The sequence below is a fragment of the Oryctolagus cuniculus genome, chromosome 17, assembly GCF_051225735.1.
Source record: "Oryctolagus cuniculus isolate XC-2025 breed Fujian yellow rabbit chromosome 17, ASM5122573v1, whole genome shotgun sequence".
NCBI classification, from domain to species: Eukaryota; Metazoa; Chordata; class Mammalia; order Lagomorpha; family Leporidae; genus Oryctolagus; species Oryctolagus cuniculus.
The window spans coordinates 38,685,572-38,756,213 of NC_142883.1; the positions used below are offsets into that span (position 1 = coordinate 38,685,572).

The 70,642-nt window shown below is 46.0% G+C and overlaps 3 protein-coding genes and 1 non-coding gene across 5 annotated transcripts in view; 2 read left to right on the top strand and 2 right to left on the bottom strand.

The window, feature by feature from the left end:
- Positions 1–11,212: 11,212 nt before the first annotated feature.
- CCL5 (C-C motif chemokine ligand 5) lies at positions 11,213–19,672 on the top strand. The gene is made up of 3 exons (XM_017349037.4): positions 11,213–11,372; positions 13,609–13,720; positions 19,208–19,672. Exons 1-3 carry the CDS (start codon positions 11,297–11,299, stop codon positions 19,293–19,295), a joined length of 276 nt encoding a protein of 91 aa, XP_017204526.1. The 5' UTR covers positions 11,213–11,296; the 3' UTR covers positions 19,296–19,672.
- Positions 19,673–21,181: 1,509 nt separating this feature from the next.
- On the top strand, positions 21,182–37,793 carry HEATR9 (HEAT repeat containing 9). Its single transcript, XM_008271141.5, is given in 16 exon segments — positions 21,182–22,045; positions 23,204–23,253; positions 24,382–24,563; positions 24,788–24,914; positions 25,145–25,201; positions 25,397–25,453; positions 26,026–26,083; positions 26,448–26,578; positions 31,664–31,846; positions 32,197–32,289; positions 32,395–32,514; positions 33,939–34,012; positions 34,439–34,490; positions 34,906–34,992; positions 35,210–35,462; positions 35,465–37,793. Coding segments are annotated over 16 exon segments (1,701 nt in total). The 5' UTR covers positions 21,182–21,957; the 3' UTR covers positions 35,554–37,793.
- Positions 37,794–44,281: 6,488 nt separating this feature from the next.
- The window catches only part of TAF15 (TATA-box binding protein associated factor 15), a 37,200-nt gene continuing 10,839 nt past the window's right edge, over positions 44,282–70,642 (bottom strand). Inside the window, exons 3-16 of one of the 2 annotated variants that reach the window (XM_008271137.5) lie at positions 69,826–69,877; positions 69,657–69,741; positions 69,471–69,573; positions 65,544–65,737; positions 64,112–64,232; positions 55,470–55,504; positions 54,833–54,865; positions 53,520–53,629; positions 51,353–51,482; positions 48,749–48,841; positions 47,393–47,474; positions 47,184–47,272; positions 46,456–47,062; positions 44,282–44,613 (exon numbers count right to left, since the gene is read on the bottom strand). In XM_008271137.5, the coding sequence (XP_008269359.1) occupies positions 44,574–44,613; positions 46,456–47,062; positions 47,184–47,272; positions 47,393–47,474; positions 48,749–48,841; positions 51,353–51,482; positions 53,520–53,629; positions 54,833–54,865; positions 55,470–55,504; positions 64,112–64,232; positions 65,544–65,737; positions 69,471–69,573; positions 69,657–69,741; positions 69,826–69,877 (1,774 nt within the window). In that variant the 3' untranslated portion in view covers positions 44,282–44,573. The remainder of the gene's footprint in view (positions 44,614–46,455; positions 47,063–47,183; positions 47,273–47,392; positions 47,475–48,748; positions 48,842–51,352; positions 51,483–53,519; positions 53,630–54,832; positions 54,866–55,469; positions 55,505–64,111; positions 64,233–65,543; positions 65,738–69,470; positions 69,574–69,656; positions 69,742–69,825; positions 69,878–70,642) is intronic. The other variant, XM_089317382.1, reaches the window with a different exon arrangement.
- LOC127484586 (U6 spliceosomal RNA) lies at positions 66,262–66,368 on the bottom strand. The gene has a single exon (XR_007911638.1). It is a non-coding gene; the product is annotated as a U6 spliceosomal RNA (small nuclear RNA).

Consider the following 70,642-nt stretch of genomic DNA (forward strand, 5'->3'; position numbering starts at 1 on the left):
GCAGAGGCTGGAATATGACCTAAAGTTGGTGCAACTCCAAAGACTGCTGTTTCCATGATGTAGCATCTCCTGTGGGAGGAGATAGTGATCGCCCCACTCCCTCCCTACGCACGAAATGTTGCCCTTCTTTGAGGGCAAGACTTGCAAGGTTTTGGTGTCAGAAGATGATTCTAGAAGTCCACTTCCCTGATGCGGTAAAGGGTGGGGTGAGGGTTTCGTGAGAGCGCTGGGCAGGAAGGGGCCTCTGCCATCATCTGTGGCCTCAGAGGACTTCTTCGAGGACCTGCCCTTCTCACTGGGCTGAGGGCTGGGCCTGGGGCTGGGGCTCCACAGGCAGCTCTGTCAGATGACTTTTCAGATGTAAATCAAGCATGCCCATTATGCCATCTCCTAGAGAGACCATTACAGAAAGAAAAGGAGGCCTCTCCCAGGTGTCCTTCCTAACAGGAAGGTATCTGTTGCTGGTTTCCCATGCAGCCCCCCCAAAAAAGAGAGCCCAATCATTTACAGGCATAGATGGGGTTCTTTCTTTTTTCACACATACATGTCATAGAAATATGTCATTCTGTTTCCCTTGCTTCTGTCTTTAAACATTTTTTGTCTTTATTATATTCATTTGAAAGGGAAAGAAAGGAGTAGGGGAGAGGGCAAAAGAGACGGGGGGGGGGGGGGGGCGGCACTGTGGCAGTGAGTTAAAGCCCTGGCCTGCAGTGCATCTCATAAGGGCATCGGTTTGAGTCCCAGCTCTCCACTTCCGATCCAGCTCCCTGCTAATGCACCTGGGAAAGCAGTGGAAGATGGCTCAAGTGCTTGGGCCCCTGCACCCACGTTGGGGATCCAGAGGAGTCTCCTGGCTTCCGATCAGCTCAGCTCTGGCCATTGCGGCTATTTGGGGAGTGAATCAGCAGATAGAAGATCTCTTTCTCTGTCTCTACCTCTCTGTAACTCTTTCAAATAAATAAAATAAATCTTAAAAGAGAGAGACAGACAGAGACAGAGATCTCACAACCACTGGTTCACTCCCCAAATACTTGCAACAGTCAGATATGGGCCAGACCAAAGCTGGAGGTAGGAATTCAATCCACATTTTTCATGTGGGTGGCAGGGACCCTAGTACTTGAGCCATCACCTGCTGCCTCCCAGGGTGCACATTAGCAGGGAGCTAGAATCAGGAACGGAGCCAGGACTCAAACCCAGGTACGCCAGCATGGGACACAGGTGTCCCCAGCCGTATCTTAACCACTGCGCCAAATGCTCCTCTTAGACTTACTGTTTCCTAGATATCATTCCGTACCTGCATGCAGGGAGCTGCCTCACTCTTCCTCATGGCTACCTGGCAGTCCATTGTGTGGAAGTGCCAGAATTATTCCATCAGTCTCCACCTGTGGGACAATTCAGTTGTCTCCAATCTTCATTATTACAAGCCATGAATCCTGATACAGATCAAGGTGTGCATGAATGAAAACATCTGTAAGATGCATTCCTAGAAGTGAGATTGCTTGTGCTTATTAAATGGAGTATGTGCTTTTAAAATGTTAACAGATTACACCAAACTCTATAGCTGGGTAGCAACGTGCAACCCATCAACAATGACAGGCAGCTGTCAGAGCACTTCTCATGTGAAGACGAGACCTTCAGCTGGAAGAGACCAGCTGAGGACCAAAACAGGCCCACACACTCACCCTACAACAGGGAGGAAGACGAGCCAGCACCACCAACATGCTGTTCCCTGCAGCAAAGCACTCATTTCACGGATGAGAAAAGTGAGGCTCACGGAGCTGACAAACCTTACTCAAGGTCATGGCCTGTACCCCTATTGGCAAATTCTTCCCAAACAAAATATGCTCTAGGGGCCAGCCCTGTGGCACAGGTTAATCCTCCACCTGTGGTGCCAGCATCCCATATGGGCACCAGTTCGAGTCTTGGCTGCTGTGCTTGCAATCCAGCTCTCTGTTATGGCCTGGGAAAGCAGCATAAGATGGTCCAAGTCCTTGGACCCCTGCACCCACATAGGAGACCGGGAAGAAGCACCTGGCTCCTGGCTTTGGATCAGCTCAGCTCTGGCTGTTGCAGCCATTTAGGGAGTGAATCAATGGATGGAAGACCTTTCTCTCTGTGTCTCTCTCTCTTTGTAACTCTACCTCAGAAGTAAAATTTTATATATATATATATCATACACACACACACACACACACACACACACATATACATTCTAGCCTTTGACCTCAAGCTCTGGTCTCCAGTGATGACCTGGCTGTAACTTGGAGAACTGATGCTCTTACTGTGAGCTGAAAATAACTAGGCCACCCACACGTTCATAGGGTCCCCCGTCATTCATTCCTACCCACAGAAAAGCAGGCCCCATCCCACGCATTTACACTCACCCGCTGCTGTTCCCAGCCCACTTGTAGCCCACACAGCCCTGACCATCCACGTCTCCAAAGTGGATGGACCCTGGACAGTCATCTACCAGCTGAAGGCACTGAAATGCTCAACAGACCTCTCCATGGTTACCACCGGGTGGAGAGCAGGGAGAGTGGGACAGAAGTCAGAGTTGCCCACGAACCACAGGGGTTAACATCAGCCACTCGGAAAACAGAAGTAACCATGGCGGAAACAGTTCTCTTTCCTCGTACTTTGGAAATGTCTATATCCACTACCTCATCATGCACCCACAGCAGCTCTGAGTTAGATGAGGCAGGGATTCTTCATGCATTGTCCCCTTTACAGATAAGGAAAAGGAGGAAAGACTCGCCCACCACCCGAGAGAAGCAGAAACCAGAGAAGACGCAGATTTTCTGGTGCTGAATCCTAGCCACATTTGGTCCTGCCACTTACTAAGCAATCTCTCATAGCATGAGATGCTCATAAAGCTATCTCTTACCTGCTCACATCCAGAAAGACAAGGCACTATGGACAATGCTCTATGGACCTTCCAAGTGCATGGACTTCATATATGTGGGTATTCTTTCCCTGTATCATCCCTCATCTTTGCTTCCATCCCATAGATAAGTCCTTTGTGAAGAGGCTTTGGAGAAGTTTCTGACTAGTGGCCCTGCCCTATACCTGAGTGCCTACCACGGCTTCTGGAACATAATGGATACCCAGGAAAGATATGCTTTTGAGTTGGCTGAGAGAACAGAGGAATAGATGGATGAGCAGATGACTGGAGTGGGTATGTGGATGGGTGGATGGATGGGTGGGGTGGGAATAGAGTATTGGTTTGTTGATTGGCTGAGTGGTTTTGGTTTTAGTTTCCTACATGGCATCCATGATCCATTCCAAATTCCACCTTCACATCCTTTGGTGGAATTATTTCTCCCACTTAAGGCATACAGTCTCAGAGGCACAGCAAATCAGGTGCTCTATCTTCTCCCAGCCAAAAAGCAAGCAAATGACACAGCTCAGAGGGTCATACTCCCTCTCCAAGGACTGTGAGTCTCTATAGTGTGAGAGGAAGGTAGGAGAATCTGTGAGCACATTTATTTCAGCAGTGGGACACTGATGACACTGTTAAGTAGTTCCTGATGCTCAAACACCCAGAGTTTTTCTGGCTTCTTGCCTGCCCTTTTTCCAAACCAAGTCCTCCAATTGCTCATCCATCCTATGCAGTACCAAGTATGTGGGATTTAGGCAAGGCGGGGGGGGGGGGGGGGGGGGCGTGTAGGATGGGGCAGAGAAGCCAGCACAGTTTACTTCTCAGAGCTTGTTTTTCAGAGGATGTCCCAGGAAGGGGCCAAATTCAGAGGGGGCCACCACCGGTCAGGGAGCCAGTCTGAGTCAGAGTTAACACACAACGTATGAAGATGTGCGCTGTTTGAACAGGAAGGACCTTCCTGCTCCCCTTCTCCGATGTCTGGGACCCTCCCCAACTCTGGCTGCAAAAGCCTTGGCAAACTCTTGGGGAGGCAGTTTGTGAAGGGAACTCGACCTTCCCACTGCCTCCTTCACCTGTCACAATAAAGCTTTCCTTGAGCAACTCCTGCACGACACCGATTGTCTGGCAACACCCCAAGTGGATGGACCCCCTTGTGTCTACTAAAACTACCCAACATCACCCCCAAGACATCACTTCTTTAAGCCAGTGGACATTCTTTTTCCTGCTTGTAAACAAAGAATCTTACCGACACAAGGTACAGGGACAAAAGAGTGGACAAATGCATGGGCAGGTGGGGAACTGGCAGGAGTGAGCAGTAGGTAGCGGGGGGGGGGGGGGGGAGGAGGGAGTGTGGTACTGCTCACAGAAGGAGGTCATAAGCTAAGTGGTAAGCTAAGTCCCAGGTCTTGGAAGGATGAGGGGAAGAGACAAGAACAGTCCTCAGCCTGCCCTACGGGAGAGTAACATGAACTGACTCCAATCCTCCCTCTACTACACTAGACATCCTTGACTGTACACCATGTAACCGAGAAGGACCTCAGAAGTCATATTACCAGATTCCCACTTCCCCGCTGAGGACACCAAGGGCCTCCAAGAGCAAGAGGTTTGCCAAAATCTCACAACCAGGCTTGGAGCTGCCCAGGGCCTAGAACTTGGTCTTTCAATTCCCAGTTCCTTGCTCTTTTCACTGCCCAAAGTTGACTCTGGAAGGAGTGGCTGAGTAAGATGTAGGACTTCCAAATCCCAACATGAGACAATTCCCCAATGGGACCTCCTCACCGCAGCTCGATGTCCTCGGAAATGCAAATACCTAGGAAGGTTCTAGGGTCCCTACCCAGGCTTAAGGGGGCAGGAGGAGCAAGAGATCAGGGAAGGAGAGCAATGGGCAAGAAGCCAGGGGGCTTTCCAGGACCAGCTTGAAAATCCACCCAGAAGCCACACCACGGAGGCCTGTACCACTCTTCAGACTTCTGTCACCTCCCGGAAGTCTATTGTGAAACTCATCGAGAAACGGTCTGTGTGCTGGCCTGCAGGGACAGCCAGGAAGGGAGAGGGGGCACTGGGTCTTACCCCAGGTCCAGGCTCTGAGACACAGACAGTGAAGGACAGAGGCTGTGGCTGCATGCCTGGGGTCTGCTGCACGGGGCGGGAAGGGGGAGCTGGGGGCGGGTCTGAGTCATCCCTGAACTTCTGTGCTTCTCCCCAGACAGCGAAGGAATGCCTAATACGGACAGTGCGGTTCTGACAGCAAGTGGGAAAACACCTTCAACTCGCCCCCAGCCGCCCCAAGCCGCCCCCAGCCGCCCCCAGGCCTCCTCACTCAGCTGAGCCCAGTGTCTCTATTAAGAAACAATTCCAGGGCCTGGAATGTTGAAGAAAAGAAGGGAAGGAACGGGGCGGGGGGTGGGGTGGGGGGGGCTGGCACTTTGCTGAGTGCCTCACTGCCTCTTCTGCACTGTCCCAGGAGTGAGGTATTCTTAGCCCTCATTTCCAGAGAAGATGCCTCAGTATCGAGTAATCAATGAGCTGTCCAGAGACACACAGAGGGTGAGTGCTGTCGGATATCAATCTCAAGTTCATCCTGCTTCACCGGGCTTTCTCCTGGGGGCTGGGGACAGTGGGAGAAGGTAGGGGCCGGTGCTCTGGCACCAAGAGCTGCTGAAGACTTGCGTGAGGGGGTACACAGGGAGGAGGGGAACAGAGGACCGTGGGGAGGAGGCCTGAAGCCATCTGTCCCCCAGCTATTTCAGAAGAGCCAGTGCCTCCCCCAGGCCACCCCTCCTCCAAGGCACCTCATGGTGTGCGCCATCAGCTGCCAGCCACATGTGGTCTCCAGCTGCAAAAACAAGGCAGGCGTGCACATCTCCTGTCCCGTGTGGTGAAGGTGAGAACAGGGGTGACGCCACGCCACAGCCGCCTGCCTGCGTGCGGTTGGAGCTCTGACAGCTGCTGTCAGTTGTCATCCCTGGCAGAGTGAAACACACATTAGGGCTGGGGGAGGGGAAGTGAGGGAGAAAAGGCGGCCAGGGGGCAAAACAGAAAAACCCAAGGAGATCAAATGGGAGCTGAACCAAAGACAAGGTCAGGATGCACACGAAGGGGTCCTGCACAGGGTGCGAATCCTGCCTCTGCCTGAGCAAGGCCCCTGTGCCTGCTGGGAGCCCAAAGCTTGCACCTCTGTGCTACAGCCTCCCACAGAGCCTCCAGGCAGCACCAGTGAAGCACCTATTGCAAGCAGGGCCCTGGAAGCACAAACAGGAGTGAAAGAGCAGCTCACTGCCTGGGCCACCAAGGGCAGAGGAGGAGGAAAGACAATGAGGGAGTAACTCCCTAGCTTGCTGATGGGGCAAAATGAGGCCACGAGGAGGAAGTGACTTTGCCTCGGGCTTTTCTGGGGGCCAGAATCCCAGAGGGGAGATGGACTTTCCCAGCTGGAGGCAATTTTTTGAAAGAGCAGCCCCAATAGTCAAAGCTGCTCTCCACGTGTTGTGGGGGAAACCCCCGTGGCCTGCCCAAAGCTCTGGAATCAGAGGGAATTGGGTTTTGCTTTCCAAGCCTGTTTTGAGTTGGTTTCCTAATGTCACACTGTGAGACTTGGCAGGCAGCCAGCTGAGCTTAGGAAGTGACTGACAGAGGGAACACCAGAGCTGGGCCAGAAAGGAGGGATGTGCCTGGTTTTAGCCCTGCTCCAGGCGGCCTCCAGGGCTGATGAGAAGCAGCCTTGAGAGGCCGATCGATTGCAGAGCCTGCTAGGTCCACAAACCCCTCCTGTGACAAACGACGTGTTTTTGTAGGTTCCCACATGTTGGTGGAAGCTAGTCACAGCTTTCCTGGGATTGCTAAATGCTTGGAGCCAAACTCTCCCTTTAAACTAAGGCCAAGGAGAACTCAACAACTTGCTCAAGGTCATTACTAATAAGGAATAGAGAGCCAGACACAGCCAGAAAAATACTGCATGGTCTCATTTGTATGTGGAATCTGGAAAAGTCAAAAACGTGGAAGCAAAGAGATCTGTGGTTACCAGGGACAGAGGTTGGGGGTGGGGGAGATGTTGGTCAAACGGTACGAAGTTGGCAGTTAGGCAGGATGAACACACGTGAGGACTCTAATTCATAACGTACGTCACAACGTTCTACTGGGGAGGAGGTTTGTTGCAGTGCTTAAGACTTGGCTTCGGACACTCACATGTGATATCGGAGTGCTTGGCTCCAAGTCCTGGCTCCACTTCTGATTTCAGTTTCCTGCTAATGAGCACCCTGGGAGGCAACAGGTGAGGGCTCCAGGACTTGGGTCCAAGTCCCTGCCACTCACGTGGGAGATCTGGATTGAGTTCTAGGCTCCTGACTTTAGTTTTGGCCAACCCTGGCTGTTATGGGTATTTGGGGAAGTGAACCAGCAGATGGAGGATCCTTGTCTGTCCCGGTGCCTTTCAAATAAAATGAAAATAAATAACATTTTTAAAAATTTAGGTTATTCTCTTTCCTCTGCTCCCCACAGACCACTAGAACCATCAAAAAGAAAGAAAAATATTCCTGATGTTCTTGATGCCTGTTTTCTCTCTCAGCAATCCCATTACCCCATTCCTCACCCCCAAATCCTTATACCACTTATGCACAGACATCCCTATACACCAACACATGTTGGAAAGGGTCCCAGAACTCACAGAGGAGGAGCATGCTGGTTCTGTGTACAGGTGCCCTCTCCTCTGACTTCAGCTGGTGCCCCAACTCGGAATACTCCCCCCTGCTCTCCAGGAATATGTTCTCCTTCCTTCTTTTTTAAAAACATTTATTTATGGGGCTGGTGCTGTGGCATAGCAGGTAAAGCTGGTGCCTGCAGCACCAGCATTCCATATTCCAGTGCTGGTTCAAGTTCTGGCTGCTCCACTTCTGATCCAGCTCCCTGCTAATGTACCTGGGAAAACAGTGGAAAATAGCTCAAGTGCTTGGACCCCTATACCCATGTGGGCGATCTGGAAGAAGCTCCTGGCTCCTGCCTTTGGATCAGTCCAGCTCCAGCCATTGTGGCCATTTGGGGAGTGAGCCAGATGATTGAAGATCTCTCTCTCTCTCTCTCTACCTCTACATCTCCTTCTCTATAACTCTTTCAAATAAATAAACAAATCTTAAATAAATAAGGCAGAGAGAGAGAGATTCCATCTGCTGGTTCTCTCCCCAAATGGCCACAACAGCCGGGGCTGGGCAAGGACAAAGCCAGGAGCCTGGAACTCTATCTGGGACTCCCATGTGAGTGGCAGGGGCCTAAACACTTGGGCTATCTTCTGCTGCTTTCCCAGGCACATTAACAGGGAGCTGGATAGGAAATGGAGCAGCTGTGACTTGAATCGGAGCTCATGTGGGATGTAACCACAGCAACAGCACCTTTCCTTTCTTCCTTGAAGAGGAAAACTGAAATCAAATAAAGGAAACAGAAATGGAACTCAGGGCCCTGGGGCAGGAAAAACAAAGAAAAAATAGAGCTCACAGTGGAAAACTGAGCCTTGGCAAGAATCTCAGGATTTCTCTACAAACCGTGCAAGTGTGGGGAAAACCTGTGAGCCAGACAGCCGTGGGTTCAATGTTGAGTTCTCCAGTGCAGAGATGGCCCTGAGTCACTTAAGCCTCAGCTGACTCATCTGTTTTCCTAATACATAACAAGATCTTTTTGCAATGAAGTTCTTTAATCCATATTAACTGGGGGTCTAGCTCAGACTGCCGAAAAGCCTGAAGTACAGAATATCTGTAAAGGGACTGCGGTCTTCTTACTGTCAGCAATGATATCACATTAATGTTATTAAGGACTTAGTGTGTGTTCTAAGAGCTTGACAAGCAGGAGCACATTTACAGGGACTTCCTTACACGAGGGCCTTTATTCTTATCACTGATCCAGAGATAAGGATGCCAGCAGAGAGAAGTTACCCAAGGCCATGTGGCCAAAAAGCAGAAGATGCTGCCAGCTCTCTGTCCTCAATCGTTGCCTCACCCACAGGTCCCAGACCAAAGGTGGCCAGTGAAGGGACCAGTGACAACAGGCAGAACATTTCTGCATGGATGGATGGGTGTTTCTAACATGTTTGTGATCTGTTTCTTTAAATGAGGTGGCCATGATTTCCAAAATCACATCCCTGAGGCCAGCATTGGGGTGTAGCAGGTAAAGCTGCCCTCTGCAATGCCAGCATTCCATATGGGCACCAGTTCATGTCCTGGCTACTCCACTTCTGGTCCAGAAATAGCAGAAGATGGCCCAAGGTTTTGGGCCCCTGCAGTAACATGGGAGAACTGGATGAGAGAAAATTCTCTGTCTTTCCCTCTAACTCTTTCAAAATAAATAAATCTTAAAAAAAAAAAGTCACATCCCTGTTAACCGATTAACGAGTCCTGGAGAAAGAATGAGAGGATCATTGTGAAGAGTTCAGAGCAGCACATGGCACTCAGAGAAGCCTTGAATGACTATTAACTGCCTTGCTGATGGCAGCCACTCAAAAGAGCTGGCACACTTGTCACAAACACCTGGGCTCAAATCCCACTTGACAGTTGTATGACTTGGAGGATGTTAGAAATCTCCTCTTCTGTAAGATGAGTCTGACCACCCCACTGCCTCTGCCTCCAAGTCACTGGAAGGCAGACAGGTGACAAGGCCGCCCTATTCTGGGCGTGTTCGTCCCCTCAGCCACCAAGTTACCTGTGTGACAGCAGCTAGCAAGAGGATGTCCTCAATATGTGGTTACACTTTTTTTTTTTTAACTTGATAGCTTTTCTCTATCCATAACCACTCTTAGATAATTCAGAAGCCAGTTTCAGCCCAGCCCAGCCCAGCCTGAATTGTCACTAATTCTGAACTACCCAAATACAAAGACTTCCTATATCCAGTTCTTCAGAATGAAGTAGGGACCCCAGCTCTAAGTGGGGAACTTGGTTACAAGGATGGCTCGTCATGAGCCCTTGAATGTTGAACACTTAGAACAACGCACCCAAGTGGGAGCCTGGGCCACTGGATTCTGTCCCCAGCTCTGTCACCCATCTGCTGTGCAAGTCTCTGTTCCCTTAGCCTCGGTTTCCTCCTCTGCACCTGAAGATCATGGAGTAGGGGCTGGGGGGAGTCATCCCTTTGCAGCTTCTGTATTCTGTAACTTTTGTGCCCAGGAAGATTTTGGAAAGGAGGTGCGATCGCAGCGTTTGCTGGGTTTCCTCGTCTGTAAAATGGAGATGACAAGAGTGAATGAGTTGATGCGTGTTAAGCTCACAGACTGACTGGTGCCTGGTACAGAGAAGGCCTCAATAAACAGCGGCTGGTAATGGTAGCACATGCTGTGAAAGAGGCCTCTCTCCCTGCTAACAAGCCCATAGCCAGGAACCCCACTTTATAAACAAGGACATAGAACTTAAAGAGGTTAAGCAATTTCTCCAAAGATCATTCAGCAAGTAAATGGGGGTGAGCCTGTGGCCATGAGGAGAGCAAGAAATTCCAAAAAGAATTACCCAACTCATATCTGGTGCAAAGGCCCCTCTGCGATCTGTGGCTCCAGTCAGAGTGGGTGCCGTCACCTCCTTTGGGGACAACAGTCACATGTCCAGAGGACTCTCCTCAATAAAACACTATGTAAATAACGTCCCTCCATGGGCGAGGGAAGGGAGACAAAACTGTGCATGAGCAAGAACTCTGAAAGCGGCTGGCACCGTGGCTCACTTGGCTAATCTTCCGCCTGCAGCGCTGGCACCCAGGGTTCTAGTCCTGGTTGGGGCGCCAGATTCTGTCCCGGTTGCTGCTCTCCCAGTCCAGCTCTGCGTGGCCCGGGTAGGCAGTAGAGGATGGCCCAAGTGCTTGGGCCCTGCATCTGCATGGGAGACCAGGAGGAAGCACCTTGCTCCTGGCTTCGGATCAGCACAGCGCGCCAGCCGTAGCAGCCATTTGGGGGGTGAACCAATGGAAGGAAGATCTTTCTCTCTGTCTAACTCTGCCTGTCAAAAAAAAAAAAAAAAGAAGAAAGAAAGAACTCTGAAAGCAACCAAATCAAGACCCAGTGGCTTCTGATTCTGTCCTACATCTCCTCTTTTGTCCCCAGAGCAGCAGCTTCCTCCTCCTGAGGCGGGCAGTGCCCTGGAAGGTGAGGCCATGATGACAGCCAAGCATCCACCCGCGCTTGGGCAAAGGAGGAACTGATGAGCTCACCCTGGATGGGAGGGAGACAGAGAGAGAAACTCAAATTTCCGGAGCCTATTTCAGTTTTCTTTTCCGTTTTGTGCAATTTCACTTAGGTTATCAGCCAACGCTTAGCTGCTGTTTTGGAAACTCCCCTGGCGGGGGCGCCCCTTCTACCAGCCCTGACTGTATAAAAGGGCCAGCCTGAGCTGCCAAGGCTCTCTGCAGGGACTCCTGAGACTCAGCTCCCGCTTCTCCACAGCTCTGCCCACCGTTACCATGGAGGTCTCCGCCGCCGCCCTCGCCGTCCTCCTCACCGCTGCTGCCCTCTGCGCACCTGCATCTGCCTCCCCATGTAAGTCCAGTCCCGACTGCCTGCCGCAGCCCGTGGATTCAGACCCTCTGCCTGCGTGCCCATGCCATCTCACACTCTCTCCCAGACCTGGCTGTCTTTGCAACTGGAGTTTGTGTACTGCCTGAACCCGTCGCGCACATTCTTACCACTTTGCCTGATGTTCTGTTGCCCCTGATAGACCTCTGAGCTGCCTCACAGCAGGCATCTCCTCATCAACTATTCTGTGACTCCAGGGTCTACACCCCTGAGGCCTGCAGGCACTCACCGAGCATGGACTAGTGCTCGAGGTATTAGCAGGCAGGGGTAGCTCTCATTGACCCTGAGACATGACAGATGCATGCCTGTCAGCAGTGGCATTTCTCAGAAATTTTGAACACTCAACTAAAACCCTTGATTCAATCAACTTCTCTCTCATTTCATAGATGGCAAAAATGGGGCCTTTAAAAGGAAAATAGGGACATTTAGCCTAGTGGTTAACACACTGGTTGGGACACCTGCATCCCATTCGAGAGCCTGAGTTCAAGTCTCAGTTCCACTCCCTATTCCAGCAGCCTGATAATGCACACCCTGGGAGACAGGAGGTAATGGCCCAAGGGAATGGACCCCTGCCACCCATATCGGAGACCTGGATTAAGTTCCCAAATCCTGGCTCTCGCCTGACCCTGATCCAACTGTCCTGGGCATTTGGGAGTGAACCAGCAGATGAGAGCTCTGTCTCTGTGTCAAAAATAAATAAATATTAAAAGTTTAGTAAAAACTAGTTAAATGTCTATTATATATCAGGCATTGTGCCCATTGCTTCGCATATATCCTCTTACTTAATATTCACAGCTACTCTTTCAGTAGCTTACAGGTGGGAAAACAGAAACCCCAAAAGTAACCTGTTTAAGGGCACAGAGCTAGGAAGTGGGGGAAGAGTATTCAAAACCCATTCTAGGCCGGCGCCACAGCTCACTAGGCTAATCCTCCGCCTGCGGCACCAGCACCCCAGGTTCTAGTCCCAGTTGCTCCTCTTCCAGTCCAGCTCTCTGCTGTGGCCCAGGAAGGCAGTGGAGGATGGCCCAAGTGCCTGGGGCCTGCACTCGCATGGGAGACCAAGAGGAAGCACCTGGCTCTGGATCAGCGCAGCACACTGGCCATAGCTGCCATTTGGGGGGTGAACCAACGGAAAAGGAAGACCTTTCTCTCTCTCTCACTGTCTAACTCTGCCTGTCAAAAACACACACACACACACACACACAAAATTCTATCTGAGGCTCAAGAGGGTAAGGTCACGTGGCCACGGACACACAGTGGTAGGGTAGGGATGCCAGGAAGGAATGAGGGAAACTCTGGGAAGAGCATCACCACCGCTCTGCTAAGGCCACACGTGCTTCCCAGCATGCTCTTTTTTTTTTTTTTTTAAGATTTTTATTTATTTTTTAAGATTTATTTTATTTATTTGAAAGAGTTACAGAGAGAGGTAGAGACAGAGAAAGAGTTCTTCCATCTGCTGGTTCACTCCTCAAATGGAGACAATGGCCAAAGCTGAGCTGATCCGAAGCCAGGAGCTTCTTCCAGGTCTTCCACGTGGGTGCAGGGGCCCAAGGACTTGAGTCATCCTCCACTGCTTTCCCAGGCCACAGCAGAGAGCTGTATCGGAAGTGGAGCAGCTGGGACTTCAATCAGCACCCATATGGGATGACAGCACTGCAGGCAGCAACTTTAACCCACTGTGCCATAGCGCCAGTCCCCCAGCACACTCTTGAATTGACCAAGAGGCCCTCTGCTCAGAGTGCTTCTCCCTGCAGCTCAGCCAGGGCTCCCAGGAGGCCATAGGCATCTCCAGGGACTCTGTAGGGTGAGGCCTGAGCCATGTGGAACTCACAACCAGTTCTCAGGAAAAAAAAAGTCCTTCCACTTGGGATCCTGGCAGGGGCAGAGCTGAGCAGAGGGTCCAGGACAAACCAGGAAGGGGCTCAGAGACCCAAGGGGGACCCCAGGGCAGGAGCTGCAGTGTGAAGGCAAGGGTGAAAACCTGGCTCCGGGCTGGGCAAAAGCCTAAGAAGGGCCTCTCGGTCCTTACTGGAACCCCCACTTAAACGCTGTGTGCCATGGCCAGGTGACTTGACCCTCCCGAGTCTCAGTTTCTGCCAAGGTGGATACTGTTCAAGAGAAATCACAGGAAGTGTGCAGCACAATGCCCACTGTGCACCGGCAATGAATAAAGCGGCTTTCTCCACCTTCCTTCTCCCAGATGCCTCGGACACCACGCCCTGCTGCTTTGCCTACATCTCCCGCCTGCTGCCCCGGGCCCACGTCACGGAGTATTTCTATACCAGCGGCAAGTGCTCCTTCCCGGCAGTTGTGTGAGTCTCAGCCCTGTGGGGGTTGGGGGGCAGGGGAGAGAGGAATGCCTCTTGCTCCTTTTGGGAGCCAATTCCCCTACAAGTCCTCTGAAAGGGCACCCAGTCCACACTCCCCATCCTGTAGCTGCTCAAACACCCACCACCCCTCGCCTCTAGCCCATGTCAAAGGACCAGACAGGTGCTCTGGGAGGTCCTGCCCGCCCTGATAGGCCAGGTTCCCAGGATTGCAGTCTTTACCCATGTGGCTTTCACTGGACGTGGTCTGGAACACCTCTGTGTGCAGAGGTGGACTCAGCCATCACTTTCCATTTAAGGGCATTCTAATGCCCCACACCCCACACCCCATCAGGTTCACCTAAATAAATAAGAGCAGCCAGAGAGGAGAGGTCAGAAGTCAAGTGCCTAATTCTAATCATGTAAAAAATGAACAGGAAAAGTATCCGTTGGGGAAGAAATAATGAGATGAGACTCACCTCTAAATATGTAAGCTAATACATTGAGAAAAACACAATATCCCTACCACATAGGAAGTGCCCACTATGTTTCAAATGTCCTATTACATTACCTCTCTGTTTCTCATGACAGCCCTGGCAGGTATTTGTAGTTCTCACCATCGAGAGGTTTGTCTGCTCACCAAGGCTGCACAGGAAGGGAGGCAAGGAGCCCGTATGTGGAGCTCCTGTCATGATGGCTGTTTAAGAAGCTTAAGATGACAGAGGCTTAAAGAATTCAAATGGGGCAATCATAAAGTTTTCTATATAAGGGTAAATGTTTTTAACACAAAATTATCAAGCCAATGGCAAAGATGTGAGTATTCGAAGATGGACTTTAGTTTTCTGAGGAACTCCTCAAAGAATGGTGGCAATATTTAGCCCTGTTATTTCTTTAAAACATTTTTGTTTATTTTGTGGGGGGGAGAAAGAATCTTCCACCTGCTAGTTTGCTCCCCAAGTGGTACAACATTTGGGGCTGAGCCAGGTTGAAGCCAGAAACTAGGAACTCATTCCCCAGGTCTCCCCCATGGGTGACAGGTGCCCAATTACTTGAGCCATCACCTGCTGCCTCCCAGTGTGTGCATTAGCAGGCAGCTGGAACCAGGTGCAGAGCTGAGACTCAAACTCAGGCACTCCGATCTAGGATGCTGGTGTTTCAAGCAGCATCTTCACCACTGTGCCAAACATCTGCCCTGCTAACTTCATTTCTGAACTCAAAATTTTTTTTTTTTTTTTTTTTTGACAGGCAGAGTGGACAGTGAGAGAGAGAGACAGAGAGAAAGGTCTTCCTTTGCTGTTGGTTCACCCTCCAATGGCTGCCGCGGCCGGCGCTGTGGCTGGCACACCGCGCTGATCCAATGGCAGGAGCCAGGTGCTTCTCCTGGTCTCCCATGGAGTGCAAGGCCCAAGGACTTAGGCCATCCTCCACTGCACTCCGAGGCCATAGCAGAGAGCTGGCCTGGAAGAGGGGCAACCGGGACAGAATCCGGGGCCCGACTGGGACTAGAACCCGGTGTGCCGGCGCCACTAGGCGGAGGATTAGCCTGTTGAGCCATGGCGCCGGCTCTGAACTCAAATATTTTTTAAAAGAAAAAAAGCACCTGTTATGGACAGAGATTAATAAAACCACCAGGTGCCTTATGAGGTGCACAATCTAGTACAAGGGATGAGACTGACTCAGCAATGACTAGAGTACCCTACACAAGAACATCGCATAGACAGCAGGGGAACACGTCAGCTTCAGGGGACAGGACAGGGGACCTAGAGGAGGTTTGCTGCCAGAAGCACTGCTTGAGGAGAGGTTTGGACCAGCAGAGAACGGCCTGCAGGAAGGGGTGTATCAGGCAGAGAGCCCATCGCCAGGGTCCAGTTTGGTTTACATAGACTTCAGGTAGGAAAGCACAGAGGGCCTAGAGAACGAGAACAATGCAGCCAAAGCTGCCAAGTGCAAAAACGAGTTAGCACGCAGAAAGGCTGCGAACCAAGGGTCCAGTCAGGAGCTGTTGTCTGTGTTCACGTGAGGGGCACTGGAGGCTGAACAGTGCCTGAAGGAAAGGAGAGAGGAGACCTTAGGAGGTGGAATTAGCAAGCCCTGGCAGGGGATCAGGAGTGTCGGGGAGAGAGGGGAGCCAAGGCTGAGGTTCTAGTGCAGACAGCTGCAGAAGTGTGGACCCACCCTAAGTGGTGAGAAGAGCTGTTTATAGAGGCAAGAGCCACAGGGGCAGCCAGACCACCTCATGGAAATACCCTGTGGGGAGTGCGAAACAAAGGCTTGGTAGCGGAGAGAAGGGTTTTGGGGTTAGAAATCCAACACTGTCTTGGTGGGCACTGGCTCCAGAGTCAGTCTGCCTTTGTGAAGAGCCCCAGCTGGGCCAGTTGGTGAGCTCTGCTTTCTGACCCTCAATTTCCTCATCTGCAAAATGGGGTAATACAAGTACTTTCCTCACCAGGTCACAGCAAGAATAAAATGCTTAGAAAGTTCTCTGGTACATAGTATGTGCATGATAAATGCTAACCTATTATCATCTAAATGTATTCTTACACACCCAGAAGGTGACATTTAAGGAGGGCATGCAACTCATTCATTCACTTATTCAATAAGCACTCATTAAGCACCAACTGAGTGCCAGGCCCAGAGACTTGGGAGAGAATACAGACAAGAGCAAAGGGCAGTGACTGACAGTACCTGCTCTTAAGGGGCACAGGGAAGCAGTGAAGTCAGGCAAGTAAAAGGTCCCCGAAATAGAGGCAGGCAGGGACAAGCTGGAGAAGAGGGGCTGCTCTTTGGAGTTACATGCTGCAGGCGGGGGAGGGAATGGGGGCCTGAGCAGCCCTCACCTCGGGTGCTGGGTCCCCAGCCTTTTGACCTCCTGACTGCAGGCTGAGGATGCAGAGAACATCTCTTATGTGACAAGGGCGCCCATATCATCCCAAATAAGAAAACAAACATGAGGCGGCACAAGAGCCCAGAACACCCCTGTGCTCCCTTTGCTGTCTGCACACCAGGGCAGAGCGGTTGGGGTGAGGCTCCGCCAGCAGCCAGGAAAGCCTCCTTCTCCCCAGACCACCTAGGCCTCAGTGTGCATAAGAATGTGCGAGATAAACTTCCTGTTGTACAGTAGGGGGACTGTAGATAAGGTACTGTGTGTTTCTCTATGTAAAAAGCCTAGAAGATAGGATTTCAGATGTTTCCCTAAAAGGACATGTTAAATTCTTGATAAGATAAAAATATTGACCCTGACTGAATAGCACACCATGTCTATATGTAACAAAACATTACATATTACACATAAATATGTACAACTACTTTTAAAGAAAGATAAACGTGGGTCATAAGGGGTAAAGCCACTACCTGTGACACCAGCATCCCATATGGGTGCCGGTTCATGTCTTAGCTGCTCTACTTCTGATCCAGCTCCTTGCTAATGTGCCTGGGAAAAGCACCAGAAGATGGCCCAAGTGCTTGAGCTCCTTCTACCCACACAAGACCCAGATGAAGCTCCTAGATCCTGGCTTTGGCCTGGCCCAGCCCTAGCTGTTGCAGCCATTTGGGGAGTGAACCAGCAGATGAAAGATCTCTTGTCTCTCCCTCTGTAACTCTTTCAAATAAATAAAAATCTTAAGAAAAAAAGATAAACTTTAAAATGGTTAAAATGGTAAGTTTTAGGTTATACAAGGATACTTCAAAAAGTTTATAGAAAATGAAATCAAAATATGCTTATTTTAATGTAAAATTTTTGAAAACTGATTACATGTATTTTACCACAATGTTTTTAAAATTTTTAAATATTTTTCATCTATTTGAAAGTTAGAGCAACAGAGAGAGGGAGAAAGAAATCTTCCATCCACTTATTCAATTCCCAAATGCCTGCTATACCAGTGCTGGGTCAGAAGCCCAGAGCTCCACAGGGGTGGCAGGGGCCCAAATACTGCCTCCTGGACAGCTTCTTGCTAATATACGTACCTAGGAAAGTATTAGATAATGGCCCAAGTACTTGAGTCTCTGTCATCCATGTAGGAGACCCAGAGTTCCTGGCTCCTGGCTTCAGCCTGGCCTACCCCAGGCTATTGTGGCCATCTGGTGAGTGAACCAGTTGGATGGAAGAACCTCTCTCTCTCACTCTGCCTTTTGAATAAACAATCTTTTTATAGAAATAATGAAAATATTAAGCTAAAATATAAGCAGTAAATACATAGGACATCAAAATATATTTGAACATAATATTTCAACATAGAGAATACATTTATACATATTTCCTGTGTTTCTTAGGACAAATAAAATTGTTTTGCTGTACAGTAATGCAGCATACTGCGCAGCTCAGCTAGACTCTTTTTAAAAAACTTCTGGACAATAAAGTTAATTTTCGTTCCATGAGAACCTCTAAAATATTTTACCTGTTACTCTAAGTAAAAACCAACATTCAACTTTTTTTTTAAATAGCAATAATGTGCAAGAAAACATCCTAAAGGTGAAGGCAAAGCGAGAGAGGAACAAACAGGCCAGGCTGACCCGGAAGGAACCTGCGACCTGGCAGCACTGCCGTCAGCAGCCTCTGTCCGTCAGAACCAGTCTCCCAGCAGACAGGGAAGGCGGGCAGCTGGGCAGATCCTCAGCACCCCCAGCTTTCACCTTCCAGCTCACACCTCCATCAGCACTGTGGAGATTAGCCCCCTAACCTCGCAGCCCCCACGTGCCGCCTGGCTCAACAGCAGAAATGTGTGGACACTGTCGATATCACAGGACCCTCGACCTCTCAGAGCCCACAGTGCCCACAGCCAGGGCGTCAGCCCTCACAGTGCTCTGACCCCACATCCTAATAAAACCACCACCACACGTATGGTATTTTTCAAAACTCCTTCAGACATGTTATTTCATATATATATATATTATTTTTTTTGATAGGCAGAGTGGACAGTGAGAGAGAGAGACAGAGAGAAAGGTCTTCCTTTGCCGTTGGTTCACCCTCCAATAGCTGCCGCGGCCGGCGCGCTGTGGCCAGCGCACCGCACTGATCCGAAGGCAGGAGCCAGGTGCTTCTCCTGGTCTCCCATGGAGTGCAGGGCCCAAGCACTTGGGCCATCCTCCACTGCACTCCCGGGCCACAGCAGAGAGCTGGCCTGGAAGAGGGGCAACCGGAACAGAATCCAGTGCCCCGACCAGGACTAGAACCCGGTGTGCCAGTGCCGCAAGGCGGAGGATTAGCCTAGTGAGCCTTTACAACAATCATACAAAGTGGGAATTATTTCTATCAGCATTTTAGAGGCCCTCAGAGATTTGCCTAGGCAATCCAACAAACAGGAGGTGAAACCAACACTCAGGTGTGTGCACTTCTTCTACTCACCCATGAGTGACTCTACCGCGAGTGCAATCACGCAGAGCTCCCAAAATGCCCTATTCCAGTGCATCGCCATTTCCCTCTAGACCCCACCCTCCTTGGCCCTAAAGCTGGCTGCCCCAGTGCTCACAAGATCTCACCCTTCTCCTCTCCAACAGCTTTGTCACCAGGAAGAACCGCCAGGTGTGTGCCAACCCAGAGAAGAAATGGGTTCGGGAGTACATCAACTCTTTGGAGATGAGCTAAGATGCATGGCGCCTTGAACCTGAACTTGCACACACTCTGCTCTTGTCCCGGCCAGCATGGGATGCTTCCTCCCATTGCCTTCCTCCCACCCACTCCTTGGAGGGCACAGGCTCTACCACACAGCAGCAGGTATAAAAGCCTCCCCAGCTAAAGCCTCCAAGAGCCACTGAGGCTCTGCCTCGACAACAGGAAACCTCTAGGTGCTGAGGTTCATGCCCCTCCGTGCGGCCACAGCTCTGTGACCAGGAAGGAAGTCACTGTGCCTCTGAAGACAAAGAAGAGAATATGGGGTTCCTATGGGGGTGTACCGAGGCCAGAGCTCCCACCTCAAACCTAAGAAATCAGCTTTCCATTAAAATTCTCAGCACAATTACAAAGTTGGCTCCTGGTTTCCTTTTCTCCTTGGGACCCCTCCTTCCCCAGGAATGTTGAGCACACAGGGAGCACAATAGCAACTTAACTGTTGCTGGCCCTAGATCTGGGGGCTCAGGGCTGGGAGGAAAAAGAAGGTAGCACAGGCAGGAAGAGGAGGTAAAATCCCTGGTGGCTTATCCACTGTGGGATGGGGTTTGCCACAGTCATTACGTGCTCACGCCCAAGCCACCAGGCGTTCAGCTCACTCCCTTGATTCCTTGGGCCCTGGTCGGCCATTCCACACTTATCTACCCTATACTTTATCCCCAGCGGGTTCCACCCCACACTGGCCTTCAGGACAGGATGGATGGCAAACCAAGGGCCTCCGATATTTCAATGAGAATGAGGTGTGTGTACGGCTTTCCACAACTACACCAGTGTTTACAGTTACAGCATTCCAACCATGCATCCCTTCAAGTGAACATGCTGACAGCACTCAGAATTACAGTTAATATTGAGTGAGCACCCACAACGTGCCAGGTATTGGTCCAGCCCTCGCACTCACCATCCTTTTTCATTCTGATAACCCTTTGGGGTAGGTGTTATTATTGACCCTGCTGGCAGTCAGGAAACTGCAACTCTTGGCAACAGAGGAAACTGAATTGCCCGAAGCACCAGAGCAGGAAGAATAAAAATGTGGGTGGGGTTTCCAATTAAAATTTTGAAGTCCAATGCCAAAGCTCAAGCTTTTCATCCCTACCACCACTCCACTTTTTATTTGGAAAATTTCAGCCCCACCAAAATTTGCAATAAGATATCCATAAACACTTCATCTACATCCAGATACTACTATCTTCCCACACTGGCTTTCTCAGTGTATGGATGAGGGGGTGGGGTAAATACAATTTTGCTGAGCCATCTGAAACTTGCAGATGTGATATCGCTTTATCTCCTTAAAGTTTAGTGTGCATCTAGTGAAAACAAGGACATTTCTAGAACCACAATGAATAGCGCACTCAGGAAACTTAACAACGACACAATATTATTTTCTAACATGTACTCCACAAATTCTCCCCACTGTCCCCATAGTGTCTCCTTTATAGCTATCTTTTTAAAATTAAGGATCCAATTAGGTGCACACACTGAATTTCGCAGTCATGTCTTTTTGCATCTTTTGAACACTTTACACTCCCATTTTTCAGGAGCCCAGATTTTGGTAGAACGGTCTTACATTTGCCTGCTATGGCTCATCATCAGCCTGGGATTAGCTGTCTTTGTTGAGAGTGCCTCATAAGTGATGTCAGCCTTCTCAGCACGACACACCAAAGCACATGGTGTCAGCTCACGTTGAGTCTGGACCATAATGGCCCATGTCTTCCTGCCACAGTGAGCCGCCTATCAGACGCCAGGCACGGAGAGGGAGCAGAACAGAGAGGGGAATGAGCCGCAGTCTTTACCTGTAGGCAGCCTGCAGTCCAGTGAGGGAGACAGACCTACGAACAGATGAAACACAATAAACACAAGGAGGGAACTGCACCAAAGGCTGCGGGCACATTGCAGTGTGTGTGTATGTGGGGTTACATCACTGACTGAGGTGGGGCCAAAGAGAGACTTCAGAGATAAGATAACCACAGAATGGAAAGATTTGAGTAACCATTTAAGGAGGAGAAAAGGAAGGGAAAGGTCTGACATGCAAAGGAAACAGCAGATGCAAAAGTAGGGGGTATGAAAGGCAGCTTGCCAAGGAGGGAGGGACATGTATAAAAGGAGCTTGGCGACTATTGCAGCCAAGTGGGGAGTGAACCAGCGGATGGAAAACCTCCCTCCCTTTCCCTCTCTCTGTGTAACTCTAACTTTCAAATAAATAAATAAATATTAAAAAAAAGAGGAGCTTGGCCAGTCCTGCCATTTTCCTGATGACCAATCCTAAGAACAACCCCTGCCCAACCTAAGTCCACAAGAGCTTGGCAGTTCACCCAGCACTGTGACTTTTTTTTCTTTTTAATTTACATTTCATCACATCCCCTCTTGGCCAGACAAGCACGACTTCCCCACTTTTTTAGGTAAGGAAGCTGAAAAAGGTAACTTGGCCAGCTCAAGTCCACAGGCCAGTGGAGGCCAGGGGTGGAGCTCCAGCGTGGAACCTGAGTGTTCTATTTACCAAGGCAATCTGGTTGCCCAGCACTTGGAAGCTTCTACCTCCAGAAGTCCAGACACCTCACTGTCCCCTCCTTGTACCACAGAGGACAGGGCTCCTCCTGCTGTGTCCCTACTCCCTCAACAGCCCTGCCCCCACCAGGAGAACAGGATGTCCTATGAAAGAAAAACCGATATCTTTGACATCTCCAGGTTAATGCTCAAGTACCCATGGCTGGAATATCGAGACAGGACCAAAGGTGAGGCTGGAATGCATAGGAAAGGAGCCAGGGGCGGGGCCCTCAAAGGCAGGCTCCCAACCCAGGCAAGAGACTGGATGAGTTCAACAAACCCCTGGGAAAGGGCAGGCCATGGGAACTTTGATGGGCCTCAAGGTAAATCTCCAGCCCTCATTAAGGGCCACGGCAGCCTCTAAGATAGATAGGACCCCCTCGGGTCTCCCCAGCTTCGTTCTCCTCCACACCTGCACCCTGTTCTCTACCCCAACCTCACACAACCAAGGCTTTGCATGAGCTGTTCCCTGTGCACCATGCCCTCCCCCTTACCTATCTGGCTAAATCCCGAAGACTCAATGTGTGTGAAATCTCTGGAAACCCTGATCACTTCCAAGCCAGGCCAGGTGCCTCTCCCACAGCTGGACCACCAGCACCTGCATCTGTCTTCACATTTGTGCCCCCCACCACCTCCAGTTACTCACCAAGAACCATTCCCATCTCACTAGTCATACCAGCAGTTCTCAAAATGTGGGCCCAGGATCAGCAACAGCAGCATCTCGTTAGCAATGCAAGTTCTCAGACCCCACCCCAGAACTAGGCAATTGGATCATCGTGGGATGAGTCCCAGGTGATCCCAGTACACGCTCAAGGCTGAGAAACTAAAGGACACCAGTGGGTTTTTGGCCTCAGCTGCACTTCACAATCTTCTGGGGCATGCTCTAAAATGCCTATCCCCCTTCCCCACAGACTAGGATTCAGTTAGTCTGAGGTAGGGCCTGGACATACTCAAAGTTCCCCCAAATAATTGCAATTTGTAGCCACGGTTGACAACACCCTGCTTGACCAGTGTTTCTCAGACTTGAGTGTGTGTAGGAATCATCTGCAGATCTCGCTAAACTAAAGCTGCTCAACGCTGCAGGTCTGGGGATGCCCTGAGATTCTGCATCTCTAAACCGCTCCCAGGCTACGACCACACTGGTGATCGGTGGCCCACGTACTAGACAGCAAGGTACCAGGAGACTGTGGGGCAGGAATGGTGCCTTACCCGCAGCTCTGAGCCCTGGTGGAGCACTTGGTGTTAGAACTCACAGAACACCAAATATAACGCGTGACTCCTGCAGCTGCCCTGGCAACCGCTCATTTGTGCTACAGCCACACTGTCACCCTCCCCCCTCTTGTCAGAACTCAGAGAAGCCATGGCTCCTGTCCGCCTGCCCATGTCCTGCTACCAGGTAAGACCCTTCACCTTTGCCACCGTGGGAGCTGGGTCAAAGTGGGCGGGGCGGCACACAGAACTCTGCTGCTCTCCCCAGGCTGCGGCTCACTGTGTGATCTGGGCCGAGTCACTGCTCCTAGGCCAACCCCTGTAGAACTGCTGTGGGACAAAGTAGATGAGGCCTGGGCTAGGCAGGGGCTGCTCATGAATGAGTCATGTTCATTAGTGCTTCGGCAACCCTCACAGTTCAGGTTAAATACATGTGAACGTCAGATAAAGGAGTGGCTTCTTAGCATGAACGTGTCTCAGATACATCATTCTTCATTACCTGCAATCCAAATTTAACCTGACCCCTACCTGGCTGTGTGCGTATTTTCTGCTGAATCTAGCAACCTACCCACTGTGAACCAAGGCTCTGTTTTCTGAAACCATGATCGTCATCTGAGAGCCCTTATTTTGATTTTTTTTCAGTCGCCAAATTGGGAACCATCAGCCTCTTTCCCTTCTGCCCAGAGAGATTAGTTGTAACGGGGGGGGGGGGGGGGGGGGCAGGGGTTGATAAGAGAGGAATCCCAGCCAAAGCCCCAGACCCACCCTGAACCATCCCCTGCACTCAGAGCTGCAATGAGGCGCATGTTTTCCCAACCACACTCTGAAGCTCCCCAGGGCAGGAGAGACAAATGCACCCAGCACATTGCCGGGAACATAGGAGCTGTCGCACGAGCACCTTGCTGGGCACTAGCTTGCCTTTCCCCTACTCTGACTTCACTTCGCCCCACCCAAATAAGCTTTTCAAAGTGCTCTGAAACCCTCAGTTAAGCACACTGGGTTCTCAGCTCCATTTGTGGGCCCCCAACGGCTTCACCACCTGCATCTCTTTTACTACTCAAAACCACCTTGGGAGAACAATCAAGGATTGCCAGCCCTGTTTTACAGATGAGAAAACCGAGGCCTTGGTGGCCACAAGTAGCTAGCCCAAGTCACACAGTGGGTTAGGTGGTAGCTATGACTCCAGGCCACATGAAAGGCTGAAGGGCCCCCCCTCTCTCCCCACCAGCTCCACCCTCCACCCCTTTCCTCACTCCCATCACTCAAGTAAGGGCCTAGGAGAGCCTCTGACTCTTCTGCCACTTGCACCCCCCAGGTGCCGAAGGAAGTGTACCCCCCGAGTCCAGACTGCTGGCGACAGCACTCCCAAAAGCCCAGTGTGATCCCTTACTGCTACTCGGAGACGCCTGAGACTGACATGCACTGGAACATCCTGTATAATCAGCAAGAGGAATGGGAGACCCAGAGGATGTTAGCGAAAATGAGAGACCAGCCGAGGTGTGCCGGGGCTCTGCCCACCTCTGTACTCTCCACACCCACCACAGCTTCTAGAAAAGGGAGGAAGGACAAGGAAGGGGTGGGCCAGGCCAGCCTAGGGGGTGTCACTGAGCCCCCACTTGTCTGTCTCAGGGTTCATCTCTGCGCAGGGTTGAGGCCCCTGACAGGGGTGAGGCTGCAGCCTGAGGAGGGGACCACAGGCGCCTGTGCCATTTCTTTCTCAGGTACCTCCAGCAGGAGACTCACATCCAGAACTTCTATCTCCCCATGAACAAGCTGACTTCAAAAGCTCAGGCAATACCCGAGCCCTTGGAGCCCACCAGGGACCCTCTGAAGTGGCAAAGATTGAAGGTCAGGACCACGGCGGGGGAGGGGAGAGGAGTGGAGGGTATGGGGAGTCTCCCCCACCCCTACCCACCTTGGTGCCCTTACCTTGGGCTCACACTGTCCTTCCGCCGTCAGCACCCGCCTGAAAGTGGAGGTGGAGGAGGAAGGGGACTAGGACTGGATAAGCTGCCTTCAGTTTGAAGCTCTACACTTGTTTTCTTTTCTTCCTTTCCACCGGCTCCTTGGATTGGCAGGAACTCATGAAAAGCCTGAAATCTCCCCAAGAGGATGAACAGCTGTACGCAGCACAGGTGAGAAGCAGCCAGGGTGGAGGAGGGTGGCTTCAGCGAAGAATCAGCTGGGCTGGAAAGTCAAAAGCTGCTTAAAGTGGGTGGTGGGGGCAGAGGTGGTGTTCCAAGTACAAACTCCAGCTGCGTCCAGAGGATGGGCGCTCCTGGAGATGGTGTCTAGGGTCTCTTGCTTCCCCCACCCTGCCCTTCCTGCAGGCTCTAGGGTACTTGGACGTCAGTGACAAGTTTGTCATGGAGGCACTGTGGCAGGTGGTGAGTCTGGGGCTGCAGGAGCTCAGGAAAGGAGGAAAAGGGGTTCTGAGTGTGTAGAGTGGACATGTGACACAGACAGAGTGCCCCAGGGCACCACAGGATAGGTCAGATCCACTGAGGAGAGAGCCACCCGCGGGGAGCGTGCCCTTGGCCCCTTCCAAGGACAGCTTGAAGGAAGGGGGCTGGGGAAGGAGGAATGTGAATGGGAGGTGAGGAGAACTGGAACTGAGTCTCTTCTCCACCTGAACTGAAGCAGTGCCCCCTACATATATGTCAGCTTGCAAGTGAGAGCACACATTATCCACAATCTCATTTAACTTCCAACACTGGAAACAGCTAGTAGTGTCTGTGCTTCGCTACTAGGGAAATGGAAGGTCTCAGAAGCCAAGTGCTTGCCTAAGGCCAACTGCCAAGGTCAGTCCTGCTTCCATTGCACTGTCGGAGTAAAGACAGGTCAGTCTCTAGGCCTCAATTTCCCCTTGTGCTAAAGGGAGATAGCTCTGAGGTGCTCCCTCAACCTCTGCCATTCCATTACCTTTTGGCATATTTCTAACACCTGCCTCTTCATTCAGGCCCAAACTGGTTCAGAGAAAGTGAAGTATGAGGCCTATCGATCCCTGGCCATCCTGGGTGAGTACGACCTCCCCCTGGGTGGGGAAGTGAGGGAGATGAGAAAGTGCAGCCACTTTCTCCCGTGGGTAAGGACAGAGGGAGCTGAGTACACACCACTCCAGCCCAGCCTGTGGCAGGGTCTGGGAACTACCCTAACCACAGTCGGGCAGAGAGAGGAAGTTGGGGTGAAAAGGAGAGAGGAAAAGCTCCTGGAATTGTGTCCATGCTCAGCCAGCTGCTCTGCTGGCCTGGGGGCATGAGCAGCACCTTGGCTCCCAGAACTCGGAACTTCTGTTGGGAGGGCACAGTGGTGTTCACTGGGTCCTTGCAGATAAGAGCCGTCCCCGAGGCTCTGCTCTGACGGAGGGCCCTCCCTACCCAGGCTGTCTGAATAAGCACGTGATCCATGCCCTCATCAAACAGCTGAAGGGGCAAGATGAGGGTCGAAGGATGGAGACTCTGACCGGGCTGCGAGTGGCTCTGAACTCCTGGGCGGCTGTCCCTAAAGACAAGGTGATTGGGAGGACAGCTTGTCACTGGGGCAGGGCTACTGATGGACAAAGCTACTGATGGGTTTGGCTAGGAGTTAGGTCAGGACGAAGGTAACCCAGCTCTCAGCTTTGATAAGGGAAGATAGTGCCCTGTGGAGCACCCCCTGGAGTCAAACAGAAGCATATGCTCAGCCACTTACTACCCAAACCACTTGAAAACAGCCCACTTCCATAGCTCATGCATTTGCTCACCTCAAAGAGAATAATTGCTTCACAGCATTGAGATGACAGCACTTAGTACAATGTCCATGCTCCCTAAATGGTAACCGTCACTCTCACTATCATCCCTAAAATAAAAACAGGACCTTGGTCAGGAGCGGGTGGGGATACTACCCTCAGTTTTCTCCTCTTAAAGGTACTTTTATTTGACCCTATCACTGCCATGTGAAAGAGAATCCATCATTCACTCAGAAAATACGTATTAAATGGCTAACCACGTGCTGGGCACAGCCTTTGTGATCCATCAATGAACTGAACAAGTTCAAGATGCCTGCCCTTGCAGAGCGTGCATGGTGGGGGGAGGGGGACCAATCCATCTAATTATATTCACATAGTGTGTCAGCGGTGCGATGGGGTGTAGCAGGGTGAAGGCGATCAGGAGTGCCAGGTGAGAATGGGGATGGGCTGCAACTGTAAACGAGACAGATGGGGAAGCCCTCACTTAGAAGCTCCGTTTGGAAAAATCATGAAGAAGGTGATGGGGTTGAGCCATACAGATCTCTGAGAGAAGGCATTCAAGACACAACTGCTCCATGGAAAGGCAGAAATGTTCCTGAGAGAGTCAAGGACAGCAGGAAGGCCAGTGTGGCTCAAGTCAGGTTAGAGTAAAAAGAGCAGCAGGAAAGGAGGGCCAAGAAAAGTCATTAACAGATCACACATGGCCTCCTGAACTGTTCTAATTACTTGCACTTCTGTCAATAGAATAAAGAATGATTAGAGGCTTGTTTCTTCTTGTTTGATTTATATATTGATTTGAAATGCAGAGCAAGATCTTCCATCCACTCGTTCACTCCCCAAATGCCTACAACACCCAGTGCTAGGCCAGGATAAAGCAAGGAGCCTGGGACTCCATCCAGGTCTGCCATGTGAGTGGCAGGGACACAAGTACTTGGGTCATCTTCTGCTACTTTCCCAGGTGCTTTAGCAGGGGAGCTGGATCAGAAGCAGAGTAGCAGGGATGTGGGAAGCATTGACTTAGCCTGCTGTGCCACAACACCTGGCTTTGGAACAGAGTAGTAACATGCTCTAACTTATATTTCCAAAGGTTCACCCTGACTACTGCAAAAAGACAGAGGGCAGGGGACCAGGAGTGGAAAACAGGGAGGCCAGCTGGAGGCTATTGAAACAATCCTGCAATGTAATGGTGGCCATGGCCCAGGGTGGTCAGAGTAAACATAAAGCAAAGTGGACATAAAGAAATGACATAAAATACAACTCCTGACCAGATGACTGGGAGCTGTAAAAGACAGTGAGGAAACAAAGACAAAGCCAAGGTTTTGGCCTGGCAGCAGAAAGGAAAATGCTGTTAACAACGAGGGTCAGGAGAACTGCAGATGTAACAGGTCTCGAGGCAACGTCAAAAGCCCAGTTTTGGACAAGCTACGTCTGAAATATCTATTGGAATTCCTAGGGAGATGGCAGGTTAGTGGAAACAACATGGAATTCACGAGAGACATGTGAGCTAAAGAAGAAATTCAGGAGTTACCAACAAACAGCACTTACTGTCACTAAGCTAGATGAGATCACTAAGAAAAGAGCTAAGAATTGAGCTTTGGGGCCCCCCAGTGTTAAGAAATCAGAAAAAGGAGGAGGAACCAGTAAATTCTGAGAAGTACCTAATGAGGTAGAAAGACAACCCAAAGTGAAAATCCAGTGCGAAACAGGCACGTGTACTTAAAAAGTTCATGGGAAATGGTATTAAAAGCTAAGTTTGTTCTGGTGTGAAAAAACTTTCCAAATGTAGTTTTTTCATAATACACGTGTTCCATTTTTGAAGTATGCTCCTCTATCAAGGAAGGCAGATAAATCAATCATGTAATGTACAGATAAATATGTGGATTTAACAACTTAACAGTTATCTTGTGGGGTTGTATGGGAGAAACTCACGGGAGTGAGTAGGAGAGAGACTGGGAGAAAGACACTAGAGACAGCGAGTATGGACAACCTTCCAAGTTTTGCTGGGAAGGGCAGTCATTGACACCAGAGGTAAAGGTTAGAAAAAAAAGAATAACAGCATGCTGAGGGGTAAAATTCAATGGTTAGTCAAAAGATGATTTTTTTTTTCAAACCTTATTTTTTTGAAAGCAGAGTGACAGAGAGAGGAAGAGACAGAGATCGTCCATTTGCTGGTTCATTCTCCAGATGGCTACAACCACCAGGAATGGGCCAGCCTAAAGCCAAGAGCTAGGAAGTCCACCCAGGTCTTCCAAATGGTTAGTAAGGACCCAAGCACTTGGGCCATCTTCTGTTGCCTTCCCAGGCACATTAGTAGGAAGCTGGATCAGAAGCAGGGTAGCCAGGACTCAAACTGTCACTCCAATATGATCTGATATGAAATGCTGGCATTCCAAGTGGCAACTTAAACTGCTATTCCACACTGCTGGTCCCAAAAGTGATAATTTTTGAAGACAGCATGTAGAATTGCCGCAGCAATGTCCATGAATGGGTAAGAGGGAACAAGATCTAATACACAAGTGGAGAGAGACTGGCTTTAGCCAATGATGTCTCCACACCCTTGTAACAAATGGAAAGGAAGAACACATGGGTGGGGACAGGTGTTGGAAGTCAGCTAGAGGTGGCAGTGGGTGCCTAGGGGGCTTCTTTTCTGGCCGCTTTTATTTTCTCAGTGAAGTGAGAAGCAAGGTCAACAGCCAAGAGATGACAGATAAAGAAGTATTAAAGGCTCCATAGGAAAAGGCATGGATTAAGAGGAGAACGGCATGGCCCAGAGAAAAATGCTATGATTGCCAGGCAGCATTAAGGATGTAAACAAGGTTTGTGTTCATACACTCAAAGCATGATTGGTCATTTGTGACTGTGATGTTGATTTTCTCCAGGCGAGTTGGATTAAACCAAGATTACAGTTCTCTCAAGGGAATACAACGAAGTAAGGGGGCATAAAGGAGTTGGGAGTGAGGCAGGGGAATAATCATAACAGGACCATGGAATTTAACTGGGATCAAGAGAGAAAGGGATCAGTGCTGTGGCGTAGCAAGTAAAGCTCCTGCCTGCAGTGCCAGCATCCCATATGGATGCCAGTTCGAGACTCGGCTGTTCCACTTCCCATCTAGCTCTCTGCTGTGGCCTGGGAAAGCAGTAGAAGATGGTCCAAGTCCTTGGGCCCCTGAACCTATGTGGGAGACCCAGAAGAAGCTCCTGGCTCTGAAGAGGTACAGGACCAACCATTGCAGCCAATTGGGGAGTGAACCTGCAAATGGAAGACCTCTTTTTCTCTCTCTCTGTAACTCTGCCTTTCAAATAAATGAATGAATCTTTAAAAAAAAATATGAAGAGCAGTGACAAAGGTGACATATTTGTTTCTGAGTGTGAGGCTTTCATAGCCGAACATCATTGGCCTTGGTAGGTGAGCCAGACAAAGGGAAGTGATGGTCAGAGAGTAGGACTCAGAGATTATGAAGAAGTTGTGGGTCATAATCAGGTCTCTCTATGGCTGACAAGATTATTGTAGGACAGGTGTTGGAGTAATTCTGTTTATTTTTCTAAGTGCCAGGATTTAAGACAGAAGTATTTTTTTTTTTAAGATTTATTTATTTATTTGAAGGATGGAGTTACAGAAAGAGGGAGGTAGAGGCAGCAAGAAGTCTTCCACCTGCTGGTTCACTCCCTGTGGGGAGCAGCCCGGACTGGACTGAGTTACTGGAATTAAGACTTATTCTATGCATCTGCTCTCCCACAATATGGCGCTGGGAGAGGAGAAAACAGCTTCTACGCAGCTGCCTCCAGTTCAACCAATAAACTGTAGGACCTACTCCTGATTGGAGGAGAGCAGCGTACTCGGCGTGTGGGCAGCCGAGTTAGGATTGGCGGAGGAGGACTATAAAGGAGGAGAGAGACGGCATTCACCAGGAACATCTAAGGGGAACACCTGTGCTGCCCCCGAGAGAGCCGGCCGGCGGTGTGCCGCTCCCCTGCGGAAGTGGGGAATGTGGCCAGGGGGAACTGCCCTTCCACGGAGGTGGAAGGGACAGTAGCCAACCCGGGAAGAACCAGCAGCAAACCCGGGGAGGGCCGAGCAGATGAAAGAACAGCGCAGGGTCCTGTGTCGTTCCTCCACGAAGACGGGGAGCGACATAATGGTGCCGTGACTCAGATATGAAGCCTAGGCAGGGTTTAGTGTCATTCCTCCATGAAGAGGGGGAGCGACAACTCCCCAAATGGCTGCAACGGGGGCTGGATCAGGAGTGGAGCAGCCAGGACTCGAACTAGTGCCCATATGGGATGCTGGCACTACAGAGACTTAGCCCACTACACCACAGCGCTGGCCTTGACAGTGGAAATATTAAAGTGATCTATCCACAATATAGTCTTAGAGAGGGGCAGAAATTTGGTGCAGAGGTTAATACTTCACGTGGGATGCCTGGTTTGAGTCCTGGCTTTGCTTCAGATTCCATCATTCTTGCTAATGCACACTATGATGGGCAGCAGGTGACAGCCATGTGGCAGATCTGACTTTGGCCTGACCCATCCCCAAGTAATGTGGATATCTGGGGAGTGAACCAGGAGATGGAAGCGCATGCCTTCTCTCTCTCTCTTTCAAATAAAATAAGATGAAATAAAATGAGAATAATAAATAAAAGCAATCATCCTGTGAAATAATATTTTTTTAAAAAGTGATGGAAAATGAAAATAGAGCCTGGGTGCGACCGAGCAAGTGGTAGCAAAAACAAGGTGAAGTATGTGAAGTCATCTGATGGTCTGAGATTCATTTTAAGAGAAAGAATGGGCTGGAGGCTGTAAAGAATCGCCCTCTTATAAAGTATGAAGTCCAGCTGGAGACCTTCTGTTTTGCCTCCTGTCTTCCTCTCAGAGGACTGAAGTTGGGGATGAAGAAAAGCTGGTGCTTGTGTTGCAGACACTGATGAAGAAGTTGGTAAATGAAGCAGCCCTGGAAGCAGCCCTGTGCTTGGGTTTCCTGAGGCCCTGCAGTGACATGGCCCAAGAGTTCTTGCTGCAGTGCCTATGCCAAGGGCCCAAGACCCAGCGGATGAAGGTGTGAAAGACAGGAGGCTGGGCTCTCAGGAAGCACTGGGAAAACAGGCCAGTGGGGTCAGGACCTTGTCATTGTCATGCCAGAGTGTAGAGCATGGTAGGGCCTTTTCTGTGTTAAGTATGTACATGCATGAACACGGGGTCACACAGACATGTTAAGTGTGCCTGTCTCTGTGTGTATCTGGTTATTATGGGTGTACATGTGTGCATGCACTTGTGTTCTCACTCAAGAGGCAGGACCAAGAACCTGACTTGGTTGCCAAGAGTTCTAGGCCCAGTCCTCAAGTCCACCCAGCCCTCCCAATGCCTCCATGCACACCCTGTACACCTGCTTCACCTTGTCCTGTACAGGCACTTAGGATGCTGGTCAAGATGATGCACGTTCACTCAGCTGCAGTCATCATGTCCATCCTAGAGCAACTGTGTTCTTCCGCTGTCCTTGACGTAAGCTCTGGGCTACTTCGTACCCTTCCCTCCACAGCACCATGACAGGGCTGAGGGACGGGGAAGGGAGTCTATCTCTCATGCCTCTCCAACCCCTGCCCTCAGGACCGCTATGAAGCCACCCAGATGCTCAGGACCATTGGGCTGGAACAGATCCAGGCACAGGGGCTAGAGGAACTCACATTCGACCTTCTCAGGAGGAAGACGCATAACGAACCCTTCCTTGTGAGACAAATACTCCAGAGCCCATGCAGCCCAAACGTGTCTCCTCTCCTCTGGAGATCTGCCCTGGCCCGGCTTCCAACTTAGCATACTTAAAGCACCACATTCACCTTACTCTACTCCTTATTCCGCTAGTGAGCCCATCTGTAAGCCACTGTGCCTCTGCTTGGGCAATTTTCTCAGCTAAAAATGTACCCCCCCCCCTTCTGTAAGGTAAAAACTTGCTTCACACTATTCACTCCCACTGATAAGTAACCACTCAAAATACTATTGCCCTGGCCGGCGCCGCGGCTCACTAGGCTAATCCTCCACCTGCAGCGCCGGCACCCCAGGTTCTAGTCCCGGTTGGGGTGCCAGATTCTGTCCCAGTTGCTCCTCTTCCAGTCCAGCTCTCTACTGTGGCCCGGGAAGGCAGTGCAGGATGGCCCAAGTGCGTGGGCTCTGCACCCGCATGGGAGACCAGGAGGAAGCACCTGGCTCCTGGCTTCGGATCAGCGCAGCACGCTGGCCATAGCAGCCATTTGGGGGGTGAACCAATGGAAGGAAGACCTTTCTGTCTGTCTCTCTCACTGTCTAACTCTGCCTGTCAAAAAAATTAAAAAAAAAAAAATACCATTGCTCCTTCAAGACATGCTCAAATAACAGCTCCTGAGTTTTCCCCAATCAACAATCAGAATCTACTTTGCCTTCTGTGTTCCCCTGCCTTTAATCTTTACTATAGGCACAGCAGGTTAAGCCACCTCTTGGGATGCCCCCATCACATATGGGAGTGCTAGTCTGGGTCCTGGCTTCTCTGCTTCCAATCCAGCTTCCTGCTAATGTGCCTAGGAGGCAGCAGATGATGGTCCAAGTACTTGAATTCCTGCCTTCTGGCTCTTGGCTTCACCTCATGACAAAACCAGGCACAGAACGATTTCTCATAACGTAAATCAGACGTGTCTCGCCTCAGCCTAACATTTGCAGGGACTCCCAGTGCCCTCACAATGGCCTCCATTGTTTCATAACTGATAACCCCTAATTACCCCTGTAGTTTTATATCTCACCAGTCTCCCCTCTGGAGCCACAATGGCTATGCTTAGGACAACCATTTCTCTGAAGAGACCCAGTTTGATCAGCTCATTAAACTAAACTTACTCCAGCTCCCCGTCCTCTCTATACTGCCTCCTGCCTCCAGGCTTCGGTCCATGTTTCTCCTCTGCCTAGTTAACTCCCATTCGCCGTTCAGGTTTCAGCTCAGGCAGCACCTCCTCCTGCAGCCAAGACTGAGCTAAGAGGGTCTCTGATTTGCACCCTAAGCAGTACTGGAATTGCCCACTTATTTGAGCTCCTCCAGGCTCTGTAGCACAATGTCAGTGTTCAGTAAAGGTCTGTGAAGCACTTGGGTATACACCCCTATATTCTGTTTTCCTGCTGTGATCCCTCTGCAGGCTATGAGGCAGGCTGTGGTGGAAACTGTGGAAGAGCTCAGGATGAAGCCCGTGATGATGAACACAGTGGAGGAGTGAGTGGTCTGGGCTGGGAGCTGCCAGGGCCGAAGCCTAGGCCATGGAAAGGGAGCAGAGGGTCGGCAGAGAAACTTGCCCTTGCCACTGGCCAAGTCACTCTTTGAGCTGTAGGCGTTTGTTCCTCTGTAAAAAGAAGCTAATACTGCCCACTTCTACTTGCTGTAGAGCTCAAATTAATATGTTATGAAAGGAACTTTTCAAAGGTAAGTCCTGGATAGATTGGAGTTGTAACCACCATTCAGTGCCTCCTGACTAATAACTGCTTTTCTCCCTCCCAGTCCCTTTCCTAACCCAAGAAATAAGAAAGAGATGAATGAAATTAGCATCAGCCATCAGCATTCTGTGGTGGGCCTGAAGCAAGCAGCCTCCTCCTCACTCCCCATCCCTTTAACCAGACAATATGCTCATTCCCTTCTACACAGGCAACTGATGGACCCTAACGCGACTACACGCCAGGAGGCAATTACTTCTTTGGTAAGGTGGCCTCTGCTTCCCTGACCCTATTCCGACACGTGGAAATTGCAAGAGCAGGCGACTGAGCAGTTTTTGAGGGGGAAGAAAGGGCTGAAAAGTTTGGAGAGGTAGTTCATTTTAGAATTCTAGCCCACCCAGAGTCCAGGGTAACCTTTCCTTTCAGGATTGGGGTGGGTGGAATAAGGGAGACAAACAAGTGTGAGGGGCACTGCTTAGATCTTACAGAAATCATCTTTACTCTTCCTAATCAATTATGGGCATTGGAACTACACACCTGGCCTCAAGCAGCCAGGAAAGGGATGCCTCAGCTGGACAATCCTATTTTCCAGGTCATCACAAAAGGGTGAGAAAGAGAAAGAAGATGGGATGTCTTCCTGGGCTGACAACTCAAGCAATCTCTGCTTACCTCTGCCAGGGAGTCCTGGGGTTCCGCAGCCCACAAGTGTTTCATCTGCTTCTGGACATGCTGGACACAGAAGAGAACCAGGCTGTGAAGAAAAGTGTAAGGCATTCTGGCCACCCCTTCCTCTTCTCTACCCTTCTTCCAAGTCCCTCTCGCCACTTCATCATTTGTTCCTTGTCAGAGGAGGGGAATGAATCCTTGGACACTGCCCTAGCCATAGTGGCCTGTGGCAAAGGCATCCTCTCCCTTGGGTGTCCCCTCCCCTCCCAGTCTGAGCTAAAAGTAAGCTAGCCCCAAGGCTTTTGTTTAAATGCAGCTACAAGAAACACTAGTCCTTTGGTCTTCAACTGATCCCTGGATCCAGAGCAAGCTGAAGAACAAGATTTTCTTAGCATATGAGGCACCTAAGACCAATGTGGAGGCAGCGTTCACAAGGTTCCGCAAGAAGCCCGAGACCCCAGAACAGCTAACTATCCAAGACTTCCGCCTTGCTAGGCTAAGTCCCTTGTTGATTGCAAAGGCCAGCACCAAGATGGACCAAAAGAAAAGGTTGCCTGCCTTCCTGCCCTGTCTCCCACAGGACATGGGCCACAGCCCATAGAGCCCTGACAACCAAAGATGAGGAAACAGCTCCGGAGTCTTTCTGGGACCTCCAAATAGGTCAACTCACTCGGCCTGGTCCCCACGCTCTCCCCAAGGATGCTTCTCAAGCTCCCCCGAGAAAATCCATACTTACCTTCCATGAATAAATGAGTATCACTACACCTCTCTGGATCACTGCTACAGTGCTGTTTGCTGCCTCTGAGGCAGCCCTGGGACACAGGTCTCCTCACAGCTGGTTGAGTGTTACTTCCCCGGAGCCACAAGTCCTTCCTCCTCAGGAAAGACAGGCGGGCTGGATGGCCAGTCTGCCTCCCTAAATAATGTCTGTGCCCAGTATTTGATGACATAGCTATAGAGCTGCGCCTCTGCTGAGAGGGGGTGGCTCAGAGACAACTGGCAGAAACTGCTGGAAAGCTTGGGCCATTTTCTCTTACTGACTGTCCCCTCACCCTCCCACATCAGTAGTCAGTGGACAATTCAGCTTCAGTCTGAGCCAGTCCTCCTCCCCACTGCCTGCTGTCTACCTCAGGGTTGTTCCCTTTGAGAGACAATTACTCTAAAATGGGCTTAGTTCTCCCTTATTTCTGCAGAGCTTTGCTTCTTACCAATAGGACCGCCCACAACAATCTCAACAGCCTACAACCTCCATTAAGAAAGAAAAAAACAAACATGGGAGTCAACACAAAGCTGAAATCTAGGATTAATCCTAAAGTCCATCACTTCTGTGGTTTTTCACTTTGGACAAGTTACTTAACCTTTTTGATTCTGTTTCTTCCCCTACAAAATGAAGAGGATGATGCCCGTGACATCAGTGTTCCTGTGAGGATTATAAAGCCTAACAGTGCATGGTATTACACAGTAAACACTCACATACGAACTCTGCTCTCCTTTCCTGTCTTCAGTGGTATCATGAGCCTGTGACACCACCCTCACTGACTCCCCCACCCTACTGAAGTGACTGAATGGGAGGTCAAGTTCTTCCCATCAAGCAAAGGCCAAGCAGATGCTCCCTTTACTCAACCACACCCCAAGCTCCAGAGCACACATTCTGAATCCAGCGGTTGCGTGCCATGCAGATTTATCTCCCAACCTGCCCTACCACTTCTTGATTCATGTTTTGCCTCAGAGTTTTACATAAAAAATAAAAGGGTGGTTTTGTTATTATAGAGTATAAGCACCATTGCCAAAGGAACCCTCTAGAAGTGTGGTACAAAAGTCCAGAAATAGGAACAATGTTCTTCCTCTCTTGCCTGTTTTGTAGCCTTGAGCCCAACAGCAACATAACTCAAATTCCCCTGGTCTCAAGAGCTGGAGGTAAAAACATGGCCTTACTAACTACATTAATTCAGGCTCTCAACTTCTGCAAAATCCTGTTCATGGCTCCCCAACCCTTCCTCTATTTTCTAGGTGTCCTCAGATCTTATTCTTTAGCCAGATACAAGCAGACTCAAGACTGCAGTGAGCACAGAGGTCCTCACAGAACACCCACCATCTGGTACATCACCAGAATTCCAGAACCTTCCCAGTACCAAAGGTCACAAGACTAAAAACTCAGATGCATACCTCATCCAAGGAGTGGCCAACTTCTCTCAAGAGAAGATGCCCTCCTATCTCAACCATCAGGATCTACCGAAACTGATTCTTAGATGCCATCCAAAACATTAGCCCCTCTTCTCTCCCCTCTGCCCCAAACCTTTCTAATGGAATCTCTGGATGCTCCTTCCAAAGGCAAACAAAAGCATCTCTGTCCTCTACTTCTTCCCTTACTGTTCTCCTCTCGGCTGTAACTGAACTCTGACTCGCATTCCTGAAATCTCTCAGATGTTGCTCATTCTCCTAGATTCCCTCCAGCAGTCACCACTGTCCTGAACTTTTATATAAAAAATCAGTGTTTCTTCTGATGGCCCTGCTCTCCAACCAGCTCTGCAACCCTCCGGTCCTCTTCTCTATTTCCTCGCATAAATTGCCTGGACCTTAGTCTCGTCACCTCCATGAGGGCATCCCTTTGGACAGTCACCGGACACCCCAGGCCCTCCACCCTTGATCTCAACTAAAGACTTCTCCTTTCCCTTCACTTCAAGCTGCCCACTCCCAGGGCCACATCTAACCCATCACCCTCGGAAATTGCTCCATCTCCAAAATCTTAAACATCCCACCTTCTGATTCAAACCTTCTGTCTAGCTCTTATCCCCACAGCAAGTTCTTTGAATCTTATCAATAGTAAAACTCTTGACTTTCCCACAATCTCCCTTTTACTCTTTTACTTGTTTTCTTCCTACTCAGCCTGGACCCCATCCATCAACCATATCCTCACTGTTCTCTCACCTCCAGGCATCACCTCTGATCTATTAAACCCCTACCCTAAATTGCCTGTTCCTACAACCGCATTGCTGATCAAAGCTGGAGAATAACCACACTATCTATACAAACTGGTATCCCCAAATACCTGCCTCTTACCTTATCTGAGCCCTTATTGTTGCCTGGCAATGTTACAGGTCCCTAGCCTCAATCTCCCCTATTCCTCTAATGGTTATTTCAGGCCTTCTCTTCTATCTTCATATCCTCTACAGTTTCTTAAAACTCTACCCTATTGGCCGGCGCCGCGGCTCAATAGGCTAATCCTCCACCTAGTGGCGCCGGCACACCAGGTTCTAGTCCCGGTCGGGGCACCAGATTCTGTCCTGGTTGCCCCTCTTCCAGGCCAGCTCTCTGCTATGGCCTGGGAGTGCAGTGGAGGATGGCCCAAGTGCTTGGGTCCTGCACCCCATGGGAGACCAGGAGAAGCACCTGGCTCCTGCCTTCGGGTCAGCGCAGTGCGCCGGCCGCAGCATGCCAGCTGCGGCGGCCATTGGAGGGTGAACCAACGGCAAAGGAAGACCCCTCTCTCTCTCACTGTCCACTCTGCCTGTCAAAAAAAAAAAAAAAAAAAAAAAAAAAAAAAAAAAAACCTCTACCCTATTACATCCTCCAATTTTCAGTAGATCAGGATACATTCATATGGGGTAGGGGGAGGGGGGGAAAGGCATCAGATGGAATTCCCTCAACTTTCTGCCACTTCAGCTATAAACATCCTTGTTTAAAGCAGTTAAAAGAGCACAGCTGTAAGGCCAGAGGTCTGGGTTAAAATTCTGGCTCTGCTACATACTAGAAATGTGATGTTGGGCAAGTGGCTTAACCTCTCAGTGCCTCTGGTCCTCACTGTACCCTCAGGAAAGCCCCTGCAATGACAAAACATTTACACCAACCACCTCCCCCCATGAAATGTGCCCTAAACCTCCTGGTTTCAGGATTGTTCTGAGTTAAATGAGTTAATACAGAGTGCTTCCAACAGCACACAGCACATAGTAAGTCCCCAGTAAATGCTAGTCATTCATTACTGTTATCAGCAACTTCATCTATCCTTACCTGCAACTGCATGGCAAGAAACTTTTTATTATGACAGAGTTAGACAGTGAGAGACAGAGAGAAAGGTCTTCCTTCCTTTGGTTCACCCCCCAAATGGCTGCCACGGCCGGAACTGTGCTGATCCGAAGCTGGGAGCCAGGTGTTTCCTCCCGGTCTCCCATGCAGGTACAGCGGCCCAAGCACTTGAGCCATCCTGCACTGCCTTCCTCGGCCACAGCAGAGAGCTGGACTGGAAGAGGAGCAACGAGGACTAGAACCCGGTGTCCATGTGGGATGCCAGCACCACAGGCGGAGGATTCACCATTCTTCTAACGCAAATGCTCCCATTCCTTCAAGGAATGCAAACATCAACTATTCCCATTTCATTGAAAGCAGTGGGTAAACAATTTTAAACCTACTTCAAAAATAACCTCCCATAAATCTCTTATCACATCTCTAACCAACCCTCATAATCAAGATTCTTAAAACAGTTGTCTACATTACCTGTTTCCATTTCTCCAATTTCCATTATTCATTATCCCAGTTCAATTTGAGGTCAGAATTAAATTCTCTACTAAAACTGCTTTTTCTAAGATGGTGTTCTCCACAAAGGGCAGTATGTTCTCCACGGGACATCTGGGAATGTCTGGAGACACTCTTGGTTGTCACAACTTGAAAGCAAGGTTTGCAACTGCATTTAATGATGAGAGCCCAGGGACGCTGCTAAGCACCCTGTAATGCACAGGGCAGCAGCTCCAAAAAAAGTATCCAACCCAAAATGTCTGTAGTACCAAGGCTGAGAAACTCTGCTCTAAAATGACTACAAGGGCTGGCACTGTGGCATAACGGGTAAAGCTACCACTTGCAGTGCTGGAATCCCATATGGGTGCTGGTTCAGTCCGGGCTGCTCCACTTCCAATGCAGCTCTCTGCGATGGACTGGGAAAGCAATGCAAGATGGCTCAAGTGCCTGGGCTCCTGCACCCGCATGGCAGACCCAGAGGAAGCTTCTGGCTCCTGGCTTCGGATTGGCACAGCTCTGGCCATTGCGGCCATTTGGGGAGTGAACCAGCAGATGGAAGACCTCTCCCTACCTCTACCTCTGTAACTCTGCCTTTCAAATAAAATAAATCTTTTTAAAAATGATTTACAATTTCCTTATTGCTAAATGTGATGACTGCTTGCTATCCTTTACATGACTTGCCCTGGCTTGCAAGCTTGAGACCATTAGCTTCCCATTCTTGGAATTCCCTCTTCCCTTGGATTCCACTGGCCACATATCGCCAGTCTGTTTCAGGATCCTCTTTTGTTCATCTCAGGTTCTATACCAGGCTCTTCTCTCTCCACTTAATGTCTCCCAAAGTAGCATCACCTGGGGCTCCTGTTTTTAAATTGCCCAGGCCTCCTTCACAGATTTGTTTTGGAATGATTAGACGTCCTTCCTAATTCTGGTATACCGCTACGATGGAAAACTACTCATATCCCACATCATCACTTCTATTCCCATATGTTAATAACTCTCAAATCTCTAATAGATGCATTCAGAAAATATCCACCAAGTCCCTACTCTGTGCCTGACACTGTTCTAGACACTGGAATAAAACAGCCAACAGTTAACATTCCCTATTCTCCTAAAGCTTACATTCCAATGAGGGAAATTAAAAACCACACACACACAAAAACAGTGGTAAGTACTGTCAAGCCATCACGTGAAGACATCACAAGAAGTGACTTGAAAACAAAAGAAGATATAAAGTTAATTCAGACTAGGCAGCTAGGGAAAACCTGGGGAGAACAAAGGGTAGAATTTGATCCAAAATTACAGCAACTGAATCAGCCAGGCAAATATCCAAGGAAAGATAATCCTAGACAAAAAATAGTGTCTAGTGCATGGGGCCAGCACTGTGGCATAGCAGGTAAAGCTGCTGCCTGCAGTGCCAGCATCCCATACACGCGCAGGTTCCAGTCCAGGCTGCTCCACTTCCAATCCAGCTCTCTGTTATGGCATAGGAAAGCAGTAGAGGATGGCCCAAGACCTTGGGCCCCTGCACCATGGCTCCTGGCTTCAGATCAGCAAAGCTCTGGCCGTTGCAGCCATCTAAGTGAACGGTGGGATGGAAGACCTCGCCCTCTCCCTCTCTGTAACTCTGCCTTTCAAATAAATAAATCTTAAAAAGATACTAAAGCAGAAGCATATTTGGTACTATCTATTATTATGACCAATGCAGCTGCAGCAAGGTTAAGTATGGATAAGTGTTACAAAATGAGGTAGGAGAGCCAGATCTTAAAGGGTTTTCTAAGTCAGGGGAAGGAATTTATAATCAACATGTAGTCACTGCAAGGGTTTAAAACATGATCTATGTCTGGCTTGTATCTTGACACTATCATTTGACTATTATGTTTTTGTTTTGTTTTTGTGTGTTTTTGTTTTTGACAGGCAGAGTTAGACAGTGAGAGAGAGACAGAGAGAAAGGTCTTCCTTCCGTTGGTGCACTCCCTAAATGGCTGCTACGGCCGGCGCACCGCATTGATCCGAAGCCAGGAGCCAGGTGCTTCCTCCTGGTCTCCCATGCGAGTGCAGGGCCCAAGCACTTGGACCATCCTCCACCGCCTTCCCAGGCCACAGCAGAGAGCTGGCCTGGAAGAGGAGCAACCGGGACAGAACTGGCACCCCAACCGGGACTAGAAGCTGGAGTACCAGTGCCGCAGGCGGAGGATTAGCCTAGTGAACTGCAGTGCCAGCCGACTATTATGTTAAAAATAGATTTTGGAGTGTAAGACTATAGGCAGACTCTTTTTTTTTTTTTAAGATTTATTTATTTGAAAGTAAGAGTTACACAGAGAGGAGAGGCAGAGAGAAAGAGAGGTCATCCATCCGATGATTCATTCCCCAGTTGGCTGCAACAGCTGGAACTGCGCCGATCTCAAGGCAGGAGCCAGGAGCTTCTTCCAGGTCTCCCACATGGGTGCAGGGGTCCAAGTACTTGGGCCATCTTCTACTGCTATCCCAGGCCATAGCAGAGAGCTGGATAGGAGGAAGTGGAGCACCCAGGACTAGAACTGGCACCCATATGGGATGCCTGCGCTTCAGGCCAAGGCGTTAACCCAATGCACCACAGCGCCGGGCCATGTAGGCAGACTTTTGAAGTCAGCTATTCCAATTGTCCAAAAGAGATTACTTTAACTCATGTAAGATTGTAACCAAGAATATGAAGATGACTTCAAGATAGACTTCAGGGTTAGAATTAACAGAATCTGCAGGGGCTAGCGCCAGGGCTCACTTGGTTAATCCTCCGCCTGCAGCGCTGGCATCCCATATGGGTCCGGGTTCTAGTCCCGGTTGCTCCTCTTCCAGTTCAGCTCTCTGCTGTGGCCCAGGAGGGAAGTGGAGGATGGCCCAAGTGCTTGGGTCCCTGCACCCGCATGGGAGACTGGGAGAAAGCACCTGGCTCCCAGGTTCGGACTAGCACAGTTCCAGCCGTGGCGGCCATTTGGGGGTGAACCAATAGAATTAAGACCTCTCTGTCTAACTCTGTCAAATTAAAAAAAAAAAAAATCTGCAGGCACCAGACAAACAAAATTCTAACTTTTCAATCTGGTATGATCGAGACAGATGGTGAAGGCATTCAGTGATGTTAGAAGACAGACTTGGCAAAGATCCAAGTTCTATTCAAGGGCAGGCTTACCTTAGCATTTAAGGTATCAGTTAAGATGCCCTTATCCCATGTGAGTGTCTGGGTTTGATACCTTGTTCTGTTTCCTGATTCCAGCTTCCTGCCATTGCAGACTTTATGAAGCAGAAGTGATGGCTTAAGTAACTTGATGCCTGGCTCTAAGCTTTGGCTCAACAAAGGCCTCTAGGGAGCTCCTAATCTGGTCTGCACATCCAGCTGGCCAATTGGATAGCTTTATTGGGAAGTTTCATGAGTGCCCATAACTCAACATATACCAAACTGAGTTCACTGCTATCTTGCCCACAGAACTGTTCCTTTCCCAGCAATTCCTATTTCAATAAAAAGCACATGTACCCAATTACACAGGCCAGAAATATCACTCAAATCCATTTAGTTACTTCCTTGCCTGGCCCATCACTATCTGAGCTCAGGCCACTTGGCTTACCATTCTGTCTCCAGTCCAGCCTTACCATAAGCCAGCCACAATCATCTTTCAGTTGGTGTCACTTAAATCAGATGTTGCCATTCCTGTTTACAATATCTGAATGATTCCCTGTCTGGAAACAAGTGAAAAATGCAGCCCAAGCGCCTAATCACAGGGCTTATTAACTGCCTATTCTTTTGTATGCCCACCATTGAACTCTTTCCCTCCAGTCACAAAGAACCACATAAAATTTGAAAGCAGAACCTGTTCCTGACTCTGTCTAGTTCATAACTCCTGATTTGGTTATGTCATTATAGCTTCCTGATAGTTATTCCCTAAACTTAACCTCTTTACATGGACAATTCCTATTCTTCCCTGCAGACTCACCAACGCTTTACTGCTCCCACAAGATTGCATTAAAAAAAAAGTGTCTTTTTTTATTTTTAAAAGATTTCTGTGTTTATTTGAAAGGCAGAGTTACAGAGAAGACAGAGACTCTTCCATCCGCTAGTTCATTCCCCAGATGGCTGCAATGAGCCAGGGATGGTCCAGGCCAAAGCCAGAACTCCATCAGGGTATCACATGTGGATGGCAAGGGCCCACGTACCTGAACCATCATCTGCTGCTTTCGCAGGCACATTAGCAGGGAGCTGGTTTGGAGGCAGAGCAGTCAGGACTAGAAATGGTGCCCATATGGAATGCCAGTGTCACAGTTAACAGCTTAACCCACTGCACCACAACACCAGTCCCAGTGTCCTTCAATCAGTCATCAAAGCACCTTATATTGGGGGTAGGCATTTGGCACAGTGGCAAAACTGCCTAGATTACCCACATCCCATATCAGGTGCCTGGTTCAAGTCCCAGCTACTGTGCTTCCAATATAGCTTCCTACTACCATGTACCACGTGGGAGGCAGCAGATGATGGCTCAGGACTTGCATCCCTGCCACACATGGGGGAGACCTGGATTGAGTTCCAGACTCCTGGCTTTGAACTGGCCCAGCCCTGGCTGTTGTGGGTATTTGGAGAGTGATCCAGTAGATGGAAAATTTCTCTCTCTGCCCTTCAAATAAAAATGAAATTAATTCATTAAAAAAAACCTTGTACTTATCTTTATTGTAGCACTTATCAAGACTGCTATTTCACCAGCAACATATCCAGCATTCTATTCTAAATATAAGGATCAATGAATATTACTGAAAGTTAACAGTTTACTCAAGTAGAATTCAGTTCCTCATTCTTTAGGGTTAGAGTCTGCTAGGATTGAGTTCTTAGTGTGACAAAGCAATGCACTAATATACAAAGTCCACAAAAACAAGCAGCTTTTATTGCAGTATTACAAAACACTTCTCATTTTGGCAATATTTTACAACGCACTTAGCTTCAAGGGCTGGGAAGGAGAAGGATGGAAACTAAAAGGGGAAATTTCAACGGACATTTCTAAAAGAAAAATTGTCCCTGCCCTCCCACCCAAATAAAAATCCAAACGTCACTTAATTTCACTACCCAAGAGGAGGCCACGAGGAAAGCAGCAGGCATAACTCTGGCAATTTCACTATGGATCATGTCAGAGACCAAGGAACATTCAAAACAGTCATCAGTATGGTCGGTTGCGCTGATCATTTCTGTAGTCGTTTCTAGGAATGAAAAATAAACAGCCGGGCTAAATTGTAATTTCCTACCAAGGTAATAAATGTTTCTTCAGGGTGCTAGTGACTGGCATCAGCAAGACAATTTCTGTTAAGGATGACACTACATTTAATTTACATCTGTAACCCTAGGAGCATAACTTGCCTCATTTATCAGCTTGAAGACCCACAAAGTTCCTAGCGTAAGTTTTACTTTCACCGTTAAAATTTTTCCATCTAGAATGACTCCAAATCATGCTAATATTTCAGGAGGTCAGAACCTATGCTAATTCCAGTGTTCTAAACACAAGAGTGACATAGTAGAACAAGCAAGCACTTTCATGTATGAATTCTGGATCTTTCACTTACTATGTGACCTGGGAAAATGTGATCACTATGTGTCTCTGAGTCTGCAAAAATGGGATTTAACAGAAGAACTAGAACTAAAACATAGAAAGACATTTTCCAGCATTTGCCATGTAGAGAAAGTTTTCATTACATAGTAATTATGCTAACTAATAATTACTAACAGCCAACAATTACATAATGCTTACTATGGACCACCTACTGTTATAATCTAAAACAACACTACTGGGGCAGACATTGTGGTACAGCAAGTTAAGCCACCACCTGGGAAGACAACATCCGCTGTCAGACTGCTACTCTACTTCCAATCCAGCTTCCTGCTACTGTGCTTGAGAAGGCAGCAGATGATAGCCCACAAACTTGGGTTCTCGCTACCCACACAGGAAATCTGGATGGAGTTCCAGTCTCCTGGCTTCAGCTTGGCGCAGTCCCAGTTGTTGTGGACACTTGGGGAGTGAATCAGCAGACAGATCTCCTTGCCTGTGTGTGTGTGTGTGTGTGTGTGTGTGACTCCACCTTTCAAATAAATAAATAATTCTTAAAAAATAAAACAAACAAAAACACCTAGGGGGCTGGCACTGTGGCATAGCAGGTAAAGCCACTGCCTTCAGTGTCAGTATCCCATATGGGTGAGGGTTCAAGTCCTGGCTGCTCCACTTCCAATCCAGCTCTCTGCTACAACCTGGGAAAGCAGTGGAAGATGGGACAAGTCTTGAGTCCCTGCACCCACATGGGAGACCCATTAGAAGCTCCTAGCTCCTTGCTTCAGATTGGCCCAGCTCCAGCTGTTGCAGCCATTTGGGGACTGAACCAGCAGATGAAGACCCTCCCTGCTGCCACCTCTCTCTAACTCTGTCTTTAAAATAAATAAATAAATCTTTAAAAAAAAAAATTCTATGAATTCTGAAAAGCTACTAGCAACCCCATTTTACAGATGAGAGTACTGACACTGACCCTCTAAAACATTAAGTAACTTATCTAAGGTCACACAGATAGGAAGTGGTGGAGCCAGAATTTAAACCCAGACTGTCTTCCAACTTCATGCTCCTAACCAAATGCTATACTAATTCTCACTACCCTATACTGTCTCTGGAATACAGATCCTTAGTGTAATAACTGAAGTTATTTTACATCACTGGACCTTCACCTGTTTCTGCTTCCATACTATTCATATGCACAGCACACTCCATCGGTAGTTTTCATCTGGAAAAGGAACCAGAATCTCCAAAGAAAGAGCTACAGGGTAGCACACAATTTGGAAAAAAATACGTCCACAGAAGATGTGCTTTCCCCTCATTTAGGTTAAGACTCTTGAATCACATAGTTTTACATTATTATCTCCCAGATTCAACTACATTTAGCTACCAAGAAAAAGTAATATACATGCATACACCCAAATATAGATTTTGAGTAAGAATTTCTGAAGCAAAATAAATTTCTGGGGCAATCTGGTAAAAAGTTTAACAAGTGAATTCTAATACTCACCTTCCTCCCATTTTGCCTCCATAGCCACCTCGATCTCCTCCATAGCCCCCACCTCGGTCTCCTCCATAGCCGCCACCACTCCTGTCTCCGCCGTAGCCTCCACTTCTGTCTCCACCATAACCACCGCCGCCACCGCCGCCACCACGGTCTCCTCCGTAGCCTCCCCTACTTCGGTCTCCTCCATACCCTCCTCGGTCTCCTCCATAGCTCCCTCGATCTCCTCCGTAGCCTCCTCGATCTCCGCCATAACCTCCTCGGTCTCCACCATAACTTCCTCGATCTCCACCATAGCTGCCTCCTCGGTCTCCGCCATAGCCACCTCGGTCTCCGCCATAGCCCCCTCTGTCTCCGCCATAGCCACTGCCTCGGTCGCCACCATAACCGCTTCCTCGATCCCCACCATAGCTACCTCCTCTGTCCCCACCATAGCCACCCCCACTTCTGTCCCCGCCATAGCCACCCCCACTTCTATCTCCACCATAGCCACCACTTCTGTCTCCACCATAGCCACCCCCACTTCTGTCTCCACCATAGCCGCCTCGGTCTCCACCTCTGCCCCCACGACCTCTATAGCCCCTCTCTCCACCGTAGCCTCTCCCCCGGAAATCTGCAAGATAGAAACGCACACCAGTGAGGCCAGCAAAATAACGTAAAGCTTCCTTAATGCTAGTCAGAAGATAAATGTCATGCAGAAGCTATTAAAGAGCTGACCCAAAGGGTTGACTTACCCCCTCCTGAGGGACGAGAGTCCTCTGGTCTAGGCTCATTGCACTGATTACAAGAATTCCTTCGTGCAAAATTCATATTTCCACATGACCTGAGAAAGGACAAAAATTAATGTTTCTAAGATTGTTTCCAGTTTCCAGTGGATTCAGAACTACTCTTGCACCCTCTAACTCCAATCCCAACCCCTACTTCCAACACATGAGATACTTACGGATTGGGACAAACCCAGTCTCCACTTTTGGGATCTCCACCTCTCCCCTGAAAGCCTCCTCGGCCTCTGTATCCTCCACGGCCTGGGGATAATGGGACAGCAGGGGAGAAGAATCAACAGCAGACATTAAAAGTACCAGATGAAAGAAGTAAGAGCAAGTGCCCATCAATCCACCAATACCTAGGCAGCCGTCCCCCACCATTAACCCCTTATAGCACGACTTTGTAATTCTTTGATTTGAGGATTTACTTTAACATACAAAGGATAGAAAAGATCCTAAGCACACATTATAATGAAAATAATACACTAAAAAAACCTTCAGTTCACTTAATATGCTACTTAGTTTAGTATCTCAATAATAAGCTTAAGAAAGAAGAAAAAATACAATTTTGAGGAAAATGGGCTCAATAGAAATAAAGAAGTAACCAGTAGGGAGCTTAAAAACTCATCAGGTCTAACTATCTAATTAGGTAACATTTAAACAACTGCCTCCTGATTTCAAAAAAAAACAACAAACTCCTATATAGCTTCCCAAAGAGATGTCTACTAGCTTCTCCCTACTACTTTTTTAGCTATTACCCACCCTCATTTTTTTTTTTAAAGATTTATTTATTTTACTTGAAAAGTCAGTTACACAGAGAGGAGAGGCAGAGAGAGACAGAGAGAGAGAGAAGCCTTCCATCTGCCGGATCACTCCCCAGATGGCTGCAATGGCAGGAGCTATGCTGATCCAAAGCTAGGAGCCAGGAGTTTCTTCCAGGGCTCCCATGTGGGTGCAGGGGCCCAAGGACTTGGGCCATCTTCTACTGCTTTCTCAGGCCATAGCAGAGAGCTGGACGGGAAGTGGATAGCTGCATCTCAAACAGGCACCCATATGGGATGTTAGCACCGCAGGCGGCGGCTTTACCCACTATGCCACAACGCCAGCCCCCTCACCCTCATTTTTTAAAAACTATTTATTTATTTCAAAGGCAGAGAGACAGAGAACTCCCATCCAATGGTTTGCTCCTCAAGTGCCCATAATAACTGAGGTTGAGCCTGGCCAAAGCTGAAAGCAAAGAATTCAATCTAGGTCTCCTATGTGGGTGGCAGAAACTTATTTGAGCCATCACTGCTAACTCCCAAAGTTTGCATTAGCAGGCAGCCAGTCAGGAGCCAGATCTGGGTATCAAATCCAGGTACTCTGATGTGGCACACAGACATTTAATAAGCTAAATGCAGCCCCTCTCTCAACCTCTTTTTAGGACAGATGGAAAGCAACTTAGTGAAAGAAACGGGTAGTAGCAAGTTTACAGAACATGGACTCAAGTTCACACTCAGTATACTATGCAGGCATTTAAACAGCAAATATCTTACCTCGCCGCCCACCTCCACTTCCACCACCTCTCATGAACTCAGGTCTTCTGGTGGCAAAGGACACTTTAATGATGTTGCCATGGAATTCTTTTCCTAATAAAAAAGAAAACAGTTTTGAAGAAATGCTACTCCACATACAAAACTATCTTAGAAATGTTTAGTTTCAGGAGAGTAACTGACATATCCTTACAGAAATTCAAATGTACTGGTGTTACAAAGAGTTACAGTGCTAAAACATGATATAATCTACTGAACTGAATAGATATGTCACTGAGTTAGTCACTTCTTACTATAGTTAAAAAATTCCCATCTAATATTCTTACATGAAAAGAGCCAACTATAAACAAGAATACCACATCATTTGTTTTTTAAAAGGAATGTGTGTATGCATGAGCATATACCCATATATTCACAAATGCTTTACACCAACGTACTTCAAAATCTGTTGAAAATACAATTAGGGGCAGATGCTGTGGCTCACTTTGTTAATCTTCCGCCTGTGGCACCAGCATCCCATATGGGCTCTGGGTTCTAGTCCCGGTTCCTCCTCTTCCAATCCACTCTGCTGTGGCCCAGGAGGGCAGTGGAGGATGGCCCAAGTGCTTGGGCTCCTGCACCCCCATGGGAGAGCAAGGGGAGGCACCTGGCTCCTGGCTTCGGATCAGCGCAGCTCCGGCCATAGCGGCCATTTGGGAGGTGAACCAGCGGAGGGAGGACCTTTCTTTCTGTCTCTCTCACTGTCTAACTCTATCTGTCAAATTATAAAAAAAAAAAAAAAAAAATTAAAACATAAATTTACTTTGGTGCAAAAAAAAAAAACTCTGAAATCTATGCAGATGAGCAGTCTTCAAAATGTTGATGTGAAATGTGTTACTATGAAAAAAACATGCATGGATAGTTTCTGTGAAGTACTCTTGTGAATGAACTGCTTGCTGTACTTTACTGTTCAGCAGGGAAAATAAGATCACCAGGGGTCAAAGGTGGAAAACAAATTCATTTTTTTGGTTTTTTTGTTTTGTCGGGGCGCCGGATTCTGTCCCGGTTGCCCCTCTTCCAGGCCAGCTCTCTGCTATGGCCAGGGAGTGCAGTGGAGGATGGCCCAAGTACTTGGGCCCTGCACCCCATGGGAGACCAGGAGAAGCACCTGGCTCCTGCCATTGGATCAGCGCAGTGTGCCGGCCGCGGCGGCCATTGGAGGGTAAACCAATGGCAAAGGAAGACCTTTCTCTCTCTCTCTCTCTCCCTCTCTCTCTCTCTCACTGTCCACTCTGCCTGCTTAAAAAAAAAAAAAAAAAAAAAAAGGCAACATGAAGGCATGATGGGGGCTGACACTGTGGCACAGCAGGTAAAGCCACTGACTGCAGTGCTGGCACCCCATATGGGTGCCGGTTTGAGTCCCGGCTGCTCCACTTCCAATCCAGCTCTCTGCTATGGCCTGAGAAAGCAGTGGAAAATGGCCCAAGTCCTCGGGCCTATCTCCTGCATAGGAGACCCAGAAGAAGCTCCTGGCTCCTGATCGGCACAGCTCTGCTTGTTACAGCCATCCTAGGGAGTCAACCAGTGGATAGAAGAACCACCCGCCTCTGCCTCTCAAAATAAATAAATCATTAAAAAAAAAAAAATTGTGCCTACTTCATTAATCATAGTAGACATTCACACAGTAACACACATAAAATTAGGGTGCACAAAAATGATGAATTTGTAGTAATATGGACAAATGTCTACACTAAAAGGTTAGATGAAAAAATATGAAAGAAAACTGTACTTGGAATATTATGATAAACTTGTAAAAGTATATTTTAAAAGACTAAAGGAAAATTAATAAAAAAAATTTGTCAGTGGTTATCTCTGAGTAGAAATTAACCGATAGAAACTTTAGTAAGTTTTTCCATTTATCCATATTTTCCTATTTTCTTTTTTTTTTTTTTTTGACAGGCAGAGTGGACAGTGAGAGAGAGAGACAGAGAGAGAAAGGTCTTCCTTTGCCGCTGGTTCACCCTCCAATGGCCGCCGCTGCAGCCGGCGCACCGCGCTGATCCTGGCAGGAGCCAGGAGCCAGGTGCTTTTCCTGGTCTCCCATGGGGTGCAGGGCCCAAGCACCTGGGCCATCCTCCACTGCACTCCCTGGCCATAGCAGAGAGCTGGCCTGGAAGAGGGGCAACCGGGACAGAATCCGGCGCCCCAACCGGGACTAGAACCCGGTGTGCCGGCGCCGCAAGGTGGAGGATTAGCCTATTGAGCCACGGCGCCGGCTCGATATTTTCCTATTTTCAGTGGGAGTAAAATGTCTATGTCTTTTAAACATGTATTAATCTTAGATTGAAGAAAAATTAATCTAAATTTTAAAAGAGTCAACCAGACCAACACTATTACCTATATCAAGTTGGCATCATGTGAAAGACATGATAGAAGGAAATATTCTAGATAAACAAGGATAGAACTCATCACATTTCTAAAGGTATATAAAAACTCTAGCCTACACTACAATGATTTCTTCAAAAGTAAACCTGAATAGAACCACTGTCTCCTCTGCCACATTTTGACATCCAGACTAAGAAACTTTTATCCGAACTGTATGTAGAAAATTCTATGATTGAGACATACCATCAAACCAGTCAATAGCTGCCTTAGCAGAAGGAGGGTCATCAAATGACACTGTTGCCTCGCCTTTTGGCTTCCCAGTATCCTTGTCTGTGTAAAGATTTATCATTGGTTTCCCGGTCTTCTTGTTTGTCTGAAGAAAAAGTTGATATTATCATTATAAGAGTAAGTGATCATACAGCATTTATATATTAAAAAAATTTTAAGATGTGTTGATTTATGCATTTGAAAGGCAGAGTTATAGAGCAGGAGAGAGATGTCTACAACAGTCAAGGCTGGCACAGGACCCAGGAACTTTTATTATGGTCTGCCATGAGAGTGGCAGGGAATCAGTCACGTGAGGGATCATCTGCTACACATTAGCAGGGAGCTGGATTGGAAGCCAGCTGGAGTACCTAGAACTTAAACCAGAACTCTAATATGGGTTGTGGGTATTCTAAGCAATGGCTTAAAATCCACTGTACTACATGCCTATCCCTACAGATTTATTTTGTAAAATAAATTCATACACCTATTCTACAAAATACTGTTTCAATAAAAACATAAAGGGCCAGCATTGTGAGCAGCAGGTTAAGCTATCACCTGTGATGCTCACATTCCAAATGAGCATGAGTCCTGGCTGCTCTACTAGCAATTAAACTCCCTGTTAATGTGCTTGGGAAAACAATAGAAGATGTCCCAAGTACTTAAGCCCCTGCCATCCACATAGGAGACTCGGATGGAGCTCCAGGATTCTGATTTTGTTGTGGCCTAATCCTGGCCAGCAGTAGTGAACCAGCAGATACAAGATCTCTTTCTTTCTCTCTGTTACTCTGCCTTCCAAATAAATAAAATAAATCTTTTAAAAAAATAATAAAAAGTTATCTAAAGGTTTGAACAAGGAAAACTTTCCCAGCTACATTAAGTGAAAACCAAGCTATAAATATGATACAGTATACTGTTTTATCTATGTATAATTTATATAAATCCACAAAAAGTGAATGTAGGCACTGCCTCTTGTAAATATATATATCCTCTAAAACACTTTGAAGTCATGAATGATGTTCATTGAACAAATCAACTGATTGCCTCTAAGAAGTATTCTGGGATTTGGCTGGGATAGGAAGAATGTTTTCTTATCAAAAATGATTTTTTTTTACCTATTAAATGTTTAATTAATTTCTTAAAAAATTTTAACTCCCCAAGAAGGAAAAAAGTAATTCCACAGACACCAAAACAAGGATAAATACAAACATATTTCAAGAAAGTGCTACTAACTACATAACAGTCTATAAGGTGCTTTCTAGATGAACAGAGAAAATATATGCATAAAACAAATGGTGCAAAAGACAAGCAAGCTTTCTCTCTCTCTCTCTCTCTCACTGTCCACTCTGCCTGTCAAAAAAAACAAAAAAAATTAAAAATTAAAAAAAAAAAAAAAAAAGGCCGGTGCCGCAGCTCACTAGGCTAATCCTCTGCGCCGGCACACCGGGTTCTAGTCCCGGTCGGGGCACCAGATTCTGTCCCGGTTGCCCCTCTTCCAGGCCAGCTCTCTGCTGTGGCCAGGGAATGCAGTGGAGGATGGCCCAAGTGCTTGGGCCCTGCACCCCATGGGAGACCAGGAGAAGCACCTGGCTCCTGCCATCGGATCAGCGCGGTGCGCCGTCCGCAGCGCGCCGGCCGTGCGGCGGCCATTGGAGGGTGAACCAACGGCAAAGGAAGACCTTTCTCTCTCTCTCTCTCTCTCTCACTGTCCACTCTGCCTGTCAAAAAAATAAATAAAAAATAAAAATTTAAAAGAAAAAAAGACAAGTAAGCAATTATAAAATAACATGCTATAAATTGGGCTAGCATATATAGTAGGCATTAAATAACAAAAAATATATATACATATTAGTAGCAACTTGATTTTGTATATACTGGCATCTCAGAATCCATAAAATGGTCTCACAATTTTTGGAGTTAGGCAGACTTTACTTTTAGAACCCTACAGTTGAAGATAAACACAGACAAGGAATAAAAATCTTCAAATATTTAGCATATGTAGCAAAGGCCTACAGACACATGTAAGCATGTATACCAGATTATTTTTAAAAATCAACTCACAATGGAGTATATAGGCTTCTTTTGTAATCTATGTAAATTAACTAGGATATATTATTATGAAATTTTCTATTTAAATCATACTCACCTTGATAATCCCTATTTGTTTAAAGAACTCCCCCACTTGATCTGTAGACACACCCTCCCCAAGTCCTTGCACAAAGATTGTGTTGTTATCTGAATTGTCAGATTCTGAATCTAAAGGGAAAAAAAGTTATGGTTAATTTTCCTCATTCCTTGGTTTATTGCATCTCATCCAGTAATCAAGATCATTTATTTTCCAATATTCCACTATTCTGTAAGAGCAATACAAAACTCTTACATAAACATGCAACATGTTCACAAGATTTATTTGGTAGCAGATCAATTATTACAACCAATCTCAGGTAAAGTGGATCAAGGCCACGCTGTGTGAAATACACATAGAACAATTAAGGGATATCTTAAGATCTTGCTCTTCAGATTCATACACTAGACTTTGGCTCGCGAAGGGCTGAAGAGATTATATTTAAATTGGTATTCCTTCCCCTGGAAAATTCTAATTCTAATTAATACTTTTAAGCCTCCCTAGTAGAAAAATCCCCCAAATCTGATATTCTGGACTTCCAAGCAAGCCAAGCAGAAGTGCTGGTTTCCCATTCACTGTAGTAAGCTTTTCATATATCAGAGGGTAGGAGCGCCTTGTACACACACCTTACCTTACACGTACATTTTTGGATTAGTACAACAAAGTAAGAAAGATGTACAAAAATTCAGTCCATCAAGGGATAATTCAGAAATTGCCATCCATATAGAATACTTTGGCATCTTAATAAAAACAAAAGTTCTGATTTCAATATATTTAAAATTTTTTGGTTCAAATAGATTTCTAACCACTAAATTTTAACTTTAAAAAAGGCTCCATGGTAAATCTGTAGCCTTGAATTTCATTTAAAAATAAAAAGCCACAAAAAATTTGTGACCTTTACCTAAATATGACAAATCCTTCATGTATGAACTCAGGGGTTTTTAGACCCATTAGGCAAACTATCATTCCAATGTAGGATGCTTAAGTACAGCCTCTCTAATTCCTCAATGTTACCAATTCTTTCAATAAATTTGATTTTAAAAAATTAAATAACTAATGCTAATTAGCAGTAAAAATTTCAGTATTTCTTCAAAATAGAAAAAGTAGAGCATGGGAAAAGCATAAACAGCAATTTTCCCCAGTAACTTTCCCATCAATCCCCCTGAATTTTTCTTTCTGGCATGTCTTTAGAAATAAAGTTTCCCAGTTCTGGCTGCACTAGCATATTAAATCTTCCTCCTGTACTAATCTCCCTAAGTATACACTTTTCCCTTCAAAAAATGGAAAATTAACATTTTACTAATTGCAAAATTATAAACTACCATAAACCTTACCAGCATCTGGTCTGGGTCCATAATCCCTGTGACCTAAGGGAAAAGAAAAGAAAAAAAAAGCTATTCAAGGCAACTCATTTGAAATCATTAAAAAATAGTAATAATAATGAAGGCATGAAAAGTCAATACTTCCAAATCCTTGAAAGTCAACCATCACAGATTTACAAACTATATAAATTAAGTTTTACTAAAAGTTTAAGAAATCAATATGAATGTCAACATTTCCTTAAACTTGTCCTAGATGGCACCTGCCACTTGCATTATGCTATTGTCACTTTTGTTAAGCTCTGGTTGTGAAGGCTGATTGGAAGACCCTAATAATTTAAAAACATCATGTCAGCTACCTTTATAAAAAACATAGTCAAAATCCAGTGAAGGTCTCATTCATTGGTCACCACAGACTCTCATGCAAATTCACTGTGTTGCAACCTATTGGACTGTCTGAGATAAACTTTGGCTTTTTAATGTTTACTTTTATATATATATATAGATACATAAATAATTATTTTTTAAAGCACACAACACACACCAGCCTCAACAGAGTAAGAAAGGGCTTAGATTGCGTCTGCGGGATATTGGTGGCTTTTAGATTTATATAGCATTTCCACTGAAACATTTTGGGATACTCAGCACTTACCACCAAAATTTTTGAAGCCACCGCGGTCACCACCACTGCAGAGGAAAAATTGAAGAAATGATTTCTTCCTTAAGTCTCTAATGTGCTGAGCCCTGGGCTCAATCTACACTTAACTGTCACAAGTAGAGCGCCTAGGAAAACAGTAGCACCACTAACTTTCCAGTAATTTCCATCTGATAGACTTCAAAATGTTGTTTCCGTCTAAATGGTTTCCCAGGGATCTATTTCCATAAGGTGCCTTTTCAAGCTTATTTGTTAACATATCTACTATATGCTTATTTAAAAAATTTCCCAATCCCAAGTCAAAAGGGTACTATTCAAACTGTTAACTTAAAGCTGGAGGCACAGCATGAAGAATGCTAAACTAGAACAAGCATACTATCCAAAGAGATATTTTTTAAATATGTAAAAAAAGAAAAAGACTACAAAATTGTAAAACAAGGTTAAGATGTTTATAATAAAAGGAGAGATAAAAACTTGGATATTAAATTCTGCTGAGATATCAAATAGTGGGTTTTATGAGATGAATTTAAAAAAAGCAAGGTACAAATATACACAAAAGTGAATCTAAATGAAAATAGTCTTAAAATTTCAAATAATTCAGAAATCTGATGAGGACAAAAAAACAGCATAACTTAAAATTGCCCTCCTACTTCATACCAACTAGATCTTTTTACATAGAGCTATTGAAGTTCATGCTTCCAAATGCTCTGTACGCCGATCAGTAGCACACATTAAAGACAGAATGCAACATACTCTATTATTGTAGCTGTTCATAAAAGGCCTTTATCTGGCAAATTTCCAGTGTAGTAGGTCAATGGTACTTGTGTGTATAGTTTTATGTAAGAAATCTAAGGTGTCTCTTATCAAGAAAGTCTTTAAGTATCCATCTAGTAAAAAAGTTTGTTCTCTTGACTGAACTACATTATCTTCTAAGAGTAATGTGCTGACATGGAAATAAATATACTCAAAGTTTTCAGTGATAATATCTGATCTTCTACTAATAATCTTATTCTACGATAACTCAAGAAGCTAATCCAATACACAAATGTCTGTCTCCCTTACTTAAGAAAAAACCTCTATTTTAGTGATTACCCTACATTCCAGATGGCTTTTTTGAGTCATCCTGAGAAAAATCAATAAATGAGAAGGCATTCTCCCTTTATGATAAATAACATACTACCTTGATGTGCACATACTTCCCACTGCAATCAACCTAGGTATAGTCACATGTATTTTAAGTTGCTTGTAAAATTTTCATACAACTTCCAAGAAGCCATTTAGAGAATAAACCTATTTCAGGGCTATATGAAACTCGTGTCCTTCATAAACATACAATTTGCTATTCTCTAAAGATTCTGACTTCAGAACAGTACCCAAATCTTCTTACACTCCTAAATAACATACATATCACTGCTCAATCCTTTAAGAAAGGGAAAACAACAGTTCTGAAGATTCAACTGCTGAAAACCTTATCAGAAATCAAGGTTCCATCAAAGATGATGCTTAGATCTCCAAAAAGTGATGAGACAAGAACTAGTGCCCACACTCTAATGTTGATGTTCAAGTCCCCATAATAGAGTAGAATTTTAAAGTAGGAAATTGAAGTCACTGTGAATACAAATAAAGCTGGGAGTGATATCTCTTAATTACCCTTAAAAAAGACAAAATTGTTTATTTGGCCATGACGAAAATATGCAGTTTTATACATCAGTTAGTTCCCGTAATTTCCATTCTAGCTAGCAACATAATTTTTTACAATAAAAAGGCATGCCCTTGCAAAAAGACATAAAACAAACAATACTTGGAAAGGTTTATGATTTCCCACTGCTCCATAAAATGACATTTTAAACTTGTCATCTTTATTCAGTATTTCCTGGGAAAGAAAAGCAGCTGAAGACTTAAGACAATGGCCAAACATATGGAAATACTGAAAAAGAACCAAACCAAGAAACTCAAAATATACTCTTTGTTATCACTAATCAACTCTGAAAATTTGGACAATTATTCTCCCTGGGTTTCAGTTTCCTCCTTTACAATCTACATTCTTAGTATGCAAAGGGTACAGGGTAGGCATCTGGCTTAGTGGTTAAGATACCCACATCCCAGGGCCGGCACTGTGGCACAGCTGGTAAAGCCGCTGCCTACAGTGCTGGCACCTCATATGGGCGCCGGTTCGAGTCCTAGCTGCTCCATTTCTGACACAGCTCCCTGCTAATGTGTGTGGGAAAGCAGCAGGAGATTGCTCAAGTGCTTGGGCCACTGCACTCACGTGGAGACCCAGAAGAAGCTCTCAGCTTCAGATCAGTCCATCCCTGGCCATTGTAGTCATTTGGGGAATGAACTGACAGATGGATTCTCTCTCTGTCTTTTCCTCTCTCTTTAACTCTGCCTTTCAAATAAATCTTTAACAACAACAAAAAAATAGGATGCCAAATCCCATATTAGAGTCCCCGAGTTTGAGTTCCTGCTCTGTCCCCAACTCCAGCTTTCTGCTAATGTGCACTCTGGGAGGTAACAAGTGATGGCTCAGGTATTTTGGTTCCAGTGATGGCCTGGCCTAGCTACAGCTGTTGAGGGCATTTGAAGAGTGAATCAAGGGAAGAGAGCTCTCCATTTGTCTGTCCGTCTTGGTGCCTCTCAAATAAATAAAATAATGTTTTGAGAAAAAGGTAAACATAAACAAATGCATAGCCTAGAAGCTTCTCAGAAAAGCAGGACCTCAGGCCTTAATGAGATCTACAGAATCTACAGAATCAGAATCTGCATTTTAGTAAGATCCACGAGGAACTCATATGATCATTAATGTCTGAGAAGCACTAGTAGAGATGAATTACATGAAGCTTTCTTACACCTTTAAATGTAGTGCTCACTACTAAACAATTAACAGAAGATGTGCCTGTGATTAAGAATCTTTCCAGGGCTGGTACTGTGGTATAGCTGGTAAAGCCACTGCCTGCGACACAAGCATCCAATATGGGTGCTGGTTCGGGTCGTGGCTGTTTCACTGCCTATGCAGATCTGTGCTAATGCACCTGGGAAAGTTGAAGATGGCCCAAGTGCTTGGGCCCCTCAACCCACAGGGGAGACCTGAAAGAAGCTCCTGGCTCCTAGCTCCTGGCCTTGGCCTGGCCCAGCATCAGTTATTGCAGCCTTCTGGGAAGTAAACCAGCTGACGGATGATCTCTGTCTCTCCCTCTCTCTTGTCTCTAACTTTGACTTCAAATAAATAAATCTTTTTAAAAAAGAAAAAAAATCTTTCCACCAAACCTGTATTTAGTTACAAGTCCTTTTCCCACATTTCACTAAAGTCTCATTAGCAAATAAAGATACCAAGATCCTCAAAATATTTATCAGTCAAGATATCACAACAAATTTTCCATTCCAAAAAGAACAATAAACATGCACATATTATGAATGCCTGAAGGACATTTTAAGGTAAAATATTATTTAACAGAGACATATTATAAGCCTACTCAATTTTCCTGGCTGAGTGTCCCCTGTATAAGAAAACTAGTTGCATATTCTTGACATATATGAGACGGTTCTTCCAAATTTAAACCCACAAAGAGCAGTCCACTCTATGCTAGATTCTGAGGGTTACATCACTGTTGCAGCATTATACATTTAGAGAAGACAATTTCAAGTGCTGTTAAGAAACAAAGTTCTTTGGGGCCGGTGCTGTGGGGTAGAAGGTAAAGCCACTGCGGCACAGCATCCCATAGGGGAGCCAGTTCAAGTCCAGCTGCTCCACTTCTGCTCCAGCTCTCTCCTATGGCCTGGGAAAACAGTGGAAGATGGCAAAAGTCCTTGGGACCCTGTATCCACGTGGGAGACCTAGAAGTAGTTTCTGGCTCCTCATTTCAGATGGGCCCAGCTCCAGCCATTGTGTCCATTTGGGGAATGAACCAGTGGATGGAAGACTTCTGTCTCTCTGCCTCTCAAATAATAATAAATGAATCTTTAAAAAAAAAAGTTCTTTGACAGAATCTCTTCTCAATTTTTCATTAAAAATTAAACTAAATTTATTTTATATTATTTATATTAAATATTATATTATTCATATTAAAATTGCCAAGAAATGACAAAGCATGAAACTTTATTCCTAGAAAATTCACTATCTAGAGGGGAAAAAAAGGAAAAAAGCTAAAAACTGGAAAAGATTCACTTAAAAACTCATGTTGTACTTGAGTTTTCTTACTATTAAATCCAGAACACAACTTTTTTTATTATGAGGGGAGAAACCAACACTACTTCCAAGTGTAAATAGCTCACTGGATTCAATACAGCTATATTTACATTTTATTTACTCTCATATCTTGCCTGTATGGCTTTCTGAATACGTTATTTATCTACATTTCAAAAGGACAAGAATCTATCATACCAGAGCTGCACCAGCCAATACAGACAGTATCTACTAGCTGCATGTGGCTGCTGAGCACTTATGTGGTTAAACTGAGATGTGCTATAAATGTAAAATATAAAATGAATTTTTAAGTTTTAGTATGACAAAGTATACACTATCTCATTAAAACTTTTTTATATTACATGATGAAATGTTATTTTGGACAAACTTGGTTAAATAAAACAAGAAAATTATATATACCTCTAGTTTTCCTTATATGGCTCAAATTTGAGATCCACATTGTATTTCTATTGGGCAATGCTGTTTTAGACAGTCATTAGAACATATGCACGGCCGGCGCCGCAGCTCACTAGGCTAATCCTCCACCTTGCGGCGCCGGCACACCGGGTTCTAGTCCTGGTCAGGGCGCCAGATTCTGTCCCGCTTGCCCCTCTTCCAGGCCAGCTCTCTGCTGTGGCCAGGGAGTGCAGTGGAGGATGGCCCAAGTACTTGGGCCCTGTACCCCATGGGAGACCAGGAGAAGCACCTGGCTCCTGCCTTCGGATCAGCGCGGTGCACCGGCTGCAGCGCGCCGGCCGCGGCAGCCATTGGAGGGTGAACCAACGGCAAAGGAAGACCTTTTTCTCTGTCTCTCTCTCTCTCTCTCTCACTGTCCACTCTGCCTGTCAAAAAATAAAAAAATAAAATAAAAATTAAAAAATTAAAAAAAAGAACATATGCACATTTTTAAGAGAGCTAATCAAACATTCTAAGAGAAGGGTAGGTGCCAGTGTTGTGGCACAGCCACAACCTCTGACACCAGCATCCCACATGGGCACCAGCTGGATTCCTAGCTGCTCCAGCTTCCCGCTAATGTGCCTTTGAAAGTACAGAAGATGGCCCAAGTCCATGGGCCCCTGGACCAACATGGGAGACCAGAAGGGACTCCAGGCTCCTAGCTTCATCCTGGTCCAACCCTGGACACTGCAGCCATTTGATAAGTCAACCAGTGGATGGAAGCGTGCACTCCCAATCTAACTCTACCTTTCAAATAAATAAATCTTTTTTAAAAAGAGAGCAAAGCCAGTGTTGTGGTGTGACACTCGTCCTATATGGACACCAGTTTGAGTCTCAGCTGCTCTACTTCCATTCCAGCTCCCTGATAACACGCCTGGGAGAAGCAGAGGAAGATGGCTCAAGTGCTTGGGCCTATGCCATCCACATGGAAGACCCTTATGGAGTTCCAGGCCCCAGCCACTTCAGCCATCAGGGAAGCAAACCAGTGGATGGAAGACCTCATGTCTCTCCCTCTCTCCTTATACCTTTGGCTTTCTAATAAACTCTGTAAAAGAGAGAGAAAACACTCAAAATTCAGGCTAATTTTATTTTATTTTATTTTTTTGACAGGCAGAGCGGACAGTGAGAGACAGAGAGAAAGGTCTTCCTTTGCCGTTGGTTCACCCTCCAATGGCCGCTGTGGCCGGTGCACCACGCTGATCCGATGGCAGGAGCCAGGTAATTATCCTGGTCTCCCATGGGGTGCAGGGCCCAAGCACTTGGGCCATCCTCCACTGCACTCCCCCTGGCCACAGCAGAGAGCTGGCCTGGAAGAGGGGCAACCGGGACAGAATCCAGCGCCCCAACCGGGACTAGAACCCGGTGTGCCGGTGCCGCAAGGTGGAGGATTAGCTTAGTGAGCCGCGGCGCCGGCCAAATTCAGGCTAATTTTACAATTAAGCAGGTGACAACACATAGTAATAAATAATCATCTATGAAGTTCCATTCATTTTCAAAGGCATTAATCATAATGATACAACTAAAAATAATGGCAAATTAATGGCCTTATCATCTAGTCCAGTAAGATGTCAATTTCAGACAATAAAAAAATTAAGCCTTTCTGTTATAACTGCTTTTTCAAAGAAAAAGATTAAGTTTCCTGAAGTTCAATAATCTTCACATCTCTCTTCTGTATGTAGAAATATGATGGATTCCTTTTGTCTGAATCTTCCTCCAGCCAAGCAACCACACAATTTACAAGTCTAAGAACAACTCATCTTCCACCATACATTCAACCCTCACTCACAAAACACACCTCTGATTATTTAAATATGAACCCAACAAATGACAAATATTTTTCAAACAGCCCCCAAAAGAGATTTTCAACTTCCTATTTTTAAGATGGTTAGAAACACAAATGGGAGTGTTGATGAAGACTAATGAAAAAAATGCTTGGATATTTGGGATACTGAAATGCAAAACTAAATGTGGGGGAAAAATTTTTTAAATTAGGCATTTATATTCAAATTCAAAATGCTTTAACCCAATAAATTAAAATATACTTCTTGAACAAGATGCTGTCACATACGAAGTAATATAAACTTGCAACTTCAGTATTCATAAATCAAGTTTTCTTGAAACACAACCATGTTTATTCATTTATATATTTATGGCTACTGTAAGGCTCCAAAGGCAGGGCTGAATAACTGCAACATACACCATGTGATCTGCAAAGTCCAACATATTTACTATCTGGTCTTTCTCATAAAAGTGTGCCAACATGATATAGACCGTAATCGTTATCCACAGGGATTTCTAGAAAAGGCCTCTGTGAACATTCCAATCATTAGGATTTAACAAGGATAAAAAGACTACAAATCCCTCCTTCACCCAGTTTTATCCCTACTTGAATATGATCATCATCACTATGACAAATATATATTGAACTTCTGCATGAGATTTTGTTTGACAGAATTCCTAAGGGTAAACAAAGGTTTAATAATCTAAAACTTTGACAGTGAATCAATTTCTGGGCCACAAATTATATTGAAATGTATCAACAAGGAGCCTATATTGCTTAAAAATTGGATTAGTTAAGGTACTCTTTCCTTCATCAGAAGGATCATTTAAGGTCCTTTCAATCTTTAGATTATAAGATGAGTTGTCATTCACAGATAAAAAGATATTTAGAAAGACTTTCCTACCCTCCTCTTCATGAAAAGGCCAATTCCATCTTCTCAGTCCCACACTATCAGTTTAAAAATTTATGAGAATAAAGTTATAAGTTCCTTATGAAGGTTCCTTAAACCTCTGAAGTACTATAAAACATATAGCATTTCATGGGAGTCAATTAACTAAGGCATAATACGTAGACATTAAATACAACTGTTGGTTACCTTTTTCAGGGACTTTGTTTTAGCTAAGAGGAAGACTATTAGCTAAAGATAAGTACCACATCCCTTTATATTTTTCATTTATATCCACACTGATGGCAGACTACTCTCTCTGATAATGAAGATGCATACTATGTATTTGTTTTACTTGGTAAACCAACTTTAGCCATCGATCAGAAAACTTAATGTTCAGTTCTTAGAAAATTTTTCAAGTATGTTTAACTTTGGCTTTTCCATACTATCAAAGCACGGTATACTAAAAATAGAGACAACCAAGTCAATAAAATCAACCTAGCTCACTAGAAGAAGGAACAGTCTGTATGTAGTGGTTTTGTTTTCTCAGTCACACTTTTACATGCAAACCTGCAACCTATTAACTTCATCTGAAAACCGGTGTCAATGACTTTTGCATTCTTAGAGCCAAAGTGCTAAACTTAACAGACATTATTTCAAAGCAATTTTAAAACCAGCTTTCATAATACACAGTATAAGTAAATACCAAAACCCAATAATACTAGCAGTAAGGAAAAGCTGAATTAGAAATCCATTCCTTTACCAAAGCTTAGCTGAGATAAAAGTCTGTGATGTTACACTAATCATTTCAAGAATTATTTCCTTAAGTAGGGGGACAAAACAGTTTAGTTACATTAACTAGTCCGTTTATTTGCCAATCCTACCTTCCTACTCTGTTATTGCCTCCTAATACTTTTTCTTTCCAAGGGAATTTAAGATTAAGGACTAGCCTTTCTGCCCTCCAATCTAGAATTAACTTACCTTCTATTTTTTATGTTAAAATACTTGGATTTCCCAGAGGCATTTTTTTAGTTTAAATTCTAGCTATGGCAGGAAAAACAGTCAAGTGGTTTAACCACAACCAAGGGAAGGGAATGTTCTTTACCGATGTTTAACATAAACTGACTGGTTACATGGCCCATTGTTAGGTAATTCATGTGAAATCTTAAGAATGAAAATAAATTTTTAATTTATGTCCTCTTCTACACAACATAATCCCTTTTTTTAAAGCCTCTTAGCTAAGTTAGGTATTGGAATCAAACAGCTAAGTAACAACAATAAAAAAAAAGAGAGAAAAGAGAGAGAAATGTAGGCATCTGTATCTAAACACTTACCTTGATCCTGTCATAGGACCTCTTCCATCCTTGTCATATCCCCCACGCCCTCTACCTCCTCCCTGTGACCCGCCATATCCTCTATTATCTTCTCCATACCTACTCACATCACGACGGTCATCTACAAAAACAAAAATATTACATACATAAACAACCATTTTGACTTGACAAAGGCTTCACATAATCTTAAATAGCTCTTCAGGTCACACCTGATATTTGGAAAATGGCATAAGTACACAGAACTCAAATGCAAGTCATCACAAAATCATCTGGAGTTTGAGAATTATGTATGTATCAAATTCCATTCTACCATAAATCAGACAGCAAAATAGTGATATGGAACAGCTGAAGTTAAAATACATTACATGCAAAAACCCTAATAACGTAAATGAAAAGCATAACAGTAATCTTAAGTTATTACTTTTTCACCCTAAAAATACTTAAATGTAAATCAAGCATGGACAATGACTAACTGGATTTCAAACTCAGAGAAGACATTCAGTGAATGAATTTCCAATTAAAATCATTTACTTATTTTATCAGCCAACAAATGTTTATTGAGCACTTACTATGAATCAAGCCCTATTAAGCACTAAAAATACAAAACTGAGTAAGACAGGATCTTTACCCTTAAAGTACTCATTATCATGGTATAAAGAGATTCCTAAATAACAGTAGCACATACAACATGATAATAGAAAACAAAAGAAGGGGCTGGCGCTGTGGTGTAGCGGGTAAAGGTGCCACCTGCAGTGCCAGCATCCCATATAGGCGCCAGTTCGTGTCCCGGCTGCTCCACTTCCAATCCAGCTCTCTGCTATGGCCTGGGAAAGCAGTAGAAGATGGCCCAAGTCCTTGGGCTCCTGCACCCGCATAGGGGACCCCGAAGAAACTCCTGGCTCCTGGCTTCGGATCGGCGCAGCTCCGGCCGTTGCGGCCAACTGGGGAGTGAATCAGCAGATGGAAGACCTCTCTCTCTCTCTGCCTCTCCTCTTTGTGTAATTCTGACTTTCAAATAAATAAATAAATCTTAAAAAAAAAAAAAAAAAAAGGAAATAATGACTGGTAGTCCTTTTTAGATGAGCTTAGAGAAGGCTTGTAAAGGATAATTTCCTCAAGTCAATTCTATCATCATCACCTAAAGAACTCATAGTACATTACCATCAAATGATCAGAATTTACTGAGACAACAAAGGAAAATTCATTTAGCAGCCATCAAAAAGTCATGTGACTACTTGGGACTCTCCAAAAAAGGTCAGAAAGAAAAATCTAATAAACTAGTTTTGATTGTCATGAGAATATTTCTTCAAGGTCACCCAAAGTTTTTTTACAGATAAAACCTTTTATGGATCTTTTAATTCAAAACTCAATAAACAAATAATTCTGTGAAGAAGGGGGAAAAAGTAAAATAATTGAGGTCAATACATCTTACCTTGTGTGTGGTGGCTGTAATTTTCCCTTTGTGAATGATAGGATTGCTGGTTTTGATTATAGGAATCATGCTGTTGATCATAATTTGATTGCTCATCATATGAGCCCTGATGCTGATCATAGCCTGACTGCTGATCATAGGAATCTTGTTGACCATAGTCTGACTGGTCATATGAAGGTGCTCTTCCACCTTGGCTAAACAGAAATCAAGAACATGAGAGACCTGATAGAAGGACTATGATTATTATAGTATCTTGATTAGTAAGAGGACTGGTAAATTAGACCTCAGTCATATTTAACACTTTTCTCATAGTAATTATTTGGTTTTTTAAAAATCAACAAAATCAGGCTCATGTATGTATTTTTCAACTTAATCTTTTTATCTACAAAATCCACTTATCATTAGTGAAATGCCCTTCATAAGACAGTATCACTATAACTGAAGAGGTATCACATTATCTTAAAACCACATGCATCTTTAGAACTAGTAAAAACAAGAAATAACTATGGTTTTACTGCCTCTTTGAATAAAAAAGAGAGATGTTACATAGTACAGGAATGTCCATTCTTTAACAAAATGCAAGGAGATGAAACCTTTTGATACACTGAAAGTCTCTGTATTACTTAATTTTGAAGACAATGTCATTCGTACAAAGTATTATCAAAACTATTCTCTTAGAATTATACTTAGAACCTATAATATATTCCTTTTTTTTTTTAAAAATATGGAACGCTTCACGAATTTGCTTGTCATCCTTGCGCAGGGGCCATGCTAATCTTCTCTGTATCGTTCCAATTTTAGTATATGTGCTGCCGAAGCAAGCCCATAATATATTCCTTTTAAACCTTCAATCAAAGTGTATCTTCAATGAAAGTGTATCTTAGAAAACAGTAATACATCATTCAAATGTTAAGCCTGGTGGTAATAGAAAGGAACTCACTTTGTGATGACATTTTTTTAATCTGAAAAGTAGTCTATCTGCTCTCTTATTTCTGGTAATTCAAAGAGAAAATTCTAAATAGGTTTTGAGTAATGTGACTATATTAATTACCTGCTCTCAGAGTGGCAATGTTAAAAGGCAACAGTTAATTGGTTCCAACAGGTTTATTTTTTTTAAAGATTTATTTTTATTTATTTGAAAGACAGAGCTACACAGAGAGGTACAGACTGAGAGAGAGGTCCTCCATCTACTGGTTCACTCTCCGGTGGCCGCAACGGCCAGAGCTGAACCGATCTAAAGCCAGGAACCAAGAGCTTCTTCTGGGTCTCCCATGTGGGCGCAGGGGCCCAAGGACTTGGGCCATGTTTGGTACTGCTTTCCCAGGCCATAGCAGAGAGCTGGATTGGAAGTGGACCAGCCAGGACATGAATTAGCGCCCATAAGAGATGCCAGCGCTTCAGGCCAGTGCTTTAACCTGCGGCACCAAAGCGCTGGCCCCCAGGTTTACTTTTTAAAAAGGATAACAGGGGCCAGCAATGTGGTGTAGCAGGTAAAGCAACCCCTACAGTGCCAGCATCCCATATGGCACCAGTTCCAGTCCCAGCTGTTCCACTATCAATCCAGCTCCCCGCTAATGTGCTTGGGGAAAGCAGTGGAAGATGTCACAAGTCCTTGGACCCCTGAACCCACATGGGAGACCCAGAAGAAGCTCCTGGCTCCTAGCTTCAGATCAACCAAAGTAGCAGCCATTTTGGAGAATGAACCAGCAGATGGAAGATCTTGCCCTCTCTCTCACACTAGCTCTGCAACTCTGCTTTTCAAACAATCTTTAAAGAAGAAAAAACAATGGGGGGGGGGGACAAAAAAGGGCTCATAATTTAACAATCACATTTTATTCTGCAAGAGGAGTAGAATAATCTAATAAATATCAGGATGTTCCTCACCTCCCTACCCAAAACACAACATGACCATGGTCCAAACCCTAGCACTTTACTTTAAAATGGGTGTCAGGGGAGGGCATTATGGTACTGCAGGTTAATAAGTCACTTAGGATGCCCACATTCCATGTCAGGGGACTTGTTCAAGTCCTTGCTACTCTCCTTCTGATTCAGCTTCCTGTTAATGTGCCTGGGAAGCAGCAAACGAAGGCCCAAGTACATGAGTCCCTTCCACCCACATGGGAGACCAGGATGGAGTTAGAGACTCCTGGCTTTGGCCTGGCCCAGCCCCACTTGGGGAGTGAACCAGAGGATAGAAGATTGATCTGTCTCTCTCCATGTCACTCTGTCTTTCAAATAAATAAAATGGTTAACAAACCAAACTTACCATTTCTCTTTGTATCATATTTGTATGTCATGCTTCCAAAGCTACATTCTTGGGCCAGCACTGTGGTGTAGTAGGTTAAGCATCTGCCTACAGCACCAGCATCCCATTTGGGCCCCAGTTTGAGTCCCAGCTGCTCTACTTCCTATCCAGCTCCCTGCTGATGGTCTGGGAAAGCAGTGGAAGATGGCCCAAGTGCTTGGGCTCCTGTACCCGCATGGGAGACCCAGAAGAAGCTCTTGGCTCCTGGCTTCAGTCTCCCTCAGCTCTAGCCGTTGCAGCCATTTGGAGAGTCAATCAGCAGATGGTTCACTTTCTCTCTCTGTCTCTCCTTCTGTCTGTAACTATGTCTCTCAAGTAAATAAATTTTTTAAAAGATTTATTTATGTATTTGGAAGGCAGAGTTACAGAGAGGCAGAAGCAGAGAGAGACTTCTTCCATCCACTGGTTCACTTCCCAAATGGCTACAATGGATGGAGTTGGGCCAATCCAAAGCCAGGAGCCAGGAGCTTCTTCTGGGTCTCCCCCTCAGGTGCAGGGGCCCAAGGACTTGGGCCATCTCTCCTGCTTTCCAAGGCCATCAGCAGAGAGCTGGATTGGAATTTGAGCAGCTGGGACTCAAACTGGCACCCATATGGAATGCCAACACTGCAGGCAGCAGCTTTACCCGCTATACCACAGTGCTGGCCCCAATAAATAAATCTTGAAAAAAAAAAAAAAAAAAAGCTACATTCCTTATTAAAGGATTCTCATCAAATTTAAAACTGACAATAGGGTTTGCAGGGTTATTCCTCCTATGTAGCATAACTTCTAATTATTAGTCCCTACTTGTGCACTCTTTCAACTTTTCAAAGCATTCTCATATCTGTAAAATTGGTAATTTGACCTCAAATATCTCCCCAATTCATGTATTCAACTGATTTTCACTTAGAATGACTTTCTTCACTGCAAAGGGAAAACACTGGAGACCTTGATTCTGCCTCAATTTTTTAGCTATATAACTTGACAGGCTGCATAATCTGAACCTATTCTTTACCTCTGTAAAATGGAGATAATTACTGACACAACCTCATGGTGTCCAAAGAATCAGTTCAAGAAGCCAAAAGCATTCTGTAAAATGTAAATTATAATTTAAAAATTATTTATTACTAAATAATAGTATGAATAAAGTTTTCAAACCTGAAAATTTTTTAAAAATCTACAACCTTGTTAGTAAATATTCACCTACCTTTAACAATAATTAAAACATACTAAAGGGTATTTGACACATGTGGATAAATTATGGCACTTTTTACATTAATATTTTTGTCCCTGAAAAGGGAATACATTCACATCGGTTCAAAAATAAAACAGAAATTTTTTAAAAATGGGCACTGAAGAGTCTAACGGCATAGGTAGGTTTTATTTAATCTAAGGCATAAAGCAGAGATTCAAATTTTTCTAACATTTAAATCATGTACATTACAGCTAAACAACATCACATCATAAAAACCAAATGATAATGCTATTTCCACATGCTCTAGAACACAAAGCTGTAAAATCCATACTCTATCAAAACTTTTCTAAAATAGTGGTTAAGTCTAGGTTTGGGTAATAAATCTATTTAATACCAGTGTTATTTCTACTGCCCAACAAAAATCTCAGTACTTTTATTATTTTCTTACCCTCCAGATGATTCCGTGTTTTGTTGTCCCTGATTATTATATGACTGCTGGCCATATGAGCTCTGCTTTTGATTCTCATAACCACCATAGGACTGTGAATAACCTAAAGATTGGATGAGTAAACTATTTAGCGAAGGCTCTGACATTTTAATTTCCAAAATAGCAAATTTAACAAACTGACCCAACCTGATTGGCTCTGTCCATAACTGGAGTAACCGCCATAGTTTTGTCCATATGAGGAATCAGTCGTTTGCCCATAACCAGAATAGCTCTGAAAATTAGGTAAATATTCAAACTTCATCACTTATTTAAGATAAAAATAACTACGAAGAACACAATTTATATTTCAACCTACTTGTGGTGCTTGTCCATAGCCCTGGTTCCCTTGATTTCCATAGGAAGAATAACTGTAAAAGAAAAATGTAATACTTGAAAGAAATGTGCTGTTGTCATTTTGGACTTTCTAATCTCAAATACAAGGCTCTTCTGAAAAACTGTCAACCTGCCTGTCTCTTGTAGTTTAAATTGAAAGGTGATAACCAAAAACTGTTAAAAGACAGAAACAAGGTTTGGGATGATGTCAGAGAGGGTTAAGCTACCACCTGTGATGCTGGCATCCCGCAGTCTCAGTTGCTCCACTTCCATTCCATCATCCAGCTAACGCACCTAGAAAAGCAGTGGAGGATGGCCCAAGTCCTTGGCCCCTGCGCACATGCAGGAGGCCTGAATGGAGTTCCAGGCTCCTGGCTTTGGCCTGGCCCAGACTTAGGTTGTTGTAGCCATTTGGGGAATGAACCAGCAGGTGAAAGCCCTCTCATGCGTTCTGTCTGTCTCTCTCTTTTTCTCTCCTTAACTCTGCCTTTCAAATAATTCTTTAAAAAAAAAAAAAAAAAAAAAAAAAAAGACATGAAAAGTCACTCTCAGATCTCTTGAATGTCAAACAAATACCAAACGTTTGGCTTCCACAGTCTCCCACAAATAAAACTTCATCAGAATTAAAAAATCCAGGGGCTGGAGCTGTGGCGCAGTGGGTTAATGCTCTGGCCTAAAGAGCCAGCATTCCATATGGGTGCCTGTGCGAGACCCAGTTGCTCCACTTCCTGTCCAGCTCTCTGCTATGGCCCATGGTAGCAGAAGATGGCCCAAGTCCTTGGGCCCCTGCACCCACGTGG

Excerpts from the sequence above, each read along its gene's own strand:
- CCL5 (XM_017349037.4), top strand. The coding sequence starts at position 11,297 with ATGGAGGTCTCCGCCGCCGCCCTCGCCGTCCTCCTCACCGCTGCTGCC. Across the intron at positions 11,373-13,608 it reads ACCTGCATCTGCCTCCCCAT|ATGCCTCGGACACCACGCCC; the intron begins GTAAGTCCAGTC and ends TCCTTCTCCCAG. Across the intron at positions 13,721-19,207 it reads TGCTCCTTCCCGGCAGTTGT|CTTTGTCACCAGGAAGAACC; the intron begins GTGAGTCTCAGC and ends CCTCTCCAACAG.